Source organism: Alosa pseudoharengus, unplaced genomic scaffold (assembly GCF_046254945.1).
Source record: "Alosa pseudoharengus isolate Yale_2024_CS ecotype anadromous, Long Island Sound unplaced genomic scaffold, YU_APseudo_1.1 YU_APseudo_1.1_scf_2, whole genome shotgun sequence".
NCBI lineage: Eukaryota > Metazoa > Chordata > Actinopteri > Clupeiformes > Clupeidae > Alosa > Alosa pseudoharengus.
Genome location: NW_027468663.1, coordinates 45,190,790 through 45,249,935, shown reverse-complemented (window position 1 = coordinate 45,249,935; position 59,146 = coordinate 45,190,790). Strand labels below are relative to the sequence as shown.

Here is a 59,146-nt window from a genome sequence, read left to right as displayed (position 1 = left end):
CTGTTCACATTTTAACGGGCCAAGTTGTGAGCTGCGTCCGTTATTGTTTGTGGGAAAACTACTGATTTCCACATTGCAACTACTGAATCCATGGTCAGGGACCACCAGCAATGTCCACGGACCACTGGTTGAAAACATCTGGCTAACAGTATCAAGCGGACTTAAGCTGCCACCTCTTGGCGAAAAGTTGTAATACATTTCACCCAGCTGCGTGAATCACAGAAAGCCTGAATGAAGTGGCCACTTCTAAATGGGACCCACTGTACAGTAGCCTAGCTGAAGGTCTGTGGCTAAAGCAGCCATAATGAAAGTGTTATCATTGTTTGGATACTTCACACACATACGTGCTTTTAAATCACATAGACTACAACTACCAAGCTGGAATCAAAGCACACCGATTCACCTCTCACACCCTAAACACGCTAGCCTGGCCTTGGCCTGTCTACGTACTTCCGGTCGATTTCTTTTCCCTACAGTACTCCGTCCTTCACACTCGTTTACTTCGGCAGTTGGGCAGCCGACCAACCAGCGAACAGTGGGCGTCCCTGAGAGCGATTACCCAGGCATGGTGTTTCAATTACAACGTCTCCGCCCCTGAAGCAGATCGCTTGGAATACATCAACGTAGGGAGCGAAAATGACTTACTTATGAAATCTTTGAGCAAATGTAAATAATAGTTTAGCCTATTTTCAGGAGTGTCATGAACGAAGTCACAGTGGAGTAGGATGTTATATCGTCAGCTAAACTTTAGTCATAGATTTTGTCACTAAAGGCTACGAACGTACCCGAGTCAAACTGTAGTTTAGTAGGCTACATGGTCGGGTCAAAATCGCTATTTTAACACTAAGAAGGCTCGACATAACTTGAAACTTTGATCGAAGCATCATCAGTGTCTCTACATATGAACTCGAGCATTAAGAACATTGTTCGTGTACATATAGTTTACTAAAAAGAAAGATTTTGGACAACTCACTCCTTGCAAGATGGCAGCGAGCAGCAAAAACAAGTGAGTTGTTCAAAACCTCTGTTTTAGTAAACTCTGTGTACACCAACAATGTTCTCAATGCTCAAGTTCATGTGTAGAGACACTGATGATACTTCGATCAAAGTTTCATGTTGTGTCGAGCCTTCATAGTATTTGAAAAATAGCGATTTTGACGCAATTGTATCAAAAAAGTAGTAGCCCTATAGGAATCCCATTCAAAAGGTCATTTCACCCGAAAACGACAACGCATACAAGCTTAAAAGTGGCGCTTTGGACGTACTTATGCATTTATATGAAAGTTTGACTTGGGTTCATTCACAAAACACTATGCATTTTGGCAAGAGTTACGCAGATGAAACGTGTGATTGTTTGCTGATAAGATGCACCTGTGCTTGTTATGGGCGTGCTGCAGAGAAACTTCTCTGTATGATGAAACGCCGGTTGTTAGTGATTGGTTCAAAGCAGTTCAAAGGAACTCCAATGATTTTAAACCTCAAAACTGTGCTTTCCCACCCGGAAATAAACGAACGCCTATGGATCTAGGCCAGACTCTCTGCGAAGTCAGAGAGTCTGGTTTCCAGGCTATAAACACGCACTTCAAACAAACAAACAAGCGTCTCAGTCTCACGCATGTAGCCATAGGCAAAACTGTATCAGACGTAACGTTGGTAAGAATGATTTTTGTAGCACGTGCAACAGGTAACGCCCTGCCCTGCATACGTCTCTCAAAGTGCACTCTAAAACATTTGGTTTAAATGGAGATGTAGATCATCACGGGTGCGTTAATAAATCTACATTGTGACGAGTTGACACAAATTATTCACTTTGACGAATTTATGTAGTCTAGTCTATTACGTCGTCTCAGCCCTAGTTACTTTACTTTGAGCCATGCTTTTCCTTAACATTACTTGAAACACCTTTGAAAATAGAGGATTGAAGTAGCAGTGTTTGGGAATGAACGTCAGCGCAGATGCATTTTGAGACTTTTTGTGGTCTTAATGCAGCACTTTACAAAACACTGACAGGGCCACCAAGGACTGTGAGTGAATCAACAGCAGAAAAACCTATTTAGCAAGCAGAAATGTCCCAGCCTGTTTAGGATGCTTCATAGACAGGTCTTTCAGGTAGGCCTATATTTTCCATTAGAAAACCATCAGGTTAGCGAACGCGTTGTGGCTAACTCACTTAGCTCCTGTAGGCTAGTGTCAGAAAAGAATGAGATGACAGTCGAAAGATACAATTACAGCGCTGATATCAATTTGCTTGGTAACCGCATTTATGGTTTTCTACAAATACACCAATAGCCTAATCAAATTGGCCTCCATCACTCAACCAATGCTAACGGTAGGCCTAACATTATTTTACCTAGGTCGTAGGCTATTGATATACGTAACTTGTATAAGATTAACGTACCTGCAGTAAAAACCAAGCATGTCTGATAAACATTCTCAGATTTATTTCGGCTTCAAGAAGAAATGGGAATTACATTTCATGTGAAATCTTCCTACCCTTATTAGACGTTCTCTGCAGTAAACTACAGTGTTGTCCTTGTAGGAAGCTTGTCTTTCCAACCCACTTTATATTAACTTCCAACAAAATTACGTCTCACTGCAACGATGCGCCATCTGGTGGACAAACGACTACGTAACGCCAATACTGGAAAAGCAGGCAAATAATAATGATGAATATTTGGTTTTCCTTTAATCCTACTGAATTTGTAATTATGTATCGGCCGTTCTAATTGCCGATACCGATAGTATGTGCGTGCCTGTGTGTGTGTGTGCGTGTGTATATATGTGCACCACCATCTACAGGCCAATGAGTGTACAGTCACTAAATGTACAGATAACTTAATTTTTTAGACCCCCCCCATGGATGAAATTCTACGAAACTTGGCATACCCCCAGAGAATGTCAGGTTAATCCTACACATAAAATTTGGTGCAGTTCTGAACATCTTAACTGAAGAGAGGGGCGATTAAAGCAGAATGATATTGCATTTTCATTTTTTACCGGGGGGTGCAAATCACAAATGAGTGATTGTGGGCTAGGTTGATGTGGGCCCTTGAGACCAACATACCATAAAAAAATCTTCATCCTCGGTGCCACGGTTCAGGTAGTTATTTAGGAAAAACCAAATTTTTTGGGGTTCGGGGGGCCCAGTGCAGTGAGTGGCCCCCGGGGACCAAACAAAATTTTTCCGTAAAAGTCTAGTGGGGCTACATACCGACCAAATTTCATGTGCCCCGGTGTTTCGGTGTCCCGGGTATCGTTGACCAAAAATTCAGGAAGTAGATGACGGGGGAAAAAAAAAACCATATGACATTCACTATATAATATATATATATAATAAGTTTGCTTGTTTTACCAGTTAACAGAAATAGCTGTTTTCCTGAAACCTGACCCCTTTTTATCTGATGTCTGAAACCTGACTTTGATAACTTTTTATCTGAGACCTTTTAGTCTGACTCCGCTTTTCCTGAGACCTGACTCCTTTTCATCTGATGTCTAAAACCTGACTCTGATATTAACCTGTTTATAGGCCTTTTATAAACAGTTGTTGCATCTTCCATGTTACATTAAGACGCGCACTCAATCGCGCATGCATGCAGGCAAAACGTAAGACTCAAATGTGACGATGCCACAGAACTTGGGAAAAATATAGTTTACAATGCACTGGCAGTAGTAGCCTACAGTTAATGTGAATCGCGGACGCGGACAATAACTAAAGAAAGGAATTTGCACCTCCATCCACCAAATAAGGGCTGTAGTAGTTGGCGCAAAATGTAATTTCTCTCAGAAACCAGGCTATAATGCATGGGGTAACATGAGGTGAGTCAGACATACAGTAAGAGGGGCCTGTCTTAGTAGCCTATTCATGAATCATGTTCCTTTGAAACTAGGCCTACTTTAAAATTGTGTGATTAGCCGCCAGCATAATAACATCAAAATCATAATACAAAATCTTATTAGCCAAGGTCCAAACCTATGAGTCTAAGCCTTAGTTCAAAAAATTCTCAGGTGTAAGTAATTAGTCAAAGAGCCATTGCATTCTCTGTGATATAGACACAACACGCACACACACACACACACACACACACACACACAAACACCCAGAGAGAGAGAGAGAGAGACACACACACACACAAGTTTAAACACACAACAAGCATGCATTCTGTACTAGTTAGAAAATATCAAGTCATATAAGTAAAGGATAACGGCCAGGTCATAATTTAAATTATCGTAGCACAGAGGAAAACCATTCTGTATTTGTTTCTTCAAGACAAAGACTGACAGCTGACACATACAGTGGAGCATGAGGGGTGGATCTGCTGTAACCTCCTCTGGGTTTCATGGTCTTAATCTACAGCATTGAGCGCCTCCTTCTGGTATCAGGGTGGTATGACATGTCATACATTAAATTAGAGTCTAATCATTAGAGTATTGTTATGAGAAAAGGGATGCTTACAGGGATTGGCAACCATGAATGGTGATATTCAGTTACATTTTTGGCTATGCATTTCAAATATACATACACTACCATTCAAAAGTTTTGAGTCACTTAGAAATGTCCTTGTTTTCATCATTAATGTTGTAAATGACTGTTGTAGAAAGAAATGGCTGATCTTTAATGCAGTATCTTCATTGCCAATTATCAGCAACCATTCATCCAATGTTTCAAAGGCACATTCTGTTTACTAATCTGATACCAGTTTAAAAGGCTGATAAAATATTGGAGAGCACTTGCACAACCCTTGCACAATTATGTAAGCATATAATGTAATCTAATGTAAAAAAACGAGTGTAGTGGGAATTTCTTTCTAGTGACTTTCTAATGACAGTGTCATATGTACAGTATATAAATATATAATATAATGCATATAACTTAATATATACATACACATTAAATTATGTGTTGAAGCTCATTTTCTAACTCAATTTCCAAAATATATATATTTTTAGTTTTGTGTATACATATATTATTTTTTTAATTGTGTATATATATATATATTATTTTATTTATGTATTACATGTGCATACTTCATTTGAAGCTATGTAAAAATAAATGCATTTCTTTAAGAGTTTTATAATTCACATGATAAATACAGATCAGTAAAATGTTGATGAATTCAAATCTGTATCAGCAGACTGGATTAATAGTCAGAGCGTATAAATGAATGTACTGTCTGTGAAGGGGACATGTTGAATCTCCCTCCTCCTGCACATCTGAGAGGTTTTTGTACAGCAGAGTCTGAGTTCCTGTCACTGTGGGCACCAGGGCGCAGTAGTACACAGCAGAGTCAGACGCCTCTGCAGAGGAGAGCTCCAGAAACACACGCTTTTCCTCTTTCTTTATGGAGGGAGTCAGACGGGGAACTGAGCCTGAAGGGGAACCATGCTCAAATATGAGGTAGAGGAACTCTGGGATGGAGTTGGGGTACTGCCGATACCACTGCAAGTTATTGACATTACCACTGTAGTTACAGGAGAAAGTGACAGTTTCTCCCTCAATGACGACCACTGAGGAATGAGAGGGTGTTATGGCATTCCCAACAGATTCTCCTGTGAATGATGAGGAAAGAGATGAAGGCATGTGAAGATGCCAGTCCTTTTAAAAGGAGGTAAAATTCAGACAAGAACAAATTCATCTGGACATCACTGAAACATGCTACTGTATGATGGACTGTAGATATCATTCTTATACTACACTATACTGTACTATACTATACTATACTATACTATACTATACTATACTATGCCTTGTTTATATACTTAACTATACATGCATTATGATATTACGCCTATTATATACGACATCTACAAAGATCTTACCTATTGAGAGAGACAAGAGCAGGAATGCACCAAGTACCATCATGACTGGCCAGCACTGGCAGAGTGACTGCAAGCATCTCAACACCTTCTTTACACACATACATTTCCTGACTCCACCCCATCCACTGGAGGTGCTTATTGTTGCGTAAAATGTTTTAATGATATCAATGAATGACTACTGGCTGATGCTTTACTCATTTAAAATTAATTCTACCTAATATATTTCAACTGGAATCATAATTGGGTATAAAAGGAGCACTGCAGATACATTCACAGATACTAATTTATGTTCATTTTATTATATGTATTATATGCATATTCCATCTAAAGATATTTAAAATGAAATGAATTTCATTCACAGTATATTCACATGATAAATACAGAACAGACTGGATTAATAATCAGAGTGTAAAAATGGATGTACTGCCTGTGAAGGGCACATGTTGAATCTCCCTCCTCCTGCACATCTGAGAGGTTTTTGTACAGCAGAGTCTGAGTTCCTGTCACTGTGGGCCTCAGGGCGCAGTAGTACACAGCAGAGTCAGACGCCTCTGCAGAGGAGAGCTCTAGAAACACACGCTTTTCCTCTGTCTTTATGGACGGAGTCAGACGGGGAACTGAGCCTGAAGGGGAACCATGCTCAAATATGAGGTAGAGGAACTCTGGGATAGAGTTGGGATACTGCCGATACCACTGTAAACTATTGACATTACTACTGCTGTAGTTACAAGAGAAAGTGACTGTTTCTCCCTTACTGACAACAAGTGAAGAATGAGATGATGTTATGGCATTTCCAACAGATTCTCCTGTGAATGATGAACAAAGATATGAAGAGCATGTGAAGATGGATATTTCTGATGTATATGCTTTTGTGAGTCTAGATGATTTGAGATAACTACTGTAGATAATTTGATTATATACTTAACTGTGCATACTTTATTATATAACACCTATATTATATACTTCCTTATGATTATAAATAAAAATGGTAATACTCAAAGATCTTACCTATTAAGAGAGACAAGAGCAGGAATACACCCAGTAGCATCATGACTGGCCTGCACTGACAGAGTGACTGCAAGCATCTCAACACCTTCTTTACGCACACAAATTTCCTGACACCGCCCCAACCACTGGAGGTGGTATATCATTCATTTATGGCTTTATCCGGCGTATGTCTTAATCATTTAACTGAATTATATAATATATTTCAACTGAAACCATAATTGAGTATTAAAAGAGCACTGCAGATACATAAACACATGCTATGCATGTTATAATTTGTGTAAACATGAATGGGCTAATGTTAACACTATACTGTGGTCCATATGAGCCAGATGGTGCTAGTCGTGCACTAACACATAAACACTTTACTTTGACTCAGGGTGTTTTCACACTTGGTCCCTTTCAGCCTTCTAAACAAACTCAGATCAATGACTCAGTATTGTATTGTTTAAGTATAAAACACTCCAAACAAACTCTAACCCATCAAAAGTGAACTGGTGGTCACGGCGCAATTCATCTAATCTGTGCACTGTGCACTTTTTGCATTGTAGTCTATTTTATCCTCCTTGACTTGCCATTGCCAAAAGAAAAGGCATGCCATTTATATATATATATAAATACAGTGTTGGGGAGTAACGGAATACATGTACCGGCGTTACGTATTCAGAATACAAATTATGAGTAACTGTATTCCGATACAGTTACAAGTTAAATAGTTGGTATTTAGAATACAGTTACATTGTTGAAACCAATGGATTACATGACGATACTTCTCTGTTTCATAAGTTTATTCACGCTCTAAATAAATAAAGGCAACTCAGAAGCTCCTAAAAGCAATCTATGATTTCCATGTTTAAATCCAAGCCCCGCCGTCTTGCACTAGCCTCAAAACGCAGCCAGCGCGCATTATGGACGCGTCATCGGAGACCCTGAAATGACTGTTTGCACAGCAAATTAGGAGTAAAGTAAGTGGAGGTAACTCCTGTTCCTCACTGATCGCGGTTCCTGATGTCTGTTCAAAGGATATTTTCCCAAGTATTAATAGCTCAGGCTACTTTGGCCAATCGGTTACACAGTTTGCTAATCAATAAACAGAGCCTATAGTTCACGTGTTGATTTAGACCTAGCCTACAATTAAACCAATCTCTAAAATAGGCACTGCATTCTAAGTTTTTTATTCTAACTTAAAATAGCTTTATGGATTATTTTTTTTTTCTAATTAGATGCCTACGTTTTAAAATGAATTATATGGTGGAGCCTCTGAAGAATTATTCTTGCGAGTAGGCTAGCATATTTTAACATGCGGTTTTTGATTGTCATTACGCAATCACGTTCATTTTGAGAGCACTGATATACAGTAGCCTAGATAGTGTTTACATTTACAGGTCATTTGCGTTCCACCTGTCATATGCGCCCCTCACTTGTACTGGGTTGATGCCACCGAAAAATCTCACAGGTACTAATATATTTTCTGGCTACGCCCTTAAAGTAGCCTATTTATTTAGTTTGTTTTAATTAGCCTAGTCGCCTGCTGTACAGTAGTTTTAGTGGTCACCTTGCTATTTTAAAGTTGTATCAGGTAGCTTAGTTGACTTTACATTCTCCTATGTGGGCCTAACACTTCAGCCATTTGGAACAGAAGAACACACCAGAATAGGCCTGTTTAGTAGGCCTAAGCAGGATTTGATGGCCGCATTCCTACACTTATAAAATCCAATTCAATGCGGAAGTAATCTAAGTATTCAGAATACGTTACTCAGATTGAGTAACGTAACGGAATACGTTACAGATTACATTTTTGGGCATGTATTCTGTATTCTGTAACGGAATACGTTTTGAAAGTAACCCTCCCAACACTGTATAAATATAACTATTATCATTGGGCCTATAACAAAACAGGATACAGACATTCCAAACAAATCTGTTCTAATGTTATGCTAATGTTATATACATTACAATGGGCTGTTGTCAAATTGCTGGGAATTTAATTGATTAACACAGCATAAAAACTCTTATCGAGTGTTGTTGATACATAATAGGCAACTTGTGTCCTCGGAACCAAATCTGACAGCAGCTTTGGAGTTTTGGAAGTAGGCTGCAGGTAGGCAGCTGGTGGATATATAACTGGCATAGGCTTTTGGTAAGGTAAAAGCAACAACCGAAATGCAGTGTTGAAACACGTGTATGAAACATGTTACTGTAAATATGCAAACACTGATCCGGTATGGAATAGCACTGCATAGAGAAGCATGATTAACTCAGCAAAGTTCACAACACAGGAAAGAGTGCAGCTTGGGCAGCTGATCCCAACTCAGACTCACACTGACATCTGTGTACATGTACCAACGATAATTTCAGGACAAGGAAGCTCCTCCTCAGAAATCATACCATGACTGACACATTAATTGCAAAAATTGACTGTCTCATAACAGCATCTACTTGATCATTCATATCGATAGGTTGCTATAGTATGCTTTCTATGACAGACAACTGTGATTTACTGAGAACAATTGTTAATATGATATTTAATTAGGTGTTATTGCACTCTATTCTAGATCTTAGCTGTGGGGGTTTTTGTTGAGTTCAGCTGGGTTTCCTGACACTGTGGGCTGCAGGGCACAGTAGTAGACAGCAGAGTCTGAGACTTCAGCAGATGAGATCTCCAGAGAAACTTGCTTTGCTGTCTTGTCATGTTTGATTAATAACCCAGGAACAGGAGGAGTTGCATTGGTTATGTAGCCTCGATATTCCAACATGAGAAACCGTGGTACTGAGTAAGAGAACTGGCGATACCAGTGCAGACTGTAGTCTGTTCCATCGTACTTGCAGGTGAGCTCAACATGTTCTCCTTCTATTGCATGCTTGACTGTAGTGACTGGAGTAATAGAGTTTCCAACACTGTTACCTTTAATGAGAGAGTTTTGCACAAATATCAGTATGCATATTGTTTGTTGCTCTTACTCATTTATATTCTATTTTCTTAATAAAGGCTGCTGTCTAATACTACAGCAAAATATACAAATGTTCTTACCCAAGAAGGTTGAAAACATTAGCAATGTTACCACATTAATCATGGTAGAGCACATTGTGTAGTTCATGTGATATGCAGGTCTGCTTGGATTCACTTCTTTATTCTCAAACACTTTATCCTGACCTCACCGTGATGCTGTCTGTTCAGCTCCTCCCCTGATGGTTTGAGTATTTAGCATAATTTAGAGAACTTTATTGATCAATATAATAATACAGTGATTTGAAAAATACACCCATTACTTCACTGCTAATGTATGTCCATTATATTTTGTGTATACTGAGGTTGATTCCAAACCGTGGCCCATCTGAGCCAGATGGCATATTGCACAAACATAAACTCTTTCCACTGATTAAGAAATGTCAATCAGTCAGATGGAGTACTGTACAAGGAGACACAATAATAACTTCCACATGTTTATTTTGAAAAAAAGAATATTTACAGGTTAAGAGTTGATGAGTGATCGGATGTGGTTTAGCACAATCACTGTGAATTAAAGTGTATTCTTTAGTATTTGTCACGACAAAACACTTGTCGTGAGTGGCCTGTTGGACACAACAGAGACACAACTAGATGTACCGCAGAGCGGTACAAAATATGACCGCCGCCCAGTCCAGCACATTTTTTTTTACCCAAAAATAAGTCACGCTTGTCAAATTGTGTTCATTTCCTACTTTGTTCCTTTTTTGTGTGTTTGTAATTGAGTGTGTGCAGAGTGTGTGGTTGTTTTTGTGCATATGTGTTTTGTGTGTGTGTGTGTGTGTGTGTGTTCGTGTGCTTACTGTATGTTTGTGTATGTAGGTGTGTTTGTATGGGTGCATGTGTGTGTGTGTGTGTATGTGTGTTTATGTGTTTGTGTGCGTGTTTGTGCGTGTCGTGTGTGTGTATGTGTGTTTATGTGTTTGTGTGCGTGTTTGTGCGTGTCGTGTGTGTGCATGTATGTGTGTGTGTGCATGTGTAGTGTGTGTGTGTTTACGTGTTTTTGTGTGCGTGTGTTTTTATGTGTGTGTGTCTTTATGTATGTGTACATAAATAAAGCAAATCAGGGAACCACCTACTCTTTAAGTAAGTGCCATCGGATCTTTAACAACCATGGTGAGTCAGGACCTCAATTTAACATTCATGCAAAGGAAAACATCTGCAGTACAGTGTCCCTGTCACTGCAATAGGACATTGGGATTGATATTTGTTTGGTGGCTTTTGGCCACAGGGAAGAGTGCCACCTACTGGCCAGCCACCAACACCACTTCCAGCAGGAACCTACTCTTCCAAGGAGGTTTCTTATCCAAGTACTAACCAAAACATGATTAGTTCATAGATTTCACATGTAAAATACATTTTATACAACCCCACCCACATCTTGCCTGTTCATAATTCTTGAATTGTGTGCATGTGTGCGTGTACGTGTTTATGTGTGTGTGTGTGTGTGTGTGTGTGTGTGTGTGTGTGTGTGTGTGTGTGTGTGTGCGTGTGGGTGTGCCTGTGTGTGTGCATGTGCATGCATGCGTACATATGTCTACTGTGTGTGTATGTGTCATACGTATGATTACTGTGAATGTACTGTATGTGTGTGTGTGAATATCTGTTTATGCAAATATGTGGATATGGAATGGGTTAACATGATCCCTGGAGGCAAACATACACAAAAAATTGGTCATCCTAGGCCCTACGGTTCTTAAGATATTCACAGAAAACTCTGTTGGTGTATGGTCACTAAATGTACACATAAATTAATGTATTGTATGGCCCCCCATTAACAAAAATCCACGAAACTTGGCATGCATTCAGAGGGTGTCATACTGATCCTACACTTTCAATTTCGTGCAGTTTTGACCATGTCAGCCAGAGATATTGTGATTACAACACCTAATTTGTTGCTTTTTAATTTTTAACTAGGTGGCGCTATACATGAATTGAGTGGTAATAGGATGGGTTGACATGGCCCCTTAAGACCAACACACAAAAAAGGTGGTCCTCCTAGGCCCTACGGTTCTCTAGATATTCACAGAAAACTGTGTCTGGCCACCTACAGGCCAGTTGGTGTACAGTAACATAAATTAATTTATTGTATGGCCCCCCATGAATGGAATTCCACGAAACTTGGCGTGCATTCAGAGGGTGTCATACTGATCAGTTTTGACCATGTTAGGTCATAGATACCTGCGAACACCTCATTTTTACTTTTTCGTTTTTAACTAGGTGGCGCTATACATGAAATGAGTGGTTACTGTACATGGCCCCTTAAGATCAACATACAAAAAAAGGTGGTCCTCCTAAACCCTACGGTTCTCGAGATATTCACAGAAAACTGTGTCCGCCCTACCCTCCTTTCGGGGGGTCCTGTCCAGCACAGGGGCTACAGATCAAAATGAAAAACAATGGTTCCATGCTATCCTTGTGGGGCTACATGATCACCAAGTTTCGTGCACCCCGGTCTTTCAGTGTCCCAGTTTCAGTGACGGAAATTTGGCCATGCGAAATTTCGCTGTGCAGCGGTCATAATTATGTGAGCAGTCCATTCCGGCTACACTTTGCTTACAGTACGCTCACATAGAGTTCATGTAATTGAGTTTTTGTACAGTGTTGTAGGGTTTCCTGTCACTGTGGGCTGCAGAGTGCAGTAGTAGACAGCAGAGTCTGAGACTTCAGCAGATGAGATATTCAGAAGAACCTGTTTATTGACTTTATCCACTTTACCAGAGGCACGAGGATGAGGAGGAGTTGATTTCACTGGATCACTGTTGGATTCAAACAACATGATGATGAATTCTGGTTTAGATCCTGGATTCTGGCGATACCACTGAAGATTGTCCACATTAACACTGTATGTGCAGGAGAGAGAAGCTGTTTCTCCCTCTGAGACAGGAAGTTCTGTAGAGGTTGAAGTGATGTCAGCTTGAAAACTGTCACCTAAAAAGAAAAATATATATATTTGTACAAATACTTAAAACATACAGACTTGTGTTTCATAATTTTTGAGTCTGACTTATTTTTTATATTCAAAACTGAAATAAACCAACCTATCAGTGTGAAAAGCAGAATGAGAAGGCTGCACATGGTCATAATTGTGTGTAATAGAATCACATGACAACTCTTCAGTTGTTCTTCATGAGTACCCAAACACAGCTGTAAGACTCCTCCTTCTCACATGTACAGTGGTACACACCCCCATTGAGACTCTAATCTTTTCAACAGTTGAAATACTGCTGTTTTATACACTTTCAGCAGAATAAGGTGATGTGTGTGTGTGTGTGTGTGTGTCTGTGTGTGTGTGTGTGTGACCTAATGATTTGGTTTAAGGCCAAAGACAAATATTCAGTAAAGAATATCTGCCATACACCACCATTCCACTAGATGGCACCATGATGACATAAAACAGCTTTCTCTGGTGAGGTTCACTGAAGTGTGTCTACCAATACTTTCTGCCAGAATGCAGAAATATGTTCTGTTCATTTTCCTTCATAATGTACAGTATACTGTGGCAAGAGCAAATACTGTATATATTTCACTGGGAAAATAATAAAGCCCCAGTATGAGATATCTTAGCAATCTAAAGTCTCAAGTAAAATCTTCATCCAGATTGTCATGGCTGAAGTTTGTGATCAATCATCAGTTCAATCTAAAGTGTCTCTGTGTGCCCCTCAAGTCCTTTTTTAATGTTAGGTCACATAATGGGTCATTTAATATGAGGTTGTGTGTAGGAAGTGCATGCATGGACATGCATAGAGTGTATGGAGTGTCCCTCTCTTTTTGGTCATCGGTGGTTACTATGAAAGATGCTTTCATATGTCAGACAGAAAAAAAATGTTTTAGTCTGTCAATAGAGTAACTAATTATAAATAAGATTAAGAAAGGTTCAGGTTGAACCCATTCCAATGAGACAGCTTTAGGTGTTAAGTAACATTAAGTATGATTTTTTTCTGTGAAATCTCAAAATAAAATAAAATGAACATTTGTATGTTTTGCATTTGCATGCATGGCCATCCATATCATTGATACAAATTGCAGATATGTGATACCATTAGGAAACCACCATAGTTGTGTATGAGGAAATTGTAATAAGCTCTATAAATAAAACTTAAGGTCACATTTAGACAGGCAGGTTTTTGTATGAGGATGTGTGTTTGTCAGTCACTGTGGGCCTCAGGGCACAGTAGTAGAGAGCAGAGTCTGAGAGTTCAGCAGATGAGACGTGCAGATAGAGTTTGTCTTTAGTCCTTAGTCCAGACAGACGAGGGTCCACATCTGATGTCTGATTATTCCCAACACCGTACATGCTGAGAAGATGCTGAGGAGCTGAGTTTGGATGCTGGCGATACCACTGTAAAGACTGTGGATTTGAGGAGTAGCTGCATGAAAGGGTTAAACCAGATCCCTCCATATGAGAGAACTCAGTACTATCTGGAGTAATCATATTCGCATTTATGAGCCCTGCCAGAGGAAAAGAAACAGAAATGTAAGTAACCTGAAATATGTAAATATAACAACATGTATGAGAGTTGTACATATATCAGTATGCATAATACTGTATGTGCTGCTGTTTTCATTATCATTCTTTAAAAAAAAAAAATAATAATAATTTTGCTGTGTAATACTATTGCAAATGTAGAACTGCTCTTACCTAAGAAGGCTAAAAACAGTAGCAGTGCTACATGAATCAGCATGGTAATGTCCATAGTGTATTTCATGAGGCAGGGTGGTATGCTGATCTGCTTGGATTCAGTTCTTCACCTTCACTTAAATCTGATGTCACCATGATGCTGTCTGTTCAGCTCCTCCTCTGACTGGTAGAGGGTTGGTGAACTTCATAATATCTTTGGTGATAAGGATAATGATAAAACTGAAAAAAAAAACTGTTCCCATCACTTTTGGAGACATCCACATGATAATATGGCCACTATGTTTTGAGTTATGGTAACAATAAACTGTCTGAGTCAGATGGTACACTAGAACACTAACATAAACTCTGACCTCTGATTTGAGTCAGATGGATTACTAAAATAGAGAAAAAACCTATAATACATGTAATGTGTTTATTCTGAAAAATGACAGTTGAGAGAGAGAGAGAGAGAGATTTAGTATTTGTATGTTCATGAATTGTACCATTTGTAGCACAATCAAAAACAGTTTATACTGTAGTTTAGACAATTGTCATGACAAAAGATGTGTCATATGTGGCCTCCTGTTACTGTAGACACAACTGTGTGTGTAATTTTAGTTTTTGTACAGTGTTGTTAGGTTCCTGACACTGTGGGCTGCAGGGCGCAGTAGTAGACAGCAGAGTCTGAGACTTCAGCGGATGAGATCTCCAGAAACAGCTGTTTCTTCTTACTGTTCACGACCCATGGATTGGTGGATCTGCTTTTTGTGTGTGAGTTCCTTCAGTCAGACAGTACAAGAAACAAGCTGCGGGGCAGACCAGGATAAGCCCACCCATTCGCCAGGTCCTTCTGATGGCATGTTAATATCAGGGCCCTATCATGACAGTCATCGTCACTCGTCAAAAGCTTATTCAAATTTAGTACGTCCAGTCCACATTGGGAGGGTTTTCGTTATCAAACGTTGAGCGCATGGCGCAACAAGGTGTTCCTCAGTTTTTTTTTTAATCAGTCATGGGTGTGTTTTGGGCCTAACATCATTTAAACCAATGAGAATGACATCTATCATTCCCTTTAACGGCGCAAAGCACGATATCAAATAAATTCATCGGTATTTTGACATTCAACGGCACATTTGAAGGAGGCTGCTTACGAGACCGTATGGAATAGTCATCCCACTAAACCAGTGGTTCTCAAACTGGGGGTCGGCAAAAATATTGGAGCGGTCACGAAATTTGCATTTGATTTTTTGTAAAGGTTTTTAGTCAAAAGCTCCCATTGACATAATGCCTTTGATGTTGACCTATACCTATGAGAAGACATTTTCTGCCTCTGCTTCCAATCCCCATCTCACAACATTTCAAAACCAAATTATGTCGGTTAGAGAGAAGGGTGTCACGAGACTTGGCCCATGTTTTTTGGGGTGCCGCCAGACAAATCGTTTAAGAACCACTGCACATGCTTTACTAAAACCTAGCATAGCCTTCACGCATTTGCACTCCTCTATTATTTGAACTCATTGGCAAAGTGAGTTCAAAGAGTTGCTTATATCTTGTGACAGTGCGTCTTCAGCTGTGCTCCATACGTGTCTCTCGCCTTTCCCCTAATCACTTTTAACCATCATTACCAATTTGCTAATGAACCTGTAAGGAAAACTTAGATATTTTACACTATGTGATTATGTGATTTGGTTAATTAGAAACATACTTAGCTGAAAGGCTAAACGATTACCATAACCTGTGAAAGAAAAATTATAATTTGTAGCACTTTCCTGTGTAATTTGTATTTATTGCAGATTTACCTTTTCTTCATTAAATTCATCCAATTACGACACTCCGCCTGTTCCTTGGGGAAGATAATGAGGAAACGAGTTTAACTAGCTGTTTCATGCTAGATGAGAACAGTGCAGGGTAAATCTAGCCCGGTAATGACATGATGACCACATTATAGCCCACTGAAGTCATAATTCGATAACGTCTAAGGATCGCCACTGGTGTAATTGATCAAGCATAGATCATATTCAACATTATTGGTGGTGCTAAGGTGGTGGGGAGTTCCCAAATCAAAGTATGCTTAGGGCCCCATAGGACCCCATAAAGTCGGTTCTGCCCAGAAGACTCTGGAAAATAAGCTGCAGTTGTATAAGAGTGACTCTGTATCTTTTCTCTACAAGAGCAAGAGAGGAGTAGAAGAGTGATAGAGAGCTGTTTCTGCCAGAGCCAAATCTTCTGAGTTCAGTAAACGCATCTTCAATGTTAGAGGTGGGTAATGTTGACAGAAGTGTTGGATGCTGTAAAAGAGTACTGAACCAGTGGTAAGGGACACCTTTAGGACACCTTTATAGAAGCCATTGAGGTGCCTGATCAGGATACTATCTGTACCAGTGTGAAATGAACAACAATAATAATAAAAACACTATGTTATACCATTGAATATTGGACAAAAAATGAATGTATTTGAAAGGAAAATGACACACCAAAGTCAACAGTTTGACAAATGCAGTCAGTTGAGGGTTTACAGATGCTGCGTGATGTCTTTGCGCCTGGCAGCGGTGCTTTGCCGGTGCTATGCCCGAAAATAGTTCCAAATCTAAATTGGTCTAGTAAATCCCTTCGTGTTAATTTGCATTGATATTTGTACTCGATATGAATGTACAGGTTACGAGAAATAATTATAAAAAATCTTGAGTTATTTGATTCACTTTTGCAACGACATGCTAGCTGGCAGCGCCGGTTTACAGCGACTACGCTAAGATAAAGCTAACCGGGCCGTTTCTAGATTAGGACAATGGCTGGGTCGGCTATAAAACGCATTGGCTCACTCATCCAACTCTAGGGACTGCGGGGAGAGACCCAATTTCACCTAGGGGTGGCGTATTCCTTTAAACTGATATCATAGCACAGAGAGGAATTTACTTTGATCTCTGAATAAAAAGCATCCTATTTTAAATGTAAGTTTTTGTACAGCTTCTCTGAGTCTTTGTATCACTGGGCTACCCTCAGAGCACAGTAGTAGAGAGCTGTGTCTGCCAGAGTCAGATCTTTAATGATGAGTTCAGTAAATGTTTCACCAGTATTAGAGGCAAATCGTGGGTCTGAGCTCTCATATCTACTGAATGATCGCGCACCTTTGTATAGAAGCCATTGTGGTGCCTGATGAGGATACTGTCTGTACCAGTGAAGGTGAACATTACGGCTGCTTGTCTCATATGAACATTTCAGGGTAACTGTTTTCATTCCTTCTGGGTGACTTCGGTCCCGATCAGGATCAATGCTGTCAGCTATTATTTCTGCAAACAAGCACATTAAAGAAATCAAAATCAAAATGTGCATCATAAAAAAACCATGAGAAAAAAAGAGAAAAAAGTCAGTTTACCAGTGATGATAATGAGAATCAGAAGTAGTGGTTTGCCCATGTCCCTTCCAGATCAGTTATATTTGGGATGTGTGTGTGTGTGTGTAATTTGTTGTCTGATGTGCTGCTCTGTGAATGACTGAAAGTGTGTCTGTACCTTTTAAAAGAGAAAGGAAATACATCAGGAAGTTACACTCTCATGTCACACAGCACAACAGCATTATTACACTCATTAACGATTTATCTTCATTTAGTGGGTCATGACTGAACATGTTGTACGTTTAGTGAGGGTTTTTAAAACACCTGTTGTTCACTCGGGTCCAATCAGAGCTGTTTGAGATCAGACGGTCAATCTGGTGCAGCCTGGTGCGCACTGAAGAGCACAAACTCGATGAGAGGGTGCTCGGTGGTAGTGGGGGAGGGGCATGAGAGGGTGCTCGGTGGTAGTGGGGGAGGGGCATGAGAGTTGTAAACATTGAACATTTTGGCTCCTCAAGTCCCCTCAATCTGTCAGACTTCCCAACTGCAGCTTTAATGTGGGTATACTGTAGCAATGAGGGACACAATTTGCTTGTTTTAATGGCACAAAGAATTAGTAATCTGTAGATATGCATTTACAATTCATAGCAAATGAGTTTGCCTAATGGGTTGCTAAAATGAGAGACAGCATTGTACTGCTATAGTTATATAACTGAACTGTGATGACAGCCAACAAACAATGCAGCTTATTATGCCTTTTTATTTTCTCTCTCTCTTTCACTGTCTTTCACTGCCTCTAGTGTCATGATTTAATACTGTGCAGTAATTCTGTAACCTCATCCCCTGGAAACAAGACAGGTTGAGTTAAGTTAAAGTCTGATTACACTTTATTTGAAGGTATCTTCATTAGAGAGACATGCCACTGTCATGAACGTGTAATAAACATTATGAACAAGTTATTATTGTTCATGACACAACGCTTCTTTCACTCGCTTCTGTCAAGTGTAATTTGGTTTTTGTTATGACAAGTTAGGGTTAGTGTTATGACAGTGTTATGTCACTCTTATGTAGATACCTTCAATTAAAGTGTTAGCAAAAGTCTTTGTGCTGTTGACCAACATGTTTAGACCATTAAGGAAAGAGGTGATAACCTGAATTTGCTCATCATATGATATCCTGAAAGATGGTGCCTGGCATTCACAGTCTCTATTTAGAGATAGGCTAGCTAACAACAGGCATTTACAATGTCAGTGTGACATGTTGGTTCACCTGCTGGATAAAACAGGTGCTGGAGAAAGTGATATTGTTATTCCCTTTTCCCTTTTTATCGCAAACTGTTATTCCTTTTGCTTACATTTTTGCCCAGTACATATGTTTGTTCATTGCAAGCACTAATATAGGCATAGATTCCGTCACTCTCTGCCTCACCATCAGGCGAGGATCTAGTATATTTGTGCATTTTCTCTGAATATTTTTAACTAAAATCAATTCAGTGTAAATGATGTTTTCCACATTTGTGTCATTACCATTTTCAGGTGTCTCTTGACTAAGACAGTTTTTGTATGAGAGCTGAGTCTGCAGCTGTCACTGTGGGCTGCAGGGCACAGTAGTACACAGCAGAGTCAGACACTTGCAGATCCTGGAGAGTCAGATTAACAGTTTTTGTGTCTGTGTTGAGTGTAGCATTGAATCTCCCCTCAAAATCTGGGCCATTGTCTTGTCTAAAAGATGTTTTCAGTAGAATATATTTTGGGAATCCGTTTGGTTTCTGCTGGTACCAGAAGAGATACTGGCTGCCTGCTAATGCAGGTGTCTCATACTGACAGTTGAGTGTCACCATGCTGCCCTCCAGACCCATCCCATCTTTAGGTTGAGTAACAGAGTCCCCCACTGCAGAGCACACTGTGAAGACAACAGAGCCACATGAAATACCAAAAAGATTGAAAAATATGATTAAACATTACATTATATACTGTATCTTGCATTTCCCCTTGGGGGATCAATAAAGTATCTATCTATCTATTTATACTGTATTTTAGGATATTTCTTACCACTGAAATAAACAGCTAGAATGAATGTCTTTATGCAATATTCCATAGTTGAACTGTGGTGACTGGCTCACTTTGGACTCTCTCTGTCTCCTTCAGTTCTTATATCACATTCTGACACACACATGTGGTGCATTGGAGCTTCATTCTGCAGGTTTTGGCATTACATTTGCGCCCCCCTCAGTTCACAATGAGAACAGCACAAAGTACAGAGCGACAAGCCTTATCAAATACATCAATAGACTCTTTTCCAGACCAACCTGCAGAGAAAATTCATTCAGTTACTGTATACATTTTCAGCCAATCTCAATGTGCTACAGGGCAAAAGACATTTAAACATTAAAAACACTTAAAGAAATAAAAAAACATTAATAGGCAGCATCCGATTATAGAGTTAAAAAAGCAGCTAGCCAGGTTTTAGTCTGCTAAAAAATAATGTTTTAAGTTTTTAAGAGAGGCCCGATCACCCATTGTTCTAAGTCTTGTTCTGGTGGTGTGGAGGCGCTTTGAGTGAGTAGAATGGAGGGATCATGTTGAGATTAGTGGGGTGAGTAGGTAGGGGGTGCACTGCCATGGATGCACTGGTGAGTGAGAAACCAGCAGTCTTATAATACAGTTATGTCCCCTCAGTTTGAAATGATAACTGCACTCATAAGGTAGACTAACACATTTTGATGTTAACCTTTTACTTTTACTGTTTGCCGATGTTAATATTCCCGAAAGATTACATTTGCTTTGTGCAGTTTTGCACACAAAGCATTCTGTGTTGAGCATTTTGTAGATGTCATGGGCCTAATTCTGTAGATATCATGGGCCTAATTCAACAAAGTGCAGATGAAGGACCTTGCCTGTTTGAAAACCTCACAGCCATGTATGTGTAATGTTGATTGGCCACCGTGGAAAATACCCTGGTACATATGTATATGTACAGTACACCTTTCCTCTGTATTAGCATAATTTCTAAAGTGTATTGATATTTATTTGTATGAGTTACTGTACAGTTTAATAGCATTTATTTCTGGTAACAGCCATGAGTTACTACAGTCTAATAGCACTTATTTCTGGTAACAGGTGTGACCACAGTCAGTGTTCAACTCCAAACCTCTGTTGGCAGGCGACTGTTTTCAGAACACTAACAGGAAATGTCTTTGATGTCTGTTGGCATGAAATACAAATTAGTTTTTGTTCAGCTTCTTGCTGACTTTGTATCACTGGGTAACATCCCTCAGGGCACAGTAGTAGAGAGCTGTGTCTGCCAAAGTCAGGCCATTAATAATGAGTTCAGTAGATGAGTGCTCTGTAGTAACCTGAAACCGTTGGTCAGATTTATGTTCACCTGGCTGAGATCGAGCCCCTTTCAACAGTAAATACTGAGGAGCTTCATTTGGATGCTTTCTGTACCAGTAAAGCCTAATGTAACTGCTGCTGGCTACAAATGTGCATTTCATTTTCACTGAGTCCCCTTCATGGTGAGAGATTGTCTGTCTCTCGGGATCCAATCTGTCAGCCATTATGTCTGAAATGAAAATGAATTTAAAAAAAGAACAAATGAAAAAAAATCCATATGTATGGATAATATCAAACAATTCAAATTAGAATTATGGCTACTAACCCCAACAGTACCATGTAACAATACAGAAAGAATAAAAAATATTTCTTGAATAATTATTTCTTTGGTTTGTTTTACAGTTTACCTGTAGACATAAAGAGGATCAGAAGAAGTGTTTGCAGAAGTCTGATGCAGCAGCAAGTCAGTAATGTGCTCTTTCTGATGTGCTATTGTGTGTCTATCAGATTGTCTGCTCACTGGAGATGAAACAAGACACAGGAAATGTATCCGTCACCAGTAAAAAAACAAAACATCATAGCCTGTAAAATACTGCACACAGCTAAGAGATCCGAACTATCGATGGAAGACTTGGTAGGGAAGCAGATCAGGGAAGTCTGTTCTCATGTCTTTTACAGATATACATGTATGGGCCACCTCACCCATTTAACACTCTAGTTTATCACCATGTTGTTATATAATCTATTAATATTCTCATGTTTTAAGAGACCGAATGCTGTGAATTTGGCCTTGAGCACATTCTATGAAATATGGACCTTTAAGTATAGCTGAATGACTGGACTTACCTTCGGTCATAGTTGTGGAGAAGTCTCTCAGTAATGCTGGAGGTTTATCCTGAGGTGTTGTTGGGTTGGGTATTGACATGTGTCCCATTAATCAAGTGTAAGTTTAGGGAGGGTGGATATGGGATGCTAGACAGCACCACTGGCAAGGCTATTGGGAACTTAAATTCACAGACAGGTGAGGGTGCCCATCTGACAAACCCCATTAATCAAAAAGATTTCTCACCAATTCCAAATGATCAGAATAAGCATGACTTCTCTTGATCCCTGGGAGGTTATGAATGAAAGGTGGAGTATAATTTTATTGTCAGTTTCTTTGCCATGCATGACACATTATTATTTTCAGCAAACAGTTATTGTGTGCACATCCCACCTTCTGGCAGGTGCAGGACAAAAGAAAACGTACTCAATTGAAACAATATAATGTCCGCAACACTGCTTTTGACTCCCATATATTTAATGCACAACAGGCAACGTTTCGACCCTGCTGGGTCTTCTTCAGGCAAAAGACATCATTATTATTTACCATGTGATGTGATATGAACTGATTTCACCCCACCAAGGTTTGCAGTGGCATTGCAATGTGAGGACACTTCTATCCCTGGAGTGATTGGTAAAATTAAACATTATACAAGCTTAAAGCAGATTTGGTTGAAAATAACTGGGTTTTCCATTTGTTTATCTATAAGTTGTATTTTTGGAACTTAGTTTGATCCATTTAGTAGATGGGAACCGAAACTTAAACCAGTGGCTGCATGATCCTCTCTCAATCAGAATTAAAAGTTAAAATTAGAAGTCTGGAAAATTTCATAATTTAATGATGTGGAAGGAGCGTTAGTATTATGAGTACAGTAGAGACAGAACTTCCTGTTAGGTTTTTGTGTGACAGTTAGCTAGTTAGTCTTCACTGTGGGCCTCAGGGCACAAAAGTAGAGCGCATAATCTGAAAGTTCAGCAGAGGAGAGATCCAGATAGAGTTTGTTTTTAGTCATTCTAACAAACAAACGAGGGTCCACATCTGATGTCTGATTCTGCCCGGCAAAGGCAAAGGTCATAAGATGCTGAGGAGCTGATTTTGGATGCTGTCGATACCAAAACATGTTGGGTGAACCTAAATAGGAGTAGCTGCATGAAAGGGTTAAATCGGATCCCTCCACATCAGACACTTCAGTCCTGTCTGGAGTAATATCATTCCCATGAGTGAGTCCTATGAGAAGAAAAATAAATAGAATTTTCCTTATTAAGAACCAAAATATATTAACCATGTAGCAATGTTGCCATATGGTATGACATTCATTCAGTTTTGTATCCCAGATATGCTTATTATTACACCAAATGTCATGTGAAAATGACATTTAAAAATGTTATCTGTACCTGCTATGGTCATGAGGAGTGGCACTATGTAGTGAAGCATAGTGAACTCAATGAAGATCACGATGGGCCCTTAAGATTCTTCAGCTTGAGCTCAAACTCACATTCTCATCTGGGTGGAAACGTTTTTCAGAACACATCCTGTCAGCTCCTCCTCCTGCAGAAGTGGCTGATGCAAAAAATCAAGCATCAGCTGAGCTGGTGAGGTGGGGCTACTCAGGAATACCTTAAGTGGACTAACAGACAATGCGTACAGAGTAAGCTCTGTACATCATCACAACTGTGTTCATTTTGTAATACCAATACCTCAAAAACGGACAGGAATTCTCCTTGAACAAATATCACTTTTACAAATATCAATGGTACCATGTCAATGCAGTCTTTACACTGTACATTAAAATGTTGTATGAGTACTCAGAATATAAATGAGAATGTTGCTCTTTTTTTCTTTTATTTGGCCTCTAAAGTGACCTCTAACTCATGTTGTGATAATATGAACTGATATAATTTGATGATGATACAAATTGTTTTATAACAAACTACATCATACTACATTTCTTGCACCAATGCTGCACCATATGCTAATGTACTTATGCTGATACAAAAGTTCAACTTGTCTCTTTACCACGTTGTCTCCAAGAAGATATAGGTCCCCCTTATAAATCATGGTTCTACTCAAGATTTCTTCCTCTCACCTTAGTGTCTCAAACTCACATTGGGTTGTTTTACGTGCTGTGAGAGATATACATTGGTATGATGCTGTGTAAATAAAATGGAATGGAACTGAATTGCAGACTACATTCAGAAATGCTGCCATCCCGTGGTCATGTACCTTATTACTCCATAACATCCACGCCCTCAGAAGAGTAACACGCAGCAGGGACAAATCCAAAACATGACTTAATCCCACATTTTTCCCAGACATGAAAATATCAAAATCATGTGTCTTGAGTAACCTTTTGAAGTAATCAATTATTATTTTTTCAAATTTTAATGAAAATGTGGGTGAAAAGGAGTGTTTTATGTCCGGTCACAATTGTGACTGTTGGGAAATAACAGTCATATTTTAGGGATTTTTATTTTTGACACATTTCAATGTGCAATCATCTAATTTCCAAAAAATTCCGGTCAGAGATGATATGGGGACATTGTACCAGGTCTCTTCATTACATTTAAATTTTTATCACAATACAATACTCAATATTGCCTCTGCAATTCTCTATAATTTTCTAAGTGTGCCGATTTTTACAGTGGAGGGGATATATTTTCTGGTAAGGTTGTTCATGTCTATTGCAAGTCTCTTCATAAATTCAGCCAATATACTTTCAACAGGCTGACTGGCAAGTTGATTATACTCCCCACCACCTAGTTTATATGTGACATATGTAATAGTTAATGAGGACAATGATTTACTGTAGTCAGTTAGATATGAGCAGAGTCAGACACTTGCAGATTTTGGATTGTTAAAGGGACAGATTTCACAGTGGTGTTGAGTTGAGCTTTAAGTCTTCCTTTGAGTTCATCATTGCCCCCTATCTCTGAAAGAGTATCTCTGCAGCATACTGTATATCGAGGGAAGTCATTTGCTTGACATTTGTACCAAAACAAGTAGACTTGGTAGCCTGTATTAGTCACATCATATTTACAGCTGAGTGTCACCAATTCACCCTCTATGCCGACTACCTGATTTGATGGCTGATTAACAGAGTCCTCCATCCCTCCGTCAACTGTAAAAAAAACAGACATCAGACATTTTACAAGATAAGAAAAATGCCCAGATTGGCAGGTATTAACTTAAGTACTAAACATTTAAAAAATGAAACTATCAATCAATCACTAAGGTGAAGCTGGGTGGAAAAGTTTACTTACCACAGTAAGAAACAATCAGAATGTGTAATATATTTCTTCAGAGGGTCATGACTATTTTGTGCAATGACACAAGCTGTCTAATGTCTCACAGCTCTGAGACACAAATAAACATCTACATCTAATCGACATGTAGTGTTGAAATGTCGCCCCACCCTGGTTCCCAGTGATATTGCAGTCCAAGTGCAGCTGAGTTTTCTAGTATGTGACATACAGTCAAATACATTTTATATAAAACACTGAATGTGAGCTACAATTGGACAAAATAAACATTGTTTTACATGTTATGATTTAGTATGACTCATTGGCTCCTGCAGAGGTTCAGTAAACAGGGGTTAGAGAATCAATTTGATGGATCATGAACATGAATGTAATCATAATAAACATAAATAAACATGTATGTATTCATTTGATGACTTTAATCTCTGTAGGCTTAAACACTTCATCCATACCTCCTGATTGGAATGTAAGATATGGTGCATTTTATTTCATGTCTTGTCATGCCATGTGAGTTTTTGTACAACAGTTAGCCCATTTCCTTCACTGTGGGCCTCATGGTACAGTAGTAGAGAGCAGAGTCTGTGAGTTCAGCTGCAGTGAGCTCCAGGAACATTTGACTGAACTCCTTATTCATTCTCCCAGAGAATCGAGGATCCACATTTGATGTTTCTGTCTTATCACTAAGGATGAACAAGAGAAACTGAGGTGCTGATCTTGGGTACTGTCGATACCACTGTAGATAGTCTCCAGAGCTGTAACTAATGCTGCAGGAGAGGGTTAAATTATGTCCCTCAATCATGTTGAGTTCAACTCTGTTTGGAGTGATTTTGTTCCCATGGGCGTTACCTGAAAAGAGATGGTATGTCATATTTCATCATCATCATCAAACATTGTTTAATCAGGGGAAATTGACTGAGCATTAAACTCTTTTACAGCAATGACACCAAGACATGACAAATATATTTCAAAAATAATAAACACAAGACAAAAGATGCCAGATGGAGCGGCATAGTTGTCAGCGTACCCGTGACACTAAGGCATACAAGACAGACAACAAACAAATGAACAAATGATAAAAAGTAAAAAAGACAATTGAAAAGAAAAAAATATATATTTTTATCTTTTGTTATGTCTCTTTCTCCATTATTTGACAGAAGTGCTAAATTCTGAAAGTTCATAACGACCAACAGCATGCCACAAAACATTGTGTTTACCTGAGAGGTCCATAAGTAATATGCCTAGAAAGAAAATCATTTTGGAGGTTAGCAACTGTGAGGTCTGCTAAAGTAACACCATTTGAAGTTTCCCATGGGTAGGCATTGTGACGTTATCATGATCTTCTCTTTCTAGCTCCTCCCTCCTGGCTCCAATACAAACAGAAATGACTTTGTGAGAGCGTTATGGATTCAGTTCCACACTGTATGCATTGGAAAGTTTTTACAATAAATATTAATAAACGTATGATAGATGTTCGCTTGTGAATTTGAATGAAGTGCTTTATTGGTCTGAACATCTTAAAAGGTCATGCTTCATGGCAGGCAAGGTTTGAAAACCTGTCTTTGGATGTATGCTATTCGGTATCTACAATGTACAGTAGATACACAAAAATGTAGTTGCACAAAAATAAAATCTATTTTCCAAAGTACGTCTTTTTAAATGATATATATATTTTTTCAATTTCATAAAGAACACCATCTGACACTGTGAGGTTCAGAGACATGAAATTAGGAATCAAGCACAATGTCATTGTTTTCCTAGGCATAGTTTATGCATTTATTTGCAATAGTCATTGCCATTGTTTTCGTTTAATATCAACAATCTGTGAGTTTGCTACCTTGCAGACAGATGAGGATCTACAGCTGAGGTCTGGTTTTGCCCCAAATACTGATAAGATACTGAGGAGCTGATTTTGGATGCTGTTGGTACCAAAACTGGGTGTAGTAGTAGTATTAAATCAGACAACTCTTGAGCAGAGATCTCAGTGCTCCTCCTAGAATGATGCCAGACTCTGAATAAACAGAAATTCGTCTGGAAGAATTAAAGAACATTCTACATTTTGATTCATCTGCATGCTTTTTTTGTTTTTGTTTTTGTATATCTGTCATAAAAAAAATAATTATTATATCTAAAAGGTTATTGGGTTTTGGTTACCTTGGTGTTATTATTATTATAAACATGATAATGAACATGATGAATGGACAAATGAATGAAGTGATCACGCATATGTTGTTGATCATAGAGGTGAGTTAATTCTTTATTTGTAGATATGACTATATGTGCAGCTTGGATACTGACAGTGGTGACACCAAAGTCATTTTAGGCAAGTCCCTGCACTCTGCGTCCATACTGTAATGCTTTTTGGGCACTTATCAGGCATCTCTTTCAGGCAGAAATGCCTGTGTGCAAGGCTTCGCGAATCAAGTGAACACACAGATGTATTCACCTGGAAGCGGCGGAATATGTGTAGGACTGTCAATACGACTGCCATGTTTGCTTAACAAACTAATCCCATACATTTTTGTAAGCTTGCAGTGCCAGTGCAGTGTCCGTTAAAGCCTGTGTTGCAGGTTAAACACCACTGTTGATTAATGGGTACATAAAGCACTCAATATATGTATATCATTTTAAAAATGTCTCCAAATGGTGTTAAATGCCAGTTTTTGTTGTTTTTAGCATTAGCGGGTTTTTTGTATGCAATTCGGTGATGACGTCACTTTGGGGACTACTTGATCTGCGCTTCATTCATTTCAATGCATTTCAATGGACATCGCGGTTACACTTTCAACATAAAGTTTGTATATTTACACTTCGAATTTCGTCACAGCATTTATATCACAGCTACCCTATGATCTACCAATGGTAATAACGGTGCCTGATATCAATTTAGTATTTTTTCTGAATTTCGGGAGGTCTCGTTTTGGAGGGTATATGTTTTACATTCATTCCTATGGGAAACGGTCGCGGTTACACTTTCAACATAAAGTTTGTATATTTACACTTCGAATTTCGTCACAGCATTTATATCACAGCTACCCTATGATCTACCAATGGTAATAACGGTGCCTGATATCAATTTAGTAATTTTTCTGAATTTCGGGAGGTCTCGTTTTGGAGGGTATGTTTTACATTCATTCCTATGGGAAACGGTCGCGGTTACACTTACAACATAAAGTTTGTATATTTACACTTCGAATTTCGTTACAGCATTTATATGACAACGACCCTATGGTCTAACAAAGATAACAATGTCTTCCGATTTTAGTTTAATGCAATTTTCTGAATTTGAGAGGCCTCGTTATGAGGCTACATAATGCACCTATTCAGTTCAATGTATTATGCTTATAACATTACGACACTTTTTTTGTTACTGTCAGTGAACAGCACCGAATGAAAGTCAACATGTTCTTTATATCTAGTGATAGTGATCATGTCGTTAGTTCAGATAAGTAGGCTACCGGGCAAACTTAGTCAGAAGATCAGAATATGAAGCATCATGATAGCTAGCTGGGCTAACTTTTTAGTCCCACCTGTGAGCCACCCCAGTTACTTAGCTTCTAGCCGCCGCCGATTAGGCTGATCGTGTCTTCAGCATGAATATTTTCGATAACTACTGCTCGTGATTGATTGCCATTGACATCGTCAGGGTACGGCTTACCAAAGTGGGAGATAATATGGGCAAGTCGCAGTTTTGCAGGTGCTTGTGTGGGCTGTGCCATCCCGATGGAAACTGTGGTGGAGAGCTGCAGTAACTAGGGAAGCGAGTGCATTTTGGCCGCTGGTCGAGGAGCTCCCCTGTGACCAGCATAATGACATGATCTATCTAGCTATCTATCTGTCTATATACATATCTAGGCTATCTATAGCCTATCTATTTATCTATAATCTGCGCTATCTACTGCTGAACAATCCCTTACTCGTCTCTCTTTACTCCTCTCTCGTTACTCTCAAGGGTCTCAAGGTGGGCTTTGGTCTGTAGTCTCCCCAAGGTGACGTAATGCAATGCATTGAGGGGGAAAGGAGAATCACTTCAAATGCTGTGAAATAGTACCTGCTTTTTCGTATTATTGTAACGTTTAATGCACACGACACCAACGTTGTTCAATGGCAGCTTTATTGGCTCAAGAACGAGGGCAGGGACACAGACCAAGACTGAGACCAAGACACAGAACACAATACACACGGGGCAGGTCAAGCAGACACACACTACACACATACAGGGGAGGTCGCAGCCCCCCACACAAAAAGGATCACACACGAGGGAGAACTAAAAGGGAAACATGTCACAATAAAGACGCTAACTTTACACTTCTAACTTAGGAGAATAACGACATAAACCCCCCGATTGTTCACCCTCGAGTCCCAGCATGCCTTTCGCTGGAGAACGCTAACACAGTCTTTATGCGCTGACGCTACATAGCTCCCCCAACAAGCCGTTGCCGTCCTCGGCAACGACCACGAGGTAGCCACATGCTAGCGTCGGCGCGCGTCGCCCGCCACTCAGTCCAGTGCGACAGTTCCGCCAACTCACGTGGGGTGCACGCGCCGCAGGAGCTCACTCAACGGGGCGCCACGCTGCTAGCAATCCAGTTCGGGCGTGCTAGCAGCCACGTGGCCGACCCGCTCGTCACCAGCTCCCTCTCAGCAGCCGCCCTCAGGCTGCACTTTCCGCGGCGTGTCACCACGGCACTCCTCCTCTCCAGACGGGGCCCTAGGTGGCCTTACAACCGTCGACACTGTACCAAGCACCGGGGTTCGAGGGGGGCCAGGTGAAGCTGCGCCAACGCCACTCCGCTCCGTCGAGTCGCCGACCGGGACAGACAGGCACCGACTCCACAGCAACCGGACCGCGCTGAGCTCTCCCGCTGCAGCTACCGTCTTCGGCGTCCCTCCTCGTGTTGCCATCTCGCAGAGCCGTACTGCTCTGTTCCCGGCCCGTTCCACTCCTTCGCGGCCTCGGCGAAGGCACGACCCCCGAGATGGTCGTGCTATCGAACTCCTCACAACGAACTTTTTTTTTTTTTCCTTTTAAAGGCGCCGGCCAACAGGCCAACTAGAACTAGCGCCTAGCACTGCACGGTGCCCCTCACACGCACCCAAAAGTTAAAGCACACACCAAAACAGTCACACACTAGAGGGCCTTTCCATCAAAGCTGCTCCACCGTCGTGAGTTCGCTGCCCTCAGCGGCTCCGCCAACCGTCCATTGTCTAGGAACCTCTTCCTCGCCGCACTCCCTCGGCTCTGCCCACGCGTCGCGGCTCGCAGCGGAGTCAGCGCCCAGGCCAGCGTCGTCTTCTCCGCGAACGCTTCTTCCGGCCAGATCTCCTCCCATGGCAGCAGGCAGATCCCGGCGACAGCTCCTCTCCTCCGTCGACTGTAGCGATAGAAGGCCCCGAGCTTTTTAGTAGCCCTTACAAGGGCTCTCTCTGGATCCTCTTGCGTGGGCCTCCACCCAGTGATGAGGTCTCCCGCTCCCAGCTGCTTCCGCTGAGTGGAGGCCATGTTCGAAAGTCGCTTCTGACACCAATGTAACGTTTAATGCACACGACACCAACGTTGTTCAATGGCAGCTTTATTGGCTCAAGAACGAGGGCAGGGACACAGACCAAGACTGAGACCAAGACACAGAACACAATACACACGGGGCAGGTCAAGCAGACACACACTACACACATACAGGGGAGGTCGCAGCCCCCCACACAAAAAGGATCACACACGAGGGAGAACTAAAAGGGAAACATGTCACAATAAAGACGCTAACTTTACACTTCTAACTTAGAAGAATAACGACATAAACCCCCCGATTGTTCACCCTCGAGTCCCAGCATGCCTTTCGCTGGAGAACGCTAACACAGTCTTTATGCGCCGACGCTACATTATATTCCGTTTTGTGATACCCAACAACATCAAATACAATGGATAACAGTTTAAATGTTTATTATCAACAAGCAAATTGTGCAAATTCGTTGGAAAATGAACCCTGCAACAAGGCCTTTAAGATTTAAGTTGAAGTTTAGTTGACATGTTTTAGCCATTTAGATTGCTGTTTGATTCAAGCAGTGTGCGTTCCTAAAACAGTGAGTAATGCTGTCATGTCTTGTATGTTGATGTTAATATTTAGACAGTAATTTCATGCTGAATGTAAGTTTGAAATTCGGGTGTCAGTTGAGTGAGACGTTACCGTTTGAATGTTTGATTTAGTAACGTATGCCTAGATAATTATCTGCCGGGTGAAATCGCTAAGTTGTAGGCTACATGTAGTTTATGTAGTTGAGGTAATTCGTTTGTATTTCAAGTACTCATTATACTTTATTGTATATTTGTTTCTTGTAGACCACACACACACAAGATACAGTCCTTTCATCAAGCCCAAAGGCAATCTCAGTTGTAAATCATGCCTCAAGAATAAAGGATATTCACTTTGGAAGATCACGGATTCATGTGCATTCATATTAAGGGTTCTAACCGACTCTCCACAGCGTTCTGAAATATTCAAATCAGCATACTTAAACACTCTAAAACAATTTGGTCCTTCGAGCCAGAGTAAAGCAGATAGCTGTGTGAAGATGAATGCCCCTGAGTTACAGCACACGGTCACCAGACAGAAAAATGTTCCAAAGCACCTTCTGGATTATGACCTAAGTGGACCAGGATCAGCAATCAGGGGCCTTGCACCGGCATTGTAGCAAGTGGTCGAACAACAGCATGAAGGGGATGAAGTGGCCAGCTCCAGATCTGTATCACCAATAAGTCAAATTGAGCTAGCAACACGGCCCACTGTCCCTGAAAAGATACAACTGGTGCAGGGAGACCCAAGTGACACAAGCCAGAACCATCCTCTAAGCAATCGGAGCTTAGACATCAACATCTCTGAGTTAGTAGCTGTCGTTCAAGAAGTGAGGCAACAGAATGTCACCCTCCAGCATCAGTTACAGAGCCTAATGGCTGAGTTCAGAGCCCCACCCCATTATGCTGCCCCAGTGTCGTCACAACACTTACTGCCACCAAAGATTGACGTGTACAGCCACCCATCATCCCGCCTGACACAGACACTTGACGCCCCTTCCCAGCCCTCGCAGCAGCGGAGAGCAAACTATGCTTACGCCAGTCCCCATCCCAGCTTCACCGGTGTAGACCAGTATGGCCAGAGAAAGCAAGCTCATTCCTCACATCTCCCGTATGGCTTAAGATGCGATAGCATGCTCAATGCAGACACCGGGTACACCCCCTATCGTTCCCGTCATATGGATATGTCTCCTACACGTGAAACTGTATACAGAGGGCCCAAGGCAACCATCCCATGTATGACTTCACCTGACCCAAGACAGTTCTCCAGGATGAAGACAGCACTTGAGAACATTCTGCCTGAAGATGCCACAGAGAGATACAAGTATCAAATCCTCACTGACCATCTCAAGTGTGAGGAAGCCCTTCTCGTGGCAGATTCATATGTTAACTCCAGACACCCATACACCGATACAATGCTGGCCCTCACCAAGATGTATGGGCAACCACACAAACTGGCCTTACAGCGGATATCGGAAGTGATGGATGGCCCAAGTGTCCGTACTGGTGATGTAAAGTCCTTTAACATGTTCGCTCTTCAAGTTCGCTCCCTATTGGGCATGTTAGAGCAGCTGGGGAGAGGAGGCAATGTCAAACTACTATGTGGTTCTCATGTGTCGAGGCTACTAAGTAAGCTACCTTACGACCTCACCTACAGCTTTAAGAGGTACATCTATCCCAGGAGAGTGGAGATCCCTACCCTCGTCGACTTCGCTGAGTGGCTAGAGTACGAACTCGAAATGCAAGATGACAATGGGAAGCCCCGTAGTGTCAAGAGCGAGGAGCCACAGAACAGGAAGAAAGACCACAAGCGAGAGTCAAAGCAGGGCATTAAGACCACGACTGTTCTCCTGGGTACAGAAGCCACTGCCAAGCCCAGCATCTCTACAGCGCCCTCTGCAGCTGAGCCTTCAGCCAATAAGAACATGAACGAGCAGAAGGGAAAGGCCTACTGTCCATATTGTGAGAACGACAAGCACTTTCTGAACAGCTGTGCTAACTTCAAGCAACTTAGCAAAGAGCAGAAGGTGTCATGGATTAAGGGCAATAACCGGTGTTGGCGCTGCGGCCGTGGTCACCAAGCTGCTAAATGCACGCTGAAGGCACCTTGCAAGACATGTAACAGGAGACATCTGCTTGTCCTGCATGAGGTTAATGAGAGAGAGGATGAGGCGCAACCCCCAGCAGAAGCCCGTGCAGAGAGCTGTCTCACAAATACAGTCAGCCATGTTCTGTATGTCGACCGTCCCACTTACAACTGTAAAGTGCTCCTGAAGATCAGTAAAGTCATCATCAGGAACGGGAACCGATCCATGGAGGCCTACGCTGTACTTGATGACGGTTCGGAGCGGACAATTCTCCTCCATTCTGCAGTGCAAGAATTAGGCCTCGTAGGCAAACCAGAGAAGCTTATCCTCCGCACAGTCAGACAGGAGTTACAGGTCCTTCATGGGGCGGCCATCTCGTTCACTATATCCCCGGCTTCAGAGCCTAAGAAGAGCTTTGAGATACAGAATGCGTTCTCTGCTGAGCAGCTGGGGCTAGCTGAACACACCCATCCTGTGAGTGCACTCCAGGAAAGATACAAGCACCTGGCTGGGCTACCTCTCCAGACCTTGAACCGAGTCCACCCCATGCTATTGATCGGCTCTGACTACACCCACCTCATCATGCCGATAGAGCCAGTTCGACTGGGTCCTCTAGGTGGACCTGCTGCCGTGAGGACAGTCTTGGGATGGACGCTGCAAGGACCAGCACAAGACATCAGCTTCGGCCATAGCTCACCACAGTGCCTCTTCACATCGACAGCTCCCACATCTGACCTGATGTCATGTGTTGAGAAACTGTGGCAGCTTGACGTGATTCCGTATCGCAATAAGAAGGTGGTCGTCAGGTCACGTCAAGACCGGGAAGCCATGACCCTGCTCCAAGAGCAGACAGTGAGAGTAGACATCGGTGGTGTCAAACGTTACGCCACACCCCTCCTCAGAGTTAAGAACATGCCCCGGCTACACGCCTCACCAGAAGCAGTGCTACCGCACCTGAGGGGTATCTGTGAGCAAGCCACAGCATACCAAGCCGAGATTCAGAAGCTTAAGGAAGCAGGATACGCCGTGAAGTTGGAGCCACATCAGATTGACGGCACAGAGGAAGCATGGTATATACCACACCACATAGTCCAGCACAATGGAAAGAACCGGGTAGTCTATAACTGTTCCTTCCAGTACCAAGGCCTTAACCTGAATGACTTCCTACTCCCTGGCCCTGCCCTAGGCTCCTCTCTCTTGGCCATGCTGCTACGTTTCCGACAACATGCAGTCGCCTTCAGCAGTGATGTACGTGCCATGTTCCACCAGGTATGGCTGCTACCCTCTGATCGACCACTGCTGCGGTTTCTCTGGAGAGACATGAATCGGGACAGAGCACCAGATGTTTACGAGTGGCAGGTACTCCCCTTTGGCACAACTTGTAGCCCCTGTTGTGCTACATATGCATTATAGAGGCACGTCCACGACAACACCCAGCCAGAGGAGGAAGTTCGAGCTGTCATTGACCAAGCGTTCTACGTGGACAACTGTCTGCATAGCCTTACCTCACGGGAAGCGGCCAAAGCCCTTATAGACAGACTCCAACATCTAACTGAGGGAGGATTCGATCTGAGGCAGTGGGCCAGTAATGACCCGTCCATCATCAGCCACCTTCCCTCTGATGTGAAGTCCACTAGCTGTGAGCTGTGGCTCAGCCATGGCCAGTCGGATGTCCAGGAGTCTGCCCTTGGCCTACACTGGAACTGCAAGTCAGACACGCTCTCGTACAAGGTCCGCAGGGTGGAGTATTCTGCCGTCACAATGAGGAACATTTACAAGGTTCTTGCCAGCCAATATGATCCCCTCGGATACTTAGTCCCATACACGACGAGAGAGTTGGAACACCTACCTGAGATAACACTGCCCAGGTGCTACTCTACTCCCAGAATGGACCATCCAAGCAGCATTCGAGACGTCCATGTGTTCTGCGATGCCTCAGAACAAGCTTATGGTTCTGTTGCGTATCTCAGGACCGAGGATCCAGACGGCGAAGTGGAGGTCTCCTTCCTTGCTGCACGGTCCCGTGTGGCACCCCGTAAGCAGCAGTCGATTCCCAGACTAGAGCTGTGCGCGGCTCTGACGGGAGCACAGCTCCTCAAAGTCATATCCACAGAGCTGACCCTCAAGATCAACTCCAGCACACTCTGGTCTGACTCGCTGACTGTACTTACCTGGCTGCTGCCATCCTTCGTAGTCCAGGAGCCTGAGTGCGAGTTAAAGAAGGCGACAATGACCATGACAAGCATCCTGGCATCCGCGACCTCACCGTTGCCAGATCCGGAGCAACATGAGACCCTCGGCAGATACCTGCAAGCTGCTGCCCGTCAGCTTCACGGGGCGGCTGACGCCGACGTCCCCCTCACCGCAGATGCCTATAAGTCTGCTGAGGTAGCAGTTCTGCAACAGGCCCAGAGGGACTCGTTCCCTGATGAAGTTGCCCAACTCAAAGCCGGTAAGCCAGTGGCAAAGTCAAGTCGTCTCCTGTCACTCGCCCCAGAGCTTGATGAGACTACCGGTCTGATACGGGTGGGTGGCCGCCTTCGCCGCTGTACTGACCTGGCCTCAGAAGAAGCTCACCCTATCGTCCTTGAATCTAAGCACCCGCTAACCAGGTTGATCATCCAAGACTATGATGAGAAGCTGTGTCATCCTGGGCCTGAGAGGGTATTCACAGAAATCAGGAGGCGATACTGGGTGTTTCAGGGGCGTGAGGCAGTGCGTTGACACCAGAAGAGCTGTGTCAAGTGCCAACAGCACGTCCAGACCCACCGAAGATGGCTGACCTTCCACCGTCAAGGATTGTTTTCAATTAGTGTTCTGTGTCCCTGCATTTCAGACAACAGAGCTGCAAAATCCCTCACTGTCGGTCAGGTTTTTGTACGGCAGTCTGTGGTTTAGTGTCACTGTGGGCTCCAGAGCACAGTAGTACAGTGCAGAGTCAGACACTTGAACAGAGGAGATCTGCAGAAACACTTGAGTTTTGTCTTGGTTTAGTTTCACAAGCAGACGAGGATCTTCTTTTGACATTTGGGGTTCTCCAGTGCTGTGTAGCATGAGCAGGAGAACTCTGGAGCTGATCTGGGATATTGGCGATACCACTGCAGAGTATATGCTGAAGAGTAGCTACAGGACAAGGTTACATTAGATCCTTCCTCTGGCGAAACTTCAGTTCTGTCTGGACTAATTTTCTGTCCTGTGCAAACACCTTAAAAAAAAAAAAAAACATATTTGAAATGTTTCAAATAGTATTCAATAACATAATATGGAATGTTCTTAAATAATTTGATTCTTTATTAATGCATCAGAATGCAGAACCCTGTTGTAGCAAATGGAGAGAGCAGTGACACCACCCGGTCCTGAATCCGGGTCTCCAGGGCACTCAACCTCCAGCTTAATTGCAGCGCCAAAGAGCCAGGCCCGTTAGTAAGGTAGTCAGAGTGCATACTCAACTGTAGTGACGGTACTCCCTCACACCTGCAATATTTACATTTCTGGCCATTTATACGATACCTGTTAGGATGCTGAGCCAAAAAACTCTGTAGAGTAGCATTGTTAACGTCATCTCCAGAAAACAAATACAGCTGAACCCTTCAAACATGCTTGCAAGGCCTACAGGGTGACTGAGGAGACAAAATGTGTCTTCTACTGTATGCTCCTCCTCCAGTCAATGCCCACATACAGTAGCAGAGCCAGCAGCAGAGGATGCTGATTGGAGAATTCTTATACTGACAGTGATCATAATTGAACCAATCACTCTGCACTCTGATATAAGTGTTACAAATGTTACAATAAGAACATTATTTTTTTCTCATGTGGAACACTTATTATGACCGCCGCGCAGCGAGGTTTAGTCAGATTTTTTTTTTTTTTCGCATGGCCAAATTTCCGTCAAGGATTCCCGGGACACTGAAAAACCAGGGTACACGAAACTTTGTGGGCATGTAACCCCATATGGATAGCATGGAACCATCGTTTTTCGTTTTGATCTGTAGCCCCCCCGCTGGACTGGACCCCCCGAAAGGAGGGTAGGGCAGACACAGTTTTCTGTGAATATCTCGAGAACCGTAGGGTTTAGGAGGACCACCTTTTTCCTTTTTTTTGTATGTTAATCTTAAGGAGCCATGTCAACCCATTCCATAACCACTCATTTCATGTATAGCGCCTCCTAGTTAAAAACAAAAAAATAAAAATGAGGTGTTGTAATCGCAGGTATCTGTGACCTAACATAGTCAAAACTGCATGAAATTGGAAGTGTAGGATCATTATGACACCCCATTGAATGCACGCCAAGTTTCCTGGAATTCCATTCATGGGGGGCCACACAATAAATTAATTTATGTTACTATACACCAACTGGCCTGTAGGTGGCCGGAGACAGTTTTCTGTGAACATCTCGAGAACCGTAGGGCTTAGGAGGACCACCTTTTTTTTGTATGTTTGTCTTAAGGTGCCATGTCAACCCATCCCATTACCACTTATTTTATGTAAAGCGCCACCTAGTTAAAAATTAAAAAGCAAAAAATTAGGTGTTTTCATCACAATATCTCTGGCTGACATGGTCAAAACTGAACAAAATTGAAAGTGTAGGATCATTATGACACCCTCCGAATGCATGCCAAGTTTCATGAACTTTCGTTAATGGGGGGCCTTACAATAAAATAATTTATTTGTACATTTAGTGACCGTACACCAACAGAGTTTTCTGTGAATATCTTGAGAACTGTAGGGCCTAGGATGACCAATTTTTTGCGTATGTTTGCCTCCAGGGGTCATGTTAACCCATTCCATATGCACACATGTGCATAAACAGATACACACGCACACACATACATTCACAGTAATCATACGTATGACACATACTCACACAGTAGACATATTTACGCATGCATGCACATGCACACACACAGGCACATACGCAGGCATGCACACAATCACGTGCACACACACACACACACACACCCACACACACACACCCACACACATAAACATAAACATGTACACGAACACATGCACACAATTCAAGAATTTCTCAGAATTATGAACAGGCAAGATGGGGGTGGGGTTGTATAAAATGAATTTTACATGTGAAAGCCTACCCTTGACCCTAATAAACTGGCCAACTATAGGCCTATATCTAATCTCCCTTTTTTGTCAAAAATACTAGAAAAAATTGTGTCAAAACAATTTGGTACCTTCTTGCATATGAATAAAATCCAAGATTTATATCAGTCTGGTTTCAGAGCTCACCACAGTACTGAATCAGCCTTAGTTAAAGTTTTTAATGACCTCCTCATTGCTGCCGATAATGGACATATATCAATATTGGTCCTCCTGGACCTCAGTGCTGCCTTTGACACCATAGACCACAACATACTACTCCACAGGCTTGAACATTCGATAGGCATTAAAGACTCAGGACTCGCTTGGTTTAGATCATACCTTTCTAACCGCAGACAATTTGTACAGGTTCACAATAAACCATCTACCCAGACTATGGTAAAATATGGGGTGCCTCAAGGCTCAGTACTAGGGCCCCTGTTATTTTCTCTCTATATGCTTCCTCTAGGCTCAGAAATTAGGAAACATGGCATTAAATTTCATTCTTATGCAGACAATACACAACTATACCTTTCCATAAAACCTGACGAATTAACTCCGTTAGCCAAACTTGACACATGTATAAGAGACATAAAGACATGGATGACAAATAATTTCCTGCTTTTGAATCCGATAAAACAGAAGTCATGGTTTTAGGTCCTAAAAAGATGAGGGATATCCTATCCTCATCACAGGCTACATTTACTGATCTTCGACTATCCTCATCCACAAGTGTTAAAAATCTAGGAGTTACAATTGACCAAGACCTATCACTAAGTAATCACATAAAACAGATTACCAAAACTTCATTTTATCATTTAAGGAACATTTCAAAGATAAGGAAGTCTTTATCCTTACCAGACGCTGAGAAATTAATCCATGCTTTTGTCACCTCAAGAATTGATTATTGCAATGCTCTATACGCTGGCTGCAATAACACCTGTCTAAAGAGCTTACAGCTTATACAAAATGCAGCTGCTCGCATACTCACTAGAACTAAAAAATATGAAAATATTTCCCCTATCCTGGCATCTCTACACTGGCTGCCTGTTAAAAGTCGCATTGACTTCAAAATATTACTTCTAACATACAAAGCCATTAATGGCCAGGCACCAGAATATTTTAAAGATCTCCTAGTCCCATATAACCCACCCAGACCCTTACGATCACAGAATACTGGCCTTCTTGTAATTCCAAGAATCTCAAAAACTACAGTAGGAGGCAGAGCTTTCAGCTATCGCGCACCCCTCCTCTGGAATAATCTCCCTTCCTCAATTCGACTAGCAGACACCCTCCCTATTTTTAAGTCTAGACTTAAAACATACCTCTTTACTGCCTCCCATAGTTAGGTATGGTGCGGTGTGGAACTTCACCCACCTCAGGGATTTGGAATGGACCACCCTGCTGAGTCCTCGTGTGACTGGCACCCCAGTCGCGCGTGCGATGGTGGTCACTGACCATCAGGGGCGTCATGCAAGCCAAAATTCAGAGGGGGCACAATCAGGCAATTTTTTTCGGGGGGGGGGGTCATGTTAGAGGGGGGCCGGAGATTTCTCCCCCTGGAAATTTCGAAATTCTGGCTGCATGCTAGACATACCATTTCAATGCAGTTTGGAAGGGACAGAAATACCTTAACAGACCAAGCAGCAACCCTCATCTATCTGAGGACTAAGATAAAGTATCTATTTTTGTAAGTTAATGTAAAACACATAGGTTGGTGAAAGAACTGTAAGCTCAAATTCAGCTCATTAAAGTGTAAGCTCATTAAAGCATGTTTAGACACACATTTACACTTAGGCGTACTACACATGATTTTAAAAACAGTACCATTGCCGTTGTTATGATTTGATTGATATGTGACCCAAGAACAATCTTACATTAAAAAAGTTGCTGAGGTCTGACTTTGTGGTGCTCAGAAATTAAATTAGTTTAATCTTAATTCATGTGATGAAGGATTTTGAACGAAGTTTGACAGGTTTCAGTGCTGAGTAAGGTTAACACTAAATATTTGAATATTTTACTACTAGTAATATATTTCTCATTACCATTATGGCAAGCAATAGGCTAGGCCTACCTCATTTGTAAGTTGCTACCTGCAAATCACGAGCAAGTGACCTGATAACCTAAGTTATGAGCACATGAGAGAGACTATTATACTTTCTTGCCCTCTACATCACGGTCATAGCGATCCTATTTATATAAAACAACTTTAGGCCTCCTTTTAAAAGGGTATCCCTTTTCACTACATGGATTAGCTGCCACATACGTGAAGAGAACAAGTGGAGATTGAGAAACATCCAACGCAATGCCTTGGTAGGCCTAATGTTATTAGGTTGGATTTTGTAGTCACTGCAAATTTAACACCCTCGTTTCTATGAAACTGGAAACAATTGAACCAGGAGACTTTGCCAAATATTTGTAATATTTGAAGAGTAGCCTAGGCTACGTTATACTGACACCATGTAGGCTAACGTTAACGTAATGCTCTGAATTCGCGGCCAACATCAAATCCATAGTTCTACATCAAGTCAAAATTTCCTGGTCAACTACAAATAATTCCACTACTTTTTATTGCTTAGCTAGACTACTTACCACTTCAACACCATTAACTGTATCTGTTTAAACTGTAACTGTAACAGTTCAACTGTTCAAACTGTAGCCTAAAGTTCACTGTAACAGTTCAACACAAGCAAAACATTGCGAGCTGAATGCACGTGTGAGTTGTTACGGGAACATACACAGACACCAATTTTAGAAAAAGGGCTGTTGACTGGTCTTCAGCTTTTTTGCTACGGTTTATTACACATCTAGAAGAATACATTTGAGTCGTTATAGGCTCTGGCTTATTATGGAGCATAATAGGAACAAAGTTATGATCAAAAAAATTATCAAGGACGAAAAATCCGAGGGGGCACGTGCCCCCTTAACTTCAATGGGCATGACGCCACTGCTGACCATACCTGCGCTGGTGCCGACTACCCCTCACCATGCCTTAGTTATGCTGCTATAGCATAGTGCTGTCATGGACTTTTCATGTGTCACGCCGTACAACCCTCTCCTCTCTCCCCCTTCTCTCTCTCTCAACTCTCCCTCTCTTGCCTATTCTCACTATGGTATACTGTAACAATATATAGTACCACTGATTACTTATTGACATTAACCATTTTGATTTTCAGTAATACTAACCCACTCTACATCTCTCTTTCTTTCCCCTTACTGTACCTCACTTGTGAGGTATATCATCACCAGTCATCAACCATCCATGTGTTGGCCCTCCTCTCACCCATCTCACCTGAAGTCCCATCCTCGACTGCCCTATTACTGTCCCCCTATCTGGATTCCTGGCCCGTACAGCCTAGAGACCCATCACCTGCCTATGACAACTCTGCCCAGATTCCTAGCCTGTCTGCCGACCCACCACATGCCCCTTGACAACTCCCTTCCCCTGGACAAATCCAACGCTGGACTATTTGAACTTTCTGTCACTAAATCAGGATTAATGAATTATCAAACCGGATACGTAATCACCCCACCTCTTGTAACTTTCAGCTCAAGTGCTTTTAACACCATATCTTATTCTCTACACCTGACTATCATATGCATTTGTCATGTATGCATTTGTTATGTATGTTTGTCAGGCAGATGGGTCAGGCCCTTGAGTTGTGGATCTGCTCGAGGTTTCTTCCTATATGTATCTCCAATTCTAGGGAGTTTTTCCTCACCCCTGTTACCAATGAGCCTCTCTCTTTCTTTTATTTTCTTCCTTTCATTCCTTTTTCTCTGATTGCCTACATTCTGTAAAGCGCCATGATACATGTGTAATGTTTTGGTGCTCTATAAGCACAATAAATTGAATTGAAATTGAAATCTATGAACTAATCATGTTTTGGTACTTGTTGTCTAGCAGATACCAGTGATAATTGAGTGTGCATAGTGCAATTTAGTGAGACAGTTAGAATAATATATGCCTTTCAGCGTGATTTATTTTTGTGGAAAAAATGTGCTGGACTGGGCGGCGGTCATATTTTGTACCGCTCTGCGGTACATCTAGTTACACATGCTTCAGCAGGTCTTGCCATCATAGTGTGCTAGGATCAATCTGCACAGCACTGTACTGTTATGGCTGTTGAAATACCATTTCCCAGTGTGATATGTATATCCTATAGTGTTTTTCATGAGCTTTGTGTTAGACACACATTGCACTGTGTTTGTATCTGTGTAAAGGACACCCATCTATAACCTACTTTATAATTTATGGTAGGAATGAGAATAAAATGTTTGGCTTGGTAGCTGGCCATGGTCCAAAAGGGATGGGATGCATATTATGTTCACAAACGATCTCTGCTGACACTCCCTGTGGATAAGGGGCAATGTGGGCGTAGAGCTATGAGTAAAATTGAGTGACTTGTGGCCGCTGGTCAGTCAGACGAAAATAAATGTCACTTATTTTTAATTGATAGTTCAGAATTGTCAGAAGTTACATTCTATTTATTCATTTCTCATTTAGGTCATTAGTTTTCTCCACGGAACGAATACATTGTTGTTGTTATGTTGTTTGCTATTTCTTTGAGCCACTCACAGGATTATTTGTAGTAATATTTTTTATGTGTGCCAGATGTAACAATCTTGGTGGTTGGTTAGTTTTTATTGCCCTCTCCGCTTTACAGTAGGTGTTCACATCAGAAAGTAGGGAATGTATCAGGCAAGTATATTTGTCTTTAAAACATTACAAACACAACACTATTATGTGCATTTTCTCTGAATATTTTTTAACTAAAATCAATTCAGTGGAAATTATGTTTTCCACATTTGTATTATTACCATTTCCAGGTGTCTCTTGACTATGATTGTTTTTGTATGAGAGCTGAGTCTGCAGCTGTCACTGTGGGCCTCAGAGCACAGTAGTACACAGCAGAGTCAGACACTTGCAGATCCTGGATCGTCAGATTAACAGTTTTTGTGTCTGTGTTGAGTGTAGCATTGAATCTCCTCTTAAAATCTGGGCCATTGTCTTGTCCAAAAGCTGGTTTCTGTAGAATATATTTTGGGAATCCGTTTGGTTTCTGCTGGTACCAGAAGAGATACTGTTGAGATGCTGCTGCATTGGTCTCATACTGACAGTTGAGTGTCACCATGCTGCCCTCCAGACCCGTCTCATCTTTAGGTTGAGAAACAGAGTCCCCCGCTGCAGAGCACACTGTGAAGACAATAGAGTCACATAAAATACCAAAAATATTTTTTTACAAATAGAGAAATTGTGTGAAACATTACAGTATACTGCATTTTAGAATGTTTCTTACCACTGAAATAAGCAGCTAGAATGAATGTCCTGATGCAATATTCCATGGTTTAACTGACTACCAGTGATAATGCAGCTCACTTTGGACTGACTCCTTCAATTCTTATATCACATTCTGACACACACGTGGTGCATTGGAGCTTCGGTTCATTCTGCAGGTTTTGGCATTACTTTTGCGCCCCCCGCAGTTCACAATGAGAACAGCACAAAGTACAGCGCAACAAGCCTTATATTCAAAGACATCAACAGACTCTTTTCCACACCAACCTGCAGAGCAGATTCATTCAGTTATACATTCTCAGCCAATCTCAAAGTGTTACAGGGTAAAAGCAACATTGAAGCTTGTTGAATGAATGTTCAGTAAAGAATATCTGCCTTACACTACCATTCCACTAGATGGCACCATAATGACATACAACAGCTTTCTCTGGTGAGGGTCGCTGTATACTGGCTACCAATACTTTCTGCTAGAATGCAGAAATATTTTCTGTTAATTTCCTTTCATAGTGTACACTGGGGCAAGAGCAAATGTATTTAAGTGGGAAATAATAAAGCCCCAGTATGAGATATCTTAGCAATCAAAAGTCTCAAGTGAAATCCTAATCCAGTGTGTCATGGCTGAAGTTTGTGATCAATCATCAGTTCAGTTTAAAGTGTCTCTGTGTGCCCCTCAAGTCTTTTTTTAATGTTAGGTCACATAATGGGTCATTTAATATGAGGTTGTGTGTGGGAAGTGCATGGTCATGCAGTGTATGGAGTGTCCCTCTCTTTTTGGTCAGCTGTGAAAGATGCTTTCATATGTCAGACAGAAAATAAATCCATGGCAATGTGAAAGCTTTAAGTATTAAGAAACATTACTATTGTTCGTTTCGCTTTTTTCTGTGAAATATCAAAATAAAATAAAATTAGCATTTGTGTGTTTTGCATCCATATCATTGGTGCAAATTGCAAATATGTGAAAACATTATGAAGCTGCAATAGTTGTGTATGAATGAAGAAATTGCAATAGCTCTACAAAGAAAGACACATTTAGACAGGCAGGTTTTTGTATGAGGATGTGTGTTTGTCAGTCACTGTGGGCTGCAGGGCACAGTAGTAGAGAGCAGAGTCTGAGAGTTCAGCAGATGAGATGTGCAGATAGAGTTTGTCTTTAGTCCTTAGTCCAGACAGACGAGGGTCCACATCTGATGTCTGATTCTCCCCAACACCGTAAATGCTGAGAAGATGCTGAGGAGCTGAGTTTGGATGCTGTACCACTGTCAAGACTGTGGATTTGAGGAGGAGTAGCTGCATGAAAGGGTTAAACCAGACCCCTCCACATGAGAGAACTCAGTACTATCTGGAGTAATCGTGTCCGCATTTATGAGCCCTGCCAGAGGAAAAGAAAAAGAAATGTATGTAACCTGAAATATGTAAATAGCTATGAATGAGAGTTGTGCATATCATAATAATGTGATGCTGTTTTTATTTGCGTTCTTTTTTTGCAAATAAAGTCTGCTGTATAATAAATATATTGCAAAATATAAAACTGCTCTTCCCCAAGAAGGTTAAAAACAGTAGCAGTGCTACAGGAATCTTTATGGTAATGTCCATAGTGTAGTTAATGAGGCAGGGTGGTATATGCAGATACCACATATGCAGATATGCTTGGATTCAGTTCTTCACCTTCACTTAAATCTGATGTCACCAGATGCTGTCTGTTCAGCTCCTCCTCTGACTGGTAGTGGGTTAGTGAACTTAGGGGATCATGATAATGACAAAGTGATTTAAAAAATGCTCCCATCACTTTTGGAAACAGATGGATTACTAAAATAGAGAAAGAAACTATAAGACATTTAATGTGTTTATTCTAAAAAATGACAGTTGAGGGAGAGATACAGAGAGAGAGAGATTTAGTATTTTTTATGTTCATGAATTGTAGCATTTGTAGCACAATTAAAAAAAGTTTATAGTTATAGACAATTGTCATGACAAAAGAGTTGTGTGGAGATAATCAGTTAAGTCATACATGTAAGGGATAACGGCCGCTGAGCCCCGCAAAGGTCGTTAGTTGCCAGTTTGTTTCAGTTTGTTGTACAACTTTCTTTCTCTCCGGGTATGATAATATTGTAGCACAGAGGAAAGCCATTCTATAGTTGTTTCTTCAAGACAAAGACTGACAGCTCACACATAAAGTGGAGTAGATCTGCTGTAACTTGCTCTGGGTTTCATGATCTCAAACTACAGCATTGAGCGCCTCCCTCTGGTGTCATGGTGACATGACATATCATGCATTAGATTAGAATGTAATCATTAGAGTATTGTTATGAGAAAGGGGTGCTGGTGCTTACAGGGATTGGCAACCATGAATAATATACACACAAATACATATATATTTTTTTTAATTGTGTAAATATATTTTTCTTATTTGTTTATGTATTATAGGTGCATATTTCATTTGAAGCTATGTAAAAAGAAATGCTATTTTAATTCTTATGATAAATACAGATTAGTAACATTTTGATGAATTATATAGTTTATAAATGAATGTCTGTGAAGGTCCTGCATATCTGAGAGGTTTTTGTACAGCAGAGTCTGAGTTCCTGTCACTGTGGGCACCAGGGCGCAGTAGTACACAGCAGAGTCAGACGCCTCTGCAGAGGAGAGCTCCAGAAACACACGCTTTTCCTCTTTCTTTATGGAGGGAGTCAGACGAGGAACAGTGTCTGAAATGGCCTTACTTTCAAGTATAGTAGAGGAACTCTGGGATGGAGTTGGGATACTGCCGATACCACTGCAAGTTATTGACATCACTACTGCTGTAGTTACAGGAGAAAGTAACAGTTTCTTCCTCAATGACGACCACTGAGGAACGAGAGGGTGTTATAGTATTCCCAACAGATTCTCCTGTGAATGATGAAGAAAGAGATGAAGAGCATGTGAAGATGGATATTTCTGATATATGCTTCTGTGATGGAGTCTAGATGATTTGAGATAACTAGATAACTTGAGTATAGAGTATATACTTAACTGTACATGCATTATTATATTACGCCTAGATTTTACTTCCTTATTGTGATAAATATAAATGGTAATACTCAAAGATCTTACCTATTAAGAGAGACAAGAGCAGGAATGCACCAAGTACCATCATGATTAGCCAGCACTGACATAGTGACTGCAAGCATCTCCATCACCTTCTTTACACACACATACATTTCCTGACTCCACCCCATCCACTGGAGTTGGTTATTGTTGTGTAAAGGATCAGCCAATAAATGGTTTAATGACATTAATTAATGACTTTACCGGCTGATTTTTTACTTTTAAATTGAATCATACCTAATATTTCAACTGAAACCATAATTGGGTATACAAAAAAACACTGCAGATACATTCACAGATGCTAATTGATGTCTATTATAATTTGTGTAAACATGAATGGGCTAATTTTAACGCAATACTGTGGTCCATATGAGCCAGATGGTACTAGTAGTGCACTAACACAAACTCTTTCCTCTGACTCAGGGTGTTTTCACACTTGGTCCCTTTCAGCCTTCTAAACAAACTCAGATCGATGACTCAGTATTTTTTGTACAGAACACTCCAAACAAACTCTAACCCATTAAAAGCCAACCGGTGATCACAGCGCAATTCATCTAATCTGTGCACGGTGCACTTTTTGCATTGTAGTCTATTTTATCCTTAATATATATAAACTATTATCATAGGGACTATAACAAAACAGAATACAGACATTTGTAATTTGGCTACAGCCAAACAAATGTGGTCTAATGTTAAGCTAATATATATCCTTACAACTGGCTGTTGTGAAATTGCTGGGAATTTAATTGATTAACACATCACATAAACTGTTATCGAGTGTTGTTGATACACACAAGGGCGTCGTAGTGGGGGGACAAGTGGGAATAAATTACCCGGGCCCCAAGTGGGGGGAGGGCCCCTAAGGAGTTGAATTTTATTTTCCTTAATAATAAATAATTTCCTTAATTTAAAGATCTTAATAAATGTTATTAACTAATATAGATGCAAATATTTCGGGTAAATGCATCAGTTTATTTATGTATTAAATTGTATCCAAGCCAACATTGTTTGAGGGCAGGCACCCTCTCCCTTGCACGAAATGGTTCAGTCCGCCTTCCCCTGCTAGGCGCATTTTTGAAGTAACATTCATTCTGCCGAAGCGGCAATGCGACGGTCACGGTGTGAAGATGTCTAAGTCTAAGAAAGCTAAATCCGGTTCCCAGAAAAGAAAAGAGGCAAGAAAGGGAGAAAAAAAGAAATGAGGGAAAACAAGTGTTAACAGCCTTCTTTCCCAAGAAAGATGAGCCCAATGTGAAAGCAATAGTCTACAAATGAAATGAACTCCTGAAGGTTACAAAACACTTCAATACCACTGCGAATCCGCGATTATCAGTGCTAAAACAGCATTAACACAAAATTAGAAATAACATGATGCCTGATTTATAGCCTACCACAACATTTCAATAGCCTACTAATTCGAAAATTATTATGAGCTAATAGCTTGACTTAGTAGACTCAATGTTATATAGGTTCATGAGGAAAGGCTGTCAAATTAGTAGCAAAGCTAACTTGTGAAACGCATCACACTCAGTTAGCTATAGATAGCTGTTCTCTCAGCCAAAAGTGTTCAATTTGTATAGATAGCTGTTCTCTCAGCCAAAAGTGTTTTCATTCATTTCATGTTCTAGCTTTTAAACATTATTCAAATAAAACAGAAGTTCAGTGAAGTCTTGGGTAATACGATTATTTTCTGTTATACAGTACATATAAGAGTTGTTAGATTAATTCAATGTGTGATTAGATAGTAGTTGGTTGTGAACCTCATGCTTCATGCTTACAGCCGGTGGTTGGTTGGTTGGTTGGGGGGGGGGCCCATGGCCACCACTTGTGCATAGGGCCCAGAATTTGGTGCTACGCCCCTGGATACACAATAGGCAACTTGTGTCCTCGAAACCAAATCTGACAGAAGCTTTGGAGTTTTGGAAGTAGGCTGCAGTTTCTGGTGGATACATAACTGGCATGCGTAGGCTTTTGGTAAGGTAAAAGCAACGACTGAAATGCAGTGTTGAAACACGTGTATGAAACATGTTAAATATGCAAACACTGATCCGGTACAAACACTGACCCTAACCTGACAATAGCCAGATGAATTTCGTTCCGCTTAGCTCCGCCTAGCTTCACTCACATCCATCTGGGACCTCTTCCATTGAGAGTGATTTCTGCAACCGATTTTATGGTACAGCCAATCAGGACGCAGGGCGGGAGTTTCATAGATGTGACATAGCGTAGAAGCGACTGTGAGACTGTTATTAGCGTCACGGGTTGGGTTCGATGTGAGTGGTTGAAGTAGCACGTCAATAGATGACGGACAAGTGGCTTATTCAAGCATATGCAAGCATTTTTTGTTTAGGCCCAGCCTTCTGAAGCAAGACTTCAATGGATCGGTTCCAGATGGATGCGTGGAGCTAGGCGGAGCGAAATTCATCTGGCTAGGGTCAGGTTACACTGACCCCCCCCTGACAATAGACAACTTGTGTCCTTGGAACTCTGACCTCGGAAATCTGACAGCATGTAATCAACATGTAGTGTTGAAATGTCGCCCCACCCTGGTTCCCAGTCATATTGCAGTCCAAGTGCAGCTGTGTTTTCTGGCATGTGAAATATAGACTGAAACTTTGCTGAGAAAAAAGGTTTGGTGAGTTTGCTACCTTGTAGTACCTTTGAAGACAGACGAGGATCTACAGCTGAAGTCTGTTTTTGCCTCGCAGTACTGATGAGATATCATGCCGAGGAGCTGATTTTCATCCCCACATTTCACACTAGAAGATGAAAAGAGATATTATTTCACATAATATAAAATGCATGTACAGTAGGTATATGGATAACGTGGTCTGGAAACAGATTAATGAACATTTTATATTTTGATTCATCTGCATGTTTTAATTTTAATTTTAATTTTGTATATCATACAGATTTAAATGTATGCCTCTAAAATGTTATTGGGTTTTTGTTACCTTGGTGTTATTATTATTATGAACATGATGAATTAACAAATTAATCGAGTGATCACACATGCATTGTTGATCATATAGTTATGAGTTATTGTTTGCATGGAAGACATTTGTAGATATATGGCCCCTGAAGATTTGTTTAATTCTATAGGAGAAATTAATTGTTTTTAGTTAGAGTTCCTTGTTCCTGCATTTCAGACAACAGACAGATAAAATCCCTCACTGTCAGTCAGGTTTTTGTATGGCAGGCTGTGGTTTAGTGTCACTGTGGGCCTCAGAGCACAGTAGTACAGTGCAGAGTCAGAGACTTGAACAGAGGAGATCTGCAGAAACACTTGAGTTTTCTCTTGGTTTAGTTTCCCCATCAGGCGAGGATGTTTGCCTGGGCTCGGGTCTTTCCCTGTGGCGTGCAGCACAAGCAGGAGGAACTGTGGAGCTGATCTGGGATACTGGACATACCACTGGAGAGAATCTGCAGAGGAGTAGCTACAGGACAAGTTAACATTCACTCCTTCCTCTGGGAATGCTTCAGTTCTGTCTGAAGTAATTTTCTGTCCTGTGCAAACACCTTTAAAAAAAATAAAAAGAAAACACATATTTGAAATGTTTCAAATAGTTTCAAATATTTTTTTGTCAGATAATTTTAATTGTTATTATGTTATATATAAAAAATGTAATGTTATTATATATAACTGTGTCAAAATGCAGAACCCTGCAATATTTACTGGAATATTGCCCATTTATATGATACCTGTTAGGATGCTGAGCCAAAGAACTCTGTAGAGTAGCATTGTTAACGTCATCTCCAGAAAACAAATACAGCTTGAACTGAACCCTTCAAACATGCTTGCAAGGCCTACAGGGTGACTGAGGAGACAAAATGTGTCTTCTATGCTCCTCCTCCAGTCAATGCCCTCATACAGTAGCAGAGTCAGCAGCAGAGGATGCTGATTGGAGAACTCTTATACTGACAGTGATCATAATTGAACCAATCACTCTGCACTCTGATATGTACTGTGATATGAGAAGAAAATTACTTTTTTCTCATGTGGAATACTTATTTGTAATCAGTATCTTTCTCACAGTATAGTTGGATGAATTATCTAACTATTCCCTAACACCTACAATATTCAGCTTTACTGTGTATAAAAACATTGAATATCTACAGTAACTGCTGATTGAAGTTTATAGCACAATTTATTCATTAATTTGTAGTAGAGCTATGCTGAGGGCACTGTGAGATAGGTTTGGTCAGACAGGTTTTTGTGTGGGTGTGTACGGTGTTGTTCTCACTGTGGGCTGCAGGGCACAGTAGTAGACAGCAGAGTCAGACACTTGCAGATTCCTGATTGTCAGAGGAACAGAGCTGGAGGAGAAGGTGCAGTGGAATCTCTCACTGAACTCAGTGCCGTTATGGCCAGATCCAAACTTGCCCCTGCCTAGTAAGTAAGTGGGCACACTGTTTGGTTGCTTTTTATACCAGAGAAGATAAGGATTGCCTGCCGTCTCATATGCACAGGCGAGAGTCACCATCTCCCCTTCAGTACTGATCACATGGGATTCCGTTTGATGAACAGAATCTCCTCTGCACACTGCAACCGCAAAACAGGGAAATGTTCATTGGCATGTATCACATTATTTCTGTCTTACACATTTCTATTTCTACACATTTAACGCTCTGCAAGCGAAGATCTACTGTAGGCCTCGATGCAATTTGCCACTACAATGACAAAGATCCTCATCCAGCAGCCTGAGAGAGGCATCCTGTGTTGAAACACAGCCAGCAGCAGTGTGATGAAGCAGACAATATGAGACACACTTTAGTTTGACATGCCACTGGCACCATGACACCTCCTATTGGCTTAAATGGGAACAAGAGCATGTCAACATATCCTATTAATTTAGCAGACACTTTTATCCAAAGTGACTTACATGTTGACAATTTGGAAGACTTCTCATTTGCCTGTGTGAAAAGTATGTTTGATGTATATATTACTCACACTTGTGGGCTCAGTAATACTTTTTTGTGAATTACTTCAAATCAATTGATTTGTTAACGATGATGAGCCCCCACAATGTTGAATGAATAAACAAAACAGATAGATAAATAACTAATTAGATAATACAAACGGATATAGTTATGATTATGAATATCTTAGCTTGTTTTAATAATCAAATAATGTCAATCACCAATAACACCTGAGAAATGGCACCATGTGAACTCCTTGATTATGATTAATGTTGATTAAAAGACTCTTCAAAATGTTCTTGAATGTGTGGACCATGCCATTTAAAGGTACACCAGGCAACGTTTTCGTGTTAATTACTCATCTTCGTAAGTCGGTATATGGTTAAATGACTCATTAAAGGGGGAATGAAGACTCTATCGCCTGCCCCTACTGCCTGTAGGAAGAATATCCCGCTTGCAAGTTCAGTGTATCGTACCCGCCGACCGGAGCAGGATCAGTTTACAGCACAGAGTCAGGCTAACGAAATGCTAGAGATTGTTGCAAACGTATGTATAATGGCAGCGAAAAATAAAAGCAGCGAAAACCCTTGATGGAAGACGCAAAGAAAAGGAAAAGAGCTTCAGACAGAGCGAGGGGGGATTTCGTAGAGAAAAAGCATCAGGTTTGCCTGGTGTCCCTTTAAATGAAATGGCATTTGAGGCACTTGCAGACTGCATGCCAGTATTTGCATTTAAGGTGTAAGTGTGAGTAAAGAGTTTTTGTCGGAGGGTTGAGTGACACTGTGGAGCTCAGGGAACAGAAATACACAGCAGTGTAGACAACAGAGTCCAACACTTGCAGATTCTGGATGGTCAAAGGAACTGTTTTTGAAGTTATGTTGAGTGTTGTGGAATATGACAGACGAGGGTCTACATCTGACGTCTGATTTGGCCCAAGAGAGAACATGCTGAGAAGATGCTGAGGAGCTGAGTTTGGATGCTGGTGATACCACTGTACCACTGTCAAGACTGTGGATTTGAGGAGTAGCTGCATGAAAGGGTTAAACCAGATCCCGGAGAGAACTCAGTACTATCTGGAGTAATCGTATTCGCATTTATGAGCCCTGCCAGAGGAAATGAAACAGAAATGTATGTAACCTGAAATATGTAAATAGCTATAAATGAGAGTTGTGCATATATCAGTATGCATAATACTGTATGTGCTGCTTTTTTCATTCTCATTCTTTAAAATAATAATAATAATAATAAAATCCCACTTTATTATGCTGTGTAATAATATTGCAAATTTAGAACTGCTCTTACCTAAGAAGGCTAAAAACAGTAGCAGTGCTACATGAATCATCATGGTAATGTCCATAGTGTAGTTCATGAGGCAGGGTGGTATGCAGATCTGCTTGGATTCAGTTCTTCACCTTCACTTAAATCTGATGTCACCATGATGCTGTCTGTTCAGCTCCTCCTCTGACTGGTAGAGGGTTGGTGAACTTCATAATATCTTTGGTGATAAGAAAAATGATAAAACTGAAGAAAATGTTCCCATCACTTTTGGAGACATCCACATGATAATATGCCCACTATGTTTTGAGTTATGGTAACAATAAACTGTCTGAGTCAGATGGTACACTAGAACACTAACTGGATTACTAAAATAGAGAAAAAACTATAATACATGTAATGTGTTTATTCTGAAAAATGACAGTTGAGAGAGAGAGAGAGAGATTTAGTATTTTTATGTTCATGAATTGTACCATTTGTAGCACAATCAAAAACAGTTTATACTGTAGTTTAGACAATTGTCATGACAAAAGATGTGTCATATGTGGCCTCCTGTTAGACACAACTGTGTGTGTAATTTTAGTTTTTTTACAGTGTTGTTAGGTTCCTGACACTGTGGGCTGCAGGGCGCAGTAGTAGACAGCAGAGTCTGAGACTTCAGCGAATGAGATCTCCAGAAACAGCTGTTTCTTCTTACTGTTCACGACCCATGGATGGGTGGATCTGCTTTTTGTGTGTGAGTTCCTTCAGTCAGACGGTACAAGCTGAAACAAGCTGCGGGGCAGACCAGGTCACGCCCACCCATTCGCCAGGTCCTTCTGATGGCATTTTAATATCAGGGCCCTATCATGACAGTCATCATCACTCGTCAAAAGCTTATTCAAATTTAGTAGGATGTCCAGTCCACATTGGGAGGGTTTTCGTTATCAAACGTTGAGCGCATGGCGCAACAAGGTGTTCCTCAGTTTTTTTTGTAATCAGTCATGGGTGTGTTTTGGGCCTAACATCATTTAAACCAATGAGAATGACGGCGCAAAGCACGATATCAAATAAATTCATCGGTATTTTGACATTCAACGGCGCATTTGAAGGAGGCTGCTTACGAGACCGTATGGAATAGTCATCCCACTAAACCAGTGGTTCTCAAACTGGGGGTCGGCAAAAATATTGGAGCGGTCGCGAAATGATTTGCATTTGATTTTTTTTAAAGGTTTTTAGTCAAAGGCTCCCATTTACATAATGCCTTTGATGTTGACCTATACCTATGAGAGAAGACATTTTCTGCCTCTGCTTCCAATCCCCATCTCACAACATTTCAAAACCAAATTATGTCGGTTAGAGAGAAGGGTGTGACGAGACTTGGCCCATGTTTTTTGGGGGGCCGCCAGACAAAACGTTTAAGAACCACTGCTCTAAACCATGCTTTACTAAAACCTAGCATAGCCTTCACGCATTTGCACTCCTCTATTATTTGAACTCATTGGCAAAGTGAGTTCAAAGAGTTGCTTATCTTGTGACAGTGCGTCTTCAGCTGTGCTCCATACGTGTCTCTCGCCTCTCCCCTAATCACTTTTAACCATCATTACCAATTTGCTAATGAACCTGTAAGGAAAACTTAGATATTTTACACTATGTGATTATGTGATTTGGTTAATTAGAAACATACTTATCTGAAAGGCTAAACGATTACCATAACCTGTGAAAGAAAAATTATAATTTGTAGCACTTACCTGTGTAATTTGTATGTATTGCAGATTTACCTTTTCTTCATTAAATTCATCCAAATACGACACTCCGCCTGTTCCTTGGGGAAGATAATGAGGAAATGAGTTTAACTAGCTGTTTCATGCTAGATGAGAACAGTGCAGGGTAAATCTAGCCCGGTAATGACATGATGACCTCATTATAGCCCACTGAAGTCATAATTCGATAACGTCTAAGGATCGCCATTGGCGTAATTGATCAAGCATAGATCATATTCAATATTATTGGTGGTGCTAAGGTGGTGGGGGGTTCCCAAATCAAAGTATGCTTAGGGCTCCATAGGACCCCATAAAGCCGGTTCTGCACAGAAGACTCTGGAAAATAAGCTACAGTTGTATAAGAGTGACTCTGTATCTTTTTTCTACAAGAGCACGAGAGGAGTAGAAGAGTGGTAGAGAGCCAGAGCCAAATCTTCAATTATGAGTTCAGTAAACGCATCTTCAATGTTAGAGGTGGGTAATGTTGACAGAAGTGTTGGATGCTGTAAAAGAGTACTGAACTAGTGGTAAGGGACACCTTTATAGAAGCCATTGAGGTGCCTGATCAGGATATTGTATGTGTCAAATAAACAACAATAATAAAAACACTATGTTATACCATTGAATATTGGACAAAAAATTAATGTATTTGAAAGGAAAATGACACACCAAAGTCAACAGTTTGATAAATGCAGTCAAATATATCAGGTATTTTGCATAACAGTTTATTACAACAGCATGCATTTCAATGATGCAACAGGTGTGACCACAGATGCTATTCACCGGAAAACCTCTGATGGTGTTAAACTGATATCATAGCACTGAGAGGAATTTACTTTGATCTTTGAATGAAAAACATCCTATTTTAAATGTAAGTTTTTGTACAGCTTCTCTGAGTCTTTGTATCACTGGGCTACCCTCAGAGCACAGTAGTAGAGAGCTGTGTCTGCCAGTCAGATCTTTAATGATGAGTTCAGTAAATGTTTCACCAGTATTAGAGGTAAATCGTGGGTCTGAGCTCTCATCACCACCGTATGATCGCGCACCTTTCCATAGAAGCCATTGTGGTGCCTGATGAAGATACTGTCTGTACCAGTGAAGGTGAACATTACGGTTGCTTGTCTCATATGAACATTTCAGGGTAACTGTTTTCATTCCTTCTGGGTGACTTACACGGTCACTACCAGGATCAATGCTGTCAGCTATTATTTCTGCAAACAAGCAGATTAAAGAAATCAAAATCAAAATTTGCATCATAAAAAAACATGAGAAAAAAGAGAAAAAAGTCAGTTTACCAGTGATGATAATGAGAATCAGAAGCAGAGGAACTGTGGGATGGAGTTGGGATACTGCCGATACCATTGCAAGTTAGTGACACTACCACTGTAGTTACAGGAGAAAGTAACAGCTTCTTCCTCAATGACGACCAGTGAAGAATGCGAGGGTGTTATGGCATTTCCAACAGATTCTCCTGTGAATGATGAACAAAGAGATGAAGAGCATGTGAAGATGGATATTTCTGATATATGCTTCTGTGAGTCTAGATGATTTGAGATAACTAGATAATTTGATTATATACTTAACTGTACATGCATTATCATGTAACACCTAGATAATATACTTATGGTTATAAATAAAAATGGTAATACTCAAAGATCTTACCTATTACGAGAGACAAGAGCAGGAATACACCCAGTAGCATCATGACTGGCCTGCACTGACAGAGTGACTGCAAGCATCTCGGCACCTTCTTTACTCACACATACATTGACATTGACTCTGCCCCATCCACTGGAGTTAGTTATTGTTGTGTAAAGGATCAGCCAATAAAATGTGTTTCATAACATTCATTTATGAGGGTGTACATCTGTTGTCCTGACCTGAGAAATTACACCATGTGAACTCCTTGATTATGATTAATGCTGATTAAAAGACTCTTCATAATGTTTTTGAAAGTGTGGGCCAAGACTTTCATGCCATTTAAATGAAATGGCATTTAAAGCACTTGCAGACTGCATGCCATTATATACATTTAAGGTGTAAGTTTCTTGAAAAGAGAGTTTTTGTCGGAGGGTTGACCCTATGACCCTGTCACTCTGGAGCTCAACAGAAATACACAGCAGATTCCAACACTTGCGGATTCTGGATGGTCAAGGGAACTGTTTTTGAAGTTTTCTTGAGTGTTGTGGAATATGACAGATGAGGGTCTACATCATGGGCAATTCCACGGAAAATTGACTTTTTGTCACATCCATAACGGCAGTGAAATGCCTTGGCATTTGTATGATGTGAATGATAACATTAATTTTTTGTGCATTTTTTCTCATTTACATTCTTCAGCCAAAAATAGCAAATGCTCAAATTTCATGTAATCATTCACATCATACCATACCATCACATTTTATTGGCGTTATGGATGTTGTATGGACAAAAAATTGAATTTCCCATGGAATTGCCCTCTGATGTCTAATTCTTCCCAACAGCGTAAATGCTGAGAAGATACTGAGGAGCTGAGTTTGGATGCTGGTGATACCACTGTAAAGTCTGTAGATTTGAGGAGTAGCTGCATGAAAGATAAACCAGATCCCTCCGTATAAGAAATTTCAGTACTTTTCTGGAATAATCTGCATTTATGAGCCCTGTATGTTAACTTGTAATGTTTAGGTAGAATGATCCATATGCAGTACTCTAGAAGGCTACAGTACGTCATGGAATGCATAAAAACATGAATTTACATATATTTACACAATTCTGCCACTCACTATGCCATTCATACTTAAAGTAGGGTAGAATACACTTTACCAGAACAAATTGTGAATAATAGCACTGAATAGAGCAGCATGATAAGCTCAACAAAGTTCACAACACAGGACAGGGTGCAGCTTGAGCAGCTGATCCCAACTCAGACTAACACTGTACCACAGATAAATTCAGGAGAAGGAAGCTCCTCCTCAGATACCATGAGTGACATTTAATGATATATCTACTGTCTCTGTGTGCAAAACAGTATCTATTTGATCATCCATATCGATAGTGTAATATGCTTTCTATGACAGACAACTGGGTTTTACTGAGAACAATTGTTAGGATGATATTTAATTAGGTGTTATTGCACTCTGTCATTCAAGATCTTAGCTGTGAGGGTTTTTGTTGAGTGCAGCTGGGTTTCCTGACACTGTGGGCTGTAGGGCACAGTAGTATACAGCAGAGTCTGAGACTTCAGCAGATGAGATCTCCAGAGAAACTTGCTTTGCTGTCTTGTCATGTTTGATTGATAACCCAGGAACAGGAGGAGTTGCATTGGTTATGTAGCCTCGATATTCCAGAATGAGAAACCGTGGTACTGAGTAAGAGAACTGGCGATACCAGTGCAGACTATAGTCTGTTCCATCGTACTTGCAGGTGAGCTCAACATGTTCTCCTTCTATTGCATGCTTGACTGTAGTGACTGGAGTAATAGAGTTTCCAACACTGTTACCTTTAATGAGAGAGTTTTGCACAAATATCAGTATGCATATTGTCTGTTGCTCTTACTCATTTATATTCTATTTTCTTATTAATAAAGGCTGCTGTCTAATACTACAGCAAAATATACAAATGTTCTTACCCAAGAAGGTTGAAAACATTAGCAATGTTACCACATTCATCATGGTAGAGCACATTGTGGAGTTCATGTGATATGCAGGTCTGCTTGGATTCAGTTCTTTACTCTCAAACACTTTAGTCTGACCTCACCGTGATGCTGTCTGTTCAGCTCCTCCCCTGATGGTTTGAGTATTTAGCATAATTTAGAGAACTTTATTGATCAATATAATAATACAGTGATTTGAAAAATACACCCATTACTTCACATATGCTAATGTATGTCCATTATATTTTGTGTATACTGAGGTTGATTCCAAACCGTGGCCCATCTGAGCCAGATGGCATATTGCACAAACATAAACTCTTTCCACTGACTAAGAAATGTCAATCAGTCAGATGGAGTACTGTACAAGGAGACACAATAATAACTTCCACATGTTTATTTTGAAAAAAAGAATATTTACAGGTTAAGAGTTGATGAGTGATCGGATGTGGTTTAGCACAATCACTGTGAATTAAAGTGTATTCTTTAGTATTTGTCACGACAAAACACTTGTCGTGAGTGGCCTGTTGGACACAACAGAGACACAACTAGATGTACCGCAGAGCGGTACAAAATATGACCGCCGCCCAGTCCAGCACATTTTTTTTTACCCAAAAATAAGTCACGCTTGTCAAATTGTGTTCATTTCCTACTTTGTTCCTTTTTTGTGTGTTTGTAATTGAGTGTGTGCAGAGTGTGTGGTTGTTTTTGTGCATATGTGTTTTGTGTGTGTGTGTGTGTGTGTGTGTGTTCG

General features: G+C 40.9%; 2 protein-coding genes, 1 long non-coding RNA gene and 1 gene segment (V, D, J or C); all 4 read right to left on the bottom strand.

Moving 5' to 3' along the window:
* Positions 1–22,697: 22,697 nt before the first annotated feature.
* On the bottom strand, positions 22,698–25,123 carry LOC143134642 (uncharacterized). Its single transcript, XR_012988700.1, has 3 exons — positions 25,014–25,123; positions 23,334–23,566; positions 22,698–23,166 (listed from the first exon to the last, which is right to left on the bottom strand). It is a non-coding gene; the product is annotated as an uncharacterized LOC143134642 (long non-coding RNA).
* An 18,162-nt stretch (positions 25,124–43,285) lies between these two features.
* On the bottom strand, positions 43,286–43,835 carry LOC143134640 (T cell receptor alpha variable 1-1-like). The segment is given in 2 exon segments: positions 43,286–43,641; positions 43,745–43,835. Coding segments are annotated over 2 exon segments (402 nt in total).
* Positions 43,836–44,743: 908 nt separating this feature from the next.
* On the bottom strand, positions 44,744–47,912 carry LOC143133537 (uncharacterized). The gene is made up of 5 exons (XM_076293295.1): positions 46,834–47,912; positions 46,472–46,629; positions 46,310–46,416; positions 45,409–45,479; positions 44,744–45,071 (listed from the first exon to the last, which is right to left on the bottom strand). Exons 1-5 carry the CDS (start codon positions 46,874–46,876, stop codon positions 44,773–44,775), a joined length of 678 nt encoding a protein of 225 aa, XP_076149410.1. The 5' UTR covers positions 46,877–47,912; the 3' UTR covers positions 44,744–44,772.
* An 8,170-nt stretch (positions 47,913–56,082) lies between these two features.
* The window catches only part of LOC143134639 (uncharacterized), a 16,396-nt gene continuing 13,332 nt past the window's right edge, over positions 56,083–59,146 (bottom strand). Inside the window, exon 4 of the mRNA XM_076295195.1 lies at positions 56,083–56,235. Within this exon, the coding sequence (XP_076151310.1) occupies positions 56,181–56,235 (55 nt within the window). The 3' untranslated portion in view covers positions 56,083–56,180. The remainder of the gene's footprint in view (positions 56,236–59,146) is intronic.

What these genes read in the sequence shown, in the direction of transcription:
- LOC143133537 (XM_076293295.1), bottom strand. Translation starts at nt 46,876, where the DNA reads ATGATGGTACTTGGTGCATTCCTGCTCTTGTCTCTCTTAATAG. An exon ending in ACAGGAACTCAGACTCTGCT is followed by an intron (nt 45,480 to 46,309) that starts GTACAAAAACCT and finishes TGATCCCCTAAG; the next exon opens with TTCACTAACCCACTACCAGT. An exon ending in GACATCAGATTTAAGTGAAG is followed by an intron (nt 45,072 to 45,408) that starts GTGAAGAACTGA and finishes GATAGTACTGAG; the next exon opens with TTCTCTCATGTGGAGGGGTC.